General features: G+C 44.6%; 3 protein-coding genes across 6 annotated transcripts; 1 reads left to right on the top strand and 2 right to left on the bottom strand.

The window, feature by feature from the left end:
* Window positions 1-11,259: 11,259 nt before the first annotated feature.
* Window positions 11,260-35,174, bottom strand: Adat1 (adenosine deaminase tRNA specific 1). 3 transcript variants are annotated; one of them, XM_085681704.2, is made up of 11 exons: window positions 33,806-35,174; window positions 33,071-33,147; window positions 31,582-31,782; window positions 31,253-31,321; window positions 29,401-29,455; window positions 28,509-28,639; window positions 23,695-24,298; window positions 21,034-21,179; window positions 19,446-19,545; window positions 15,679-15,765; window positions 11,260-12,126 (listed from the first exon to the last, which is right to left on the bottom strand). In XM_085681704.2, the coding sequence occupies exons 2-11, from the start codon at window positions 33,075-33,077 to the stop codon at window positions 11,991-11,993; spliced, it is 1,536 nt and encodes a 511-aa protein (XP_085537830.1). In that variant the 5' UTR covers window positions 33,078-33,147; window positions 33,806-35,174; the 3' UTR covers window positions 11,260-11,990. The 3 variants fall into 3 exon arrangements, with proteins under 3 accessions (XP_085537830.1, XP_087756436.1, XP_085537831.1); XM_087900310.1 differs by lacking the exon at window positions 33,071-33,147; XM_085681705.2 differs by lacking the exons at window positions 19,446-19,545; window positions 21,034-21,179.
* Window positions 35,175-35,539: 365 nt separating this feature from the next.
* Kars1 (lysyl-tRNA synthetase 1) lies at window positions 35,540-54,895 on the bottom strand. 2 transcript variants are annotated; one of them, XM_048437201.2, is made up of 15 exons: window positions 54,737-54,885; window positions 51,487-51,666; window positions 49,202-49,358; window positions 47,388-47,553; window positions 44,114-44,207; window positions 43,579-43,765; window positions 43,371-43,496; window positions 42,633-42,752; window positions 40,602-40,764; window positions 40,330-40,503; window positions 40,146-40,231; window positions 39,645-39,730; window positions 38,630-38,756; window positions 36,927-37,070; window positions 35,540-35,804 (listed from the first exon to the last, which is right to left on the bottom strand). In XM_048437201.2, exons 2-15 carry the CDS (start codon window positions 51,630-51,632, stop codon window positions 35,709-35,711), a joined length of 1,872 nt encoding a protein of 623 aa, XP_048293158.1. In that variant the 5' UTR covers window positions 51,633-51,666; window positions 54,737-54,885; the 3' UTR covers window positions 35,540-35,708. The 2 variants fall into 2 exon arrangements, with proteins under 2 accessions (XP_048293158.1, XP_048293159.1); XM_048437202.2 differs by lacking the exon at window positions 51,487-51,666 and having other exon boundaries at window positions 54,737-54,895.
* A 15-nt stretch (window positions 54,896-54,910) lies between these two features.
* On the top strand, window positions 54,911-62,229 carry Terf2ip (TERF2 interacting protein). Its single transcript, XM_087900311.1, has 3 exons — window positions 54,911-55,655; window positions 58,616-58,740; window positions 60,945-62,229. The coding sequence occupies exons 1-3, from the start codon at window positions 54,995-54,997 to the stop codon at window positions 61,338-61,340; spliced, it is 1,182 nt and encodes a 393-aa protein (XP_087756437.1). The 5' UTR covers window positions 54,911-54,994; the 3' UTR covers window positions 61,341-62,229.
* The last annotated feature ends 8,172 nt before the right edge of the window (window positions 62,230-70,401 follow it).

The following is a 70,401-nucleotide window of genomic DNA, read 5'->3' as shown; positions in this document are numbered from 1 at the left end:
TTTTTCTTAACTCTGAATGAATCCACAACCTCTCATTTTCTGTGGAAACAAAAGCACAATCTCTTCTCCAAAGTAACATACCTTTTGACTTCAGTTTTGAAGCCAAGGTATTTTCAAAATACCTATCTTGGGTTAGTTCAGCAGCATTTATAAACAAAAGTCTTTTAGCAACTGTTGCTCCTTCCTCAGCATTGAAACAATTCAAAGAGAGCATAATAGCATACAGTATCAAGATTCTCTGTGTATTTTCCATCTTTATGCAGCTTTATTTCAACCTCTATTTCTTTTAATTTTACTTTTAACTTTTGGCTTTTTGAGACAGGTTCTCTGTATATCTTTATCCTGGAATAACTCTGTAGACCAGGCTGTCCTTGAACTCACAGAGATCCTCCTGTCTCTGCCTCCCAGTGCTGGGCTCAAAGGTGTATGCTACCACACCTTGAGGTCACAGAGGTCAATATGCCTCTGCCTCCCAGGCATTGGGATTAAAGGTGTATACCACCACACCCAACTACTCTCTTTCTTTTTTTACTTTAAGAACTTTAACTTTTATCCTGCATATATTTTTAACACACTGTAAACCATTTAGAGGTTTTCTTCCTCTTTGAATCTCTTTTTACTGTATATCTCTCTTTTTCTGACCACACAAGTCTTTAATTTATTTACAAAGCAATACGGAAAGCCGTGGCTTTGACGGCTAGATCCAGCCCATTCCTTAGCTTTCCAGCCTCATGGCTGAGATACTGCTGGAGCCATTTTTATTGTCACAACTCTGAGGCATTTCAAGGTCCCTGCCAGCAAGCAAGCTGCAGCATTCTGCTCACAGATCACACTCAGTCAGACTGCCTGCCTCAAAGAGTCAGAGATTTGCCGTGGCAGGACAGCCCAGAAAGCTGGCATTTTAAAACAGCGCAGCTTTTTTCCTGCTATGGCTAAAAACCGAAAAGCATGCATCCAGCTTTTCATCAACACCATTTAAGTGTTTCGTGGCAGGACCTCTTAATGAGCTGCAGGGTTTTGCAGCTAAAGCTGAGTCAGGAAGCCTCTCTTAGATGAGAGTGCTTGCTTGCCTCTAGCAAGCAGAGCAGACCTGAGAAATTGCTGCTACCAAGAAAACATGCTTTACTCTATTCTTTTCCAAGCTTTCTCAGGCTTTCTGTGGATTCATTTATCCACGTGGGCACCATATGTAGCATGAGGCCCGGCTGGCTTGTTGGGGTTTCTGTCCCACCCAGTACCCCACAGCTGGAACTCCCAAGGAAAATCACACACAGGACTTCATAAGGTTATAAACTGATTGGCCCATTAGGTCAGGCTACTTATTAGCTCTTATAACTTATGTTACCCCATTATCCTTATCTACGTTAGCACATGGCTCAGTACCTTTTCCAGCGGGGCAGCTTACATCTTTCCTCTCCGGTGGTCTGGGCAGAACTGCGGAGGGAGCTTCCTGCTTGCCAGAATATTCCCAGTCTCTTTGCTCCACCTCTACTTCCTGTCTGGCTTTCCCACCTATACTGCCTGCCTGGCCAACCAGCGTTTTATTAAAATATGATTGACAGAATACAGACAGTTCTCCCGCACCACAGGGGTAACAAAAAAAAAATCTGCACGGTTTCAAAACAGAGGCTTCCTGGGCCATGCTGCCAGCAAGAACTCTGGCTCTTTTGGGAGACTGAGCATTTAAATGGGGTTTGTGAGCAACGTGTTACAAACTACTTAATGGCGTGATATAGACCCACTGCATACTTGGAACTGGAGCAGTGTGCGCAGCTTGCAGAGGCAATGAACATGCCTCCGACATATTGGACTGGCAGAGCCAAAAGGCAAGGCAGCGTTGGCCCTAGTCACTCCTTGGCATAGTGTTTTAAGAAGTGTTCCTGGGCAGAAAATGATTTCAGATACACAATAGGAGATTCAGACATAAGAGAACTCTAAACGAGTCACAGTGTGTTTAAAAAATGTACACAGGCTTGGGAGAGAGAAGAAAAAGAGTAAAGAGTAAATGTAATATAAAAGAGTACAGACAGTCATAAATTAAGGAAGTAAAGATAATAAAATAAATATTAAACGTGTAGAAAAAGTGATAGAGTAAAAACAAGCCATGTAAAGATGGAATATACAGAGAGTCTGGATTATGTATATTATTGTGTTTTCTTTAAATTTTTTGACTTTGAAGGAGCTAAGTACAGAGAACATATTATTGTATGGGCTGCTAAGCTAAACCAGTATTTATAAAGGTATCTTGATTTCAGAATTTGGGTCTAAGAATATGTTACTTTGGAAAAGAGGTTCTTCTATTGTTTCCACAGAAGATGAGAACCTATGGATTTCTTCCAGATTAATATGGTTTGATGGACCAAGATTTCCCCCCTAAAGTTTACCATGAACAACCCCAAAATTTACTTCACCCAACAAAAAGCAGGAAGTAGTCTGGAGAGAACTTGCCCAAATTCACTAAATGACTGTTTACAAATGTTTATTTATATTTAGGGGGATATGCTATAGAGATGAATACTTTGCATTGATATGGATCTTGGTTTATTGATACCAATTTAAGGTAAATTTTGTTATATGTGTATTTCTGCTCTTGATTAAGGTATTGTGTTTATGCATCTCATTTAAAAATGTAAAAAAATGTATAATTAAGAAATATAGGTTAATAGATAGTCATCTATAATAAGTCAAGCTTGTAGTCATGTTAGGTTTTCTAGATATACAGAGATACATTTCAGATGGATAGTTAGTCTTCAAACTTCAAAGACTAACAGAGTATGGCATTTAAAATGTTTAAGAACCCTCATTTGCTCCTGGTAGTACCAATTACTTCAAGAGGAAGATGGGCATTGAAGAGGCTACTCATGGAGTTTGTTAGCTATTTGAGCAAGAAACTGCTCTTGCCTGGACTGCTTGATGTTATGCTGTATGAACTGGACATGCAGGACCCACAGGGAAGTGACTGCTGAACTTGCCTAAAGGTGAGACCATCCTTCGGGTTCCTGTTTCATGAAAGAGTCTGCCAGACATTCTGCAGGGCACAGAAGAAAGCAACTGATGGACTTTGCCAGTACAAGGCAGAGCAGATCTTCAGATTTCCTGCTTCGTGGAAAAGTCTGCTAGATACTATGGGCCAGAATCTGAAGATGGGTGCCCACAACATTACAGAAGATCCTTGGGTTAACTGTCCAGTAGTGAGATGTCTCTGTCAATTTCAGAGTTCTATACGTTGTTTACAATGCATTTTATATTTACTTAGGTAATATATCCTTCTGGAGACTTTGATGGAGTTGAAGAATAGATAGTTATAGTTTTCCTTAGTTATGATAAAAGATAAAGTAGATATAAATGTTATAACTATAATTTTTGCTTGATAACTGTTTTGTCATATGTAATTTTACTATGTTGAAGTTAAAACCTTCCTTTTATTTAAACAGAAAAGGAAAAATGATGATGGAAATCCTTCTGTATATGTGTTTCTTTTATTGGTTAATGAATAAATAATCTGCCTTGGTCTGTGATAGGGTAGAGTAGACTAAATGGGGAAAACTAAACTGAATGCTGGAAGAAGGCGTAGTTGGGGAGACGCCATGTAGCTGCCAGAGGGGACAGATGTGAGCTGCTAGCTGGAACCTTACTGGTAGGCCATGAGGTACAATATAAAATAATGGAAAAGGTTAATTCTACATGTAAGAGCTAGCCTTCAATACGCTTATGTGATTGGCCAAGCAGTGATTTAAATAATATAGTTTCTGTGCGATTATTTCGGGAGCCTGGGTGGCAGGGAAATGAACAAGCGCCCTCCTACAACAATTATGATTATTTCCAGTTGTACCTATCATCTTGCAAATGTCACACTGTTTTTTTTTTACGGCTGAAAAAAATGGACACAGGTTGCTTTCATAACTCCGCTACTGTGAGTACTACTGTAATTAATACTTACATGCAAGCACCTCTGCTATGTTTACCTGGAGTCTTTCTCAGTGAACTTGTCCTTTCCCTCGAGACATCACTGTCTGTGCCTCACTAGCTGTCTTCAAACTACTGCTGTACCCCACCCCCCAAAGAAATCATGGCCCCCTGGCTATCATCCCTGTTCTGTAGTTCATATCTTTATTACAGAGGACAGTGAGCTCTCTAGATGTAATTTCTACCCTGTGACCTTTTCCCAAGTCTACAAAGCGCTGAGTTGTCAGGATAAAACCATTCTCCCTGTAGGACATCCTCCTCACTGTGCCCCAACCAAATGCATGGTCAGCGTCCTCCCAAACTCTCCTAGCTCTGCCAGTCTGGCCATGCTCTGTCCTCATCTCTACCCTTACATATGGTGTCCTCTACCTCAAATGCCTCCCCTCAAAAATGCTCCTTCCTGTATGTGCCGCTTGCTAACCCCAGTCCTTCGCTGAGCTCCAAGGTTCCTGTGTCCTTTCCTCAGGCTGGGTACTGGCTTCTCTCACAGTCACCTCCCACCGTGCTGTTCTGTGGAATCCCTTCCCTCTTCCCTAGAGTTAAGGAGCATCATGAGGAGACTCTTGTACCTCAGATGCAGAGCTCTCCTCACACGCCTTTCTCTCTCTCTCCCCAACTTCCTTCTGAGGATTTCTTCCCTGCAGCATTTGGGAAAAGTCAATGGGAATGCTCTCATCTCAAAGGACTACATAGGACTGCACTGTAGAAAGATTTTAAAAAGTGCAGCGACCTCCCCTTCGCATCTTTATTTCTCAGGGAGTAAGAAACCAGCTGACAAGACAAAACAACACAAAAATCCCTGTGGGTGGCATGGAGGCAGAGCCACTGAGTCAAGTTCCTCTGTCATCAGCAGCTTCGCTCCTCTCCCAGGTCCTGGAGGGAAGCAGCCGTGGGCCAAGCAGTCTAACAGCACGTGTGTACCTGTCTCCGCAACCAGATTTATCCAGTAGGCTTCCTGGATAAGCATTTAGGTTTGTTGGTGAATGCTGGGCGAGTCTAGACAGCAGATTGGATACAGCTGCTTCTGAGCTGGAGGGCAGACCCAGACTGGAAGCTCCCAGGCACAAGCCAGGGTCAATGCAGTGAACTGCTCTCCCCTCAAACCTGTGCTGTGCATGACCCCATTTCACCCCGTGCCAGTGGGTGAGGACACTGCTGCTACTCTGTGGATGATTATTAACCTTCCCAGGATCTCAAGTCACATTCTACTCTAACCCAGCCTCAAGCTCCCCTTGTGCTGCAGGTCAGATGGTAAGGAGGCCTCTGTGCTTGTATGCATGCCACAGAAATGCACATGTGTCTTAGGATTCAGCATATAGTTAGCTGGGACAAAATGGCTCTGCTTTGGACATGAGTACATTCCAGTTTCTTTAATATGAGTTTTGATTTCTTTCTTCTTCTCCCCCCACTCCCCAGACAGGGTTTCTTTGTATTAGCTTTGGAGCCTGTCCTGCTGTCCTGGAACTCGCTCTTGTAGACCAGGCTGGCCTTGAACTCACAGAGACGTGTCTGCCTCTACCTTCCGAGTGCTGGGATTAAAGGCGTGCACCACTGCCACCCGGTTTGGGAATCAGGATTTCAACATAAGAACCAGGGAGGAGACAGACACACAGAGCAAAGCAGAGCTGGACTTTCAAGTAGATTTGAAGGTAATATAAATGTTCCTCGCAGAGCTCTTTTGGAGCTGGTCCAGTCTGTCCTGTCACTCCCTCACACTCCCTTTGCCCTCGGCTGCCAGTCTCTCAGTGCGGCAGTTACTATTCTATATGCTAATACAGAGGAACATTCCTGGTAGAACTGGGTTAGTTGAACAACATTATTACTGCAGGAAAAAAAACACTGGGAAAATCATTCCCCAGAGGCCAAAATAGCCCACAAGAGGCAAAACCAAAATCAGAAAGTTGTTGAAACGTTGTATAGGAGGAAGGGTGTGTGTAAATATTGGAAGGAGCAGTGTCCTAAGGTATCACCAACACATTTTCTTTCTTAACAGAATCTAACCAGCACAAACGGCTATCAGACCCAGCATGCATCTACTGTTAGTGAAGTGGACTTGCTCAGTGTCCCCGGAGGGCTCCCCAGAAGCCTGTTGTTGAACTGAAGACTGCTGGGAAAGGGCTCTATGGTCCTGCCCCATTGTCAGGTTGGTGTTGCTGCTGAGGGGCCCATCGCCTCTCCCTTGGAGACGCTGGGTTTCAATATGCTTTTTATTCTCTTGGCCTCCTGAGCAAATGGCTGTCACTGTTTCCATTGTGTGCTCTTCCCTTTGGAATGGGGCCAATGAGACCAATGTTTGGCAATTTGGGTTCCTGCTTGGAGTGATTTTCTGCCTTTTCTCCCACAGAGACTCTCCCACACTCAGTCACCTAAAAGCAGTGCCAAACAGATTTCATTTGAAATGTTGATTTTTAACCCTTGTTAGTTCATCTGGATAGGGGCAAAATACCAAATCCAAACCCTGAGCCCCACAGTTGCTAGATTAATGCAAAAGTTCCTCCCCACCCCTCAAGTACCCGTCCCCTGTCACTAATATAACTGAGGCCATATGCATGTCACAGCATCAATAGACTGAAAAAAATGTCCCATGCTTTATGAAATGGATTAAATAAAAAAATGCTGCAGGACCTGCAGAAACACTGCAGGTTCCTGAGTGGCGGCAGGCAGCAGGTCCTGAGAGCAGCCAGTCCCAGCAGGGATGGCACAGTTTCCTGAGTGGCTGCAGCAGGCCACAAGGAGAGACAGACAGATGGGCATGAGACCACACCGCTGGTCCTGGGCAGGGAGACACAAGGCGGGCGAGAGACAGAGACATGGATAGGCAAGCCATTCAGAGTGAGGTTGGGTATTTATTTAGTGGGTTATGGAATGTAAGGAGGAGAAAGAGAAGAGAGAGAGAGGAGAGAGAGAAGAGAGAGACAGAAGCTGCCTCTTTAAGAGGGAGAAGATAAAGGAAGGGACTCAGGCTGAAAGCAGGAAGGAAGATCTCCCTGCCTCAGCGATGGGGGAGGGAGTGGGCAGGGCTTGTCTCTTAAAGGGACAGGACAGATTATTACATTTTACATATCCAATTAAGAGGTCTAATTTACTTTTTGTTTGTTTTTGAGACTGGGTCTCACTATGTAGACCAGGCTGGCCTCGAGCTCACAGATGCCTGCCTACCTCTGCTTCTCATGCCTGGATCAAAGGTACATGCTACCATACTCCACCCAATTAAGAAATGCTTTTGGTTTTATGGGACTGGGGGAATAGCTCAGAGTAGAGAGAATACTTACTTAGCCATGTGCAAGATGCTGAGTCTGACTCCTAGCACCACATATATACTCACACATTTTTTAAAAATGAGAAATCCTACCTTACACTTGAAAAGGCCTGAACATCCTAATTGTTGGGATTTTGTAGAGCAGAATGGCAGTTAGAAGTCAAAGGTTAAGTACCTTTCCTATATACAATTGGAAGTTAGTGGCAGAAGTGGTACTACTACAATGTAATTGCTTCAATGGCCATACTCAATTTTATTCTGCTATCTCAAGTAATTAGTTAGGACTTGTTTCTTTCACATTCTAATCAAGGTATATTTACATTTTATAAAGCACACAGACCTCAGTAAGCTTCCACAAGACCTGCATTCCTGTATTTAACACCTCAGTTAAAACCCAGACTATTAGCCAGGCATGGTAACACATATGTGTAAGAACATTTGAAAACTGGGCTGGGAACATCAGGAGTTCAAGGCAAGCCTGAACCCCACTCACTCAGAAAGCTACCAACCAAATGGACAACACAGACGACTTCTGTCCTCTAGAGGTCTGCTGAGCTCTTTCCTTCAGGCCCCACACTGGGCACGGCCACTCTGATTTATATTCCTTTCCATTTCTTTTTTTTTTAAAAAATATTTATTTATTTGTTATGTATACAATATTCTGTCTGTGTGTATGTCTGCAGGCCAGAAGAGGGCACCAGACCCCATTACGGATGGTTGTGAGCCACCATGTGGTTGCTGGGAATTGAACTCAGGATCTCTGGAAGAGCAGTCAGTGCTCTTAACCTCTGAGCCATCTCTCCAGCCCCCTCCTTTCCATTTCTTTTGAGGCTATAGTTTTTTTCCAGTGCTAGTGACTGAAACCAGTCACTTGCACATGTTAACAGTGTCCCCTACCCTCTGACACTGAATTCAAAGGTTTACTTACAGCTGAAATACCTCTGACTAACACCCTCTCCTCTTGGCTACAGAACCACTGAAAAAAATGGTAAAAGATCTACTTGGACAGCGTCACAGGGAAACAGCTTGGTCCTATTATGATTACAGACACAATTAGTTTTAGTTTCAGTTTTTTGATTTTGTTTATTGAGACAGGGTTTCTCTGTGTAGTTTTCAATGTTCTGGAACTAGCTTGGTAGACCAGGCTGGCCTTCAGTTCAGAGCTCTGACCTCCAATTTTAATCTGCTGGGATAAAAGCCATCCACTGCCTAGTTTTTTGTTTTACAATTAGTTTTAAAGAGATTCACGGGTACAGGAAGTCAAGGCCAATTATGAAAAAAAATGAGGAATACAATAAACTCTTCATTAAGAAAATAAGGGTACTTTCTCCAAGGTAACTGCCTCCCTGGCTCTGAGATCAGGGACATTCAGGGTGGTGTGGCCAAGATGAGGTTTCCCAGGTTCTTTCTAATCTAGCTACTCCTGGCTAATTGGCTTAGGCCCTAGGGGAAATTTTACTTGAGCCCATAAAGGGGAACACATGCACACACACACAAGCACGCACAAATGCACACATGCCTCTTTTGTTTCTATTTGGAGCCACTTCCTACTTCACTGACCTTTGGGCTCCTGTGAGGCTCCCAGCAGCTCTGGATTTCTCACTAATACGTGAGGCAAGTGGTAATTGAAAACTAGCCAGAAGAGAGCTGCTGTTTAGAAACTGGGAACTCTGGCTTTGGAACTTTGCCTTAAGACCAAAAATGTCAAGGTCTGGGAGGGGACAACTTTCCAGTGGCCACAGACACAAGCAAATCAAACAGGGCCTGCACTTCTCCAGCCAGGCACTGGCGGCCAGACCAGGTCGTTTTCTCCACAGCAGCTTCATTTCCTCAGACAGTGAGCTCATACTTGGCGATGGTGCACTCAACAAACAGGGCGTTTAACCCTACCCTCGCCATGGTCCACTCAATCAACAGGGCATTTAACCCTGTCCTGGCCATGATCCACTCAGTAAAACAGGGCATTTAACCCCGTCCTGGCCATGGTCCACTCAATAAAAGACAGCATTTAACCCCATCCTAGAGCAGAACTATGTAATGGATTAATAAAAATGCTGCAGGATCCCCAGTGGTGGCAGGCAGTGGGCCATGTGGCGGCAGGCAGTGGGCAGGAGGTCCTGAGAGCAGCCAGTCCAGGGCAGGGAGACACACAGCGGCAGGCAAGAGACATGGATAGGCATGCCATGCAGAGTGTGGGAGGTTATTTATTAAGTGGGTTATGGAAGGGAGAAGGGGAGAAGAACAGAGAGAAAGGTGGAGAGAGAGAAAGAGGGAGGGAGGGAGGGAGGGGAAAGACAGAAGGGGGAAGGGGGAGAAGTGGGGAGAGGCAGAAAAAGAAGGGACTCAGGCTGGAAGTTGAAGATCAGCCTGCCTCAGCAGACAGGGGAAGGAGTGGGCGTGGCCAGAACAGATCATTATAAACTATGTGAACATGTATACTGTGTGTCTGAGTCATAATAAGTTCTAACAATTCTGAAGAAAGGAGCACTTACACACACAGTTATAACACTAGGTAACTTAGGAAAGCTGGAGAAAAAGCATCAACAGTGAGAGTGAAATCTTCCCTCCTGGCAGAGCCTAATGTGGGTGTGTGGGGTGGAGGGGGAGGGACACGCTGGTGACAGGACCAGAAGGCAAATCAGGACGGCTGCCAGCAGCATTTAGTTGGAAAAAAAAAAGTACACCTTTTATACCTTACAGTTGCAGAGAATCAAGGGAGGTGAGGAATGCGTGAGATGGGGTGTGGCTGGAGGAATCTAGCATTGACCTCGACAGTAGGCACTGTTGTGTCCTAAGGAAGGGCCCACAAGTTCCTCTTGTTAGAGATAAGAATGACCACTTTATCAAGCAGGAACTTTCCACAAGCCACCAGGGAATGGAGACCCTTGTCCAAAAGCCTGACCTTGGGAAAAAGACTTGGGAGCACCCTGTACTACAGTTTCTTAGCCTTACTATGTGGGCCGGTTTCCCTCAGAAGGCTCCTAAAAGGGAAGGTTCTGATGTCTTACTCTGTCCAATTCTGATTTCTCTGTATTTAACTGAACTCTTGCCCTTAATGACTCCAAGCTCTGAATTGTCTAACTTTGTTGTACTTGATGTAATCAGGAGAGTACAATGGAATTCTTGGTTCCACTGTGGTGGGGATTTTTTCCAAAGGATTATTTTGTTTAGAGAGGTCACCATTGTACTCATTTTATCCTTTACCAAAGCCCGTGCAAAATTCCCCAAAGGGAAAGGCATTAAGAGTGAGAATCATTGAAAATGAAAGTAAAAAGGTGCTGGAGACGTGTGGTCTGCAATGTCGAAAAGCTGGGACTTCGCCAAACAGCAATGTCCTTCATTCTCAGCTGGCTGTCTCCCTGCGGTAGGAAACGACGGCGACTGCTGCAGTTATGGATTCTAGGGACCCTCACAACACGGAGCAGAGGAGAATCCTGGAAGCAAAGTTGCTGTTACAGTTGGAGGCAGAGGCAGGAAGATCATAGTTAAGGTCATCCTTGGCTGCGGTAGTGAGTTTAAGGTCAGCCTGGGCTATGGAGGGGATCCTGTCTCAAGAAGAAAAGGCAGGAGAGGGAGAGAGGAAGGGAAGGAGAGAATGAGAATACTTTGGACTAGTCACGATAGTGGCTTCTGCGTATCATCTTGGCATTCGAAGGCTGGTGCAGGACTGAAAGTCAAGGATAGTGTAGGCTACAGAGAGACTCTGTCTCAAAAACAACAAACACTGAAACAAACAAAAAACCTTTTCGACAGGTCTGAGAACAGACCTTTCCAAAGCTACTCCCGTGTTAAGCCTGATAGAAGAATTAACTTCAACCACGTCTGATTGCTGAGGAAGCTGGAAATATGAACTACATGGTCCCTACTCCAGAAGCTGCAAAGTTCCTGGACTCTAATACAGTTTCAGCCTAGTGTCCAGTTGCTGCGTCAGTGTAAGATGGTGTAAAACAGAGCCGCTGCAGGTCACCGTAGAAAGCGCCATGTCCCAAACTGATGCTGTGTTTTAGAGAACCAGTTAAATGCAATCAAGGTCATTACCGAGAGGTTTGCTTATTTATTTATTGATTGACTGGTTTTTTTGAGACAGGGTTTTTCTGTAGCTTTGGAGCCAGTCCTGGAACTCGCTCTGTAGACCAGAATGGCCTCAAACTCACTGGGATCTGCTTCCCCTGCCTCTGCCTCCCACATGCTGGGATTAAAGGTTGAACCATCACTGTCAGGTTGGGAGTGTAGGCCCCAGCCCTCGCATCTATCCCAGCCCCCAGGCCTGGTCTGGACTCCAAATCCCAGCAGGCCAGGTTCTGACCCCTCCCTGGGGTGGGGTCAGGACCACTTCCCAGGGTATTTAAATGAGTTCCCAAAAGAGATACACGTGGTCTCCCTTTTTTTCCTTCCCAGGACTCATTCCCTGGCTTCCCGGTTCCCCGAAGGGCCACCCAAGAGCGCAGAACTTCCATTAAACCTGGATATTTCTTAATTTGGCTTGTTTTGATTTGGCTTGATTGGGAATTTTGCCGGCAGGGAGCTCACGTTAGGAAATATTCCTAATAATCACCACCCGGCGAGAGGCCATTTTAGCAAGGAGCTACTCCAAGCAAGTACAGATTGATGAGGTTCCAGGTTCCAGCTGTACTGACACCAAAGAGGTGCAGCACTCTGGGAGAAGGCGTTTCTTTCTTCTCTGACTTAACCACCGGAAAAGCAGAGGTTTGCGCAGCATGAAGAGGGGCAGGTCAGTAGGAAGGGTCCTGAGGGCAGCACGAGCTCATTTAAACTGGTGGTATTCAGGTGGGTTTCTGATCCAGGATGCAAAGGGCTGTTTCCTCCGGAGCGCACTCCAGGCTTCCTGGTAGGCAGCTGCAGCCTCCTTGTACTCCTGATAGCTGTCCAGCTTCTGCACCCTAATGCACACATGTCATCAAGCAGGGTTCTCACTAGAGCACGGGGAACTCTGTTCCCTCGGTAGGGAATTCATGGTGAGGCAATGCATGCTTAAGCAGGTCAGAATTACAGAACACTAGCATTGTGTGGCTCTTGTACAATCAGATAAAAGTTTTCTTTGTGATGTTGAGGATCATACAAGCTTTCATATATGCTAGACAGTCTCCTATCAGTGAACTGTCTACTCCCGCCGCGTAAGAACCTTCTTGACTGTTTCTCTTAAAAAGCATCATGCAAACATCCACACTTTCCTACTGCATGCTGCCACCCTTTAGCCTCTCTGCCTGCTGAAAACTGGCCAGCACTCTCACAGCTGCAATGTGCTGTGGAATATTATTTTAAGATGTGCTACATTTGTTTATGCTGTGGAACATTTGTTTAACAATGCAAAGGTGTGTTGCATTCTTTTATGTTGTATTTGTTTAACTCAGTAAAGTTTGCCTGTCTAAAACACCTGATTGGTCTAATAAGGAGCTTAATGGCCAATAGCTAGGCGGAAGAAGGATAGGCGGGGCTGCTGGGCAGAGAGAATACATAGGAGGAGAAAAATAGAAAAGAAGGAGGGAAGAAATCAGGGGCCAGCCACCCAGCCATACAGCCAGCCACAGAATAAGTAGTAAGGAAAGGTATAGAGAATAGGTACAGAGAAAAAGCCCAGAAGTAAAAGGGAGACAAGACAAGTTAGGAAAAGCTGACTAGAAATAAACCAAGCTAAGGCCAGGCATTCGTGCATTCATAAGAAAGAATAAGCCTGTCTGTATTTTTTTGGGAGCTGGGTGGTGGGCCCCCAAAGAGCCAACAGAGGAAAAAAAACTACAGCAATTCTTAGGAGAGATTCTTTGGATAAAGACTAGGACCAAAATGTCAGCCAGAGACCTGAGTCCTCCTCTTGACGAGGCCTTGATTTCTGCCCTGGCTCTCTAAGTTCAGTGCCAACCAGAGTTCTCCTGAGCCAGTTACAGCAGCCCCTGCCCTTGCCTTCGATCACCTTCAGTACTGAATCCAGCTCTTCACCGTGGGCTTGGGAGGTAGTTTAGTATACAGGAACCCCTGGTTTGGTCCTCAGAACTGAGCCAACCAGGCGTGGTGGCATACTTGTGATCCCAGCACTTGGGAGGCATCAGAAAGTTTAAGGTCATTTTTGGCTATATAGCAAGGTTGAGGCGAGTCTGGGTTATATGAGACCCTACCTTCCATCTCACCACCCTGCCTGCCTTCAGCAGGAAGCCTGTGAAGTAGGGCCACTAAGACTTCCTCTAGCCTAGCTCCTAGCTCCAAAATCAAGTTAGACATTTCCTGTCCACAGACCTCCGGGGCCGACTCTGCTCCTGGCTTTAAGTCTCTAGTTGTGCTTGCACTTGGGAGTTGAGTCCAGTTTTCTTCCCTACAACATCTGAAGAGAGTTTTTTGTTTGTTTGTTTGTTTGTTTAAACAATCTTTGGCAAATGTCTAAATGAGGTTTTCCTTAGCTGGGCAGTGATGGGCACACCTTCCCAGCACATAGGAAGCAGAGGCAGGTGAATCTCTGAGTTCGAGGCCAGCCTGGTGTACAGAGTGAGTTCCAGGACAGCCAGGGCTACACAGAGAAACCCTGTCTCAAAAAAAAAAAGAAAGAAAAAAAAAGTTTTTCCTTAATACTTCTGCTGCATACATATCATTCAGAGTAAAAAATTTTAAATTAAAAACTTTTATTTTATGCACACGAGTGTTTGCCTAAAAGTATGTCTGTGCAGCATGTGTGTGCCCCTTGCTCATGGTGTCCAGAGAGGGCATTATATCCCCTAGAACTGGAGTGAGCCACCTGACATGGGTGTTAGGACCTGAACTGTTGACCTCTAGAGGAGGAACACATGCTCTTAACCACTGAGTCCTCTCTTTAGTCCCCACCCCATAGATTTTTAGCAAATAAAATTGGTTACTTGTTAACAAAACCAAGTATAAACCATGCCTGGGCCAAGCACTCTTACATGGAGCACTTTACTTACATTCTTCTCAGAGATCCTGTGACAAGGCTAATGTTGCTATGCTTACCATTGGATAAATCAAGACTGTGATGATTAATCTTCATTGACAACTAGACTGGAGTTATATTTAGAAACACCGGGGAAACCAGCTTCTGGGCATATCCATGAGGTGTTTTCCAGGCAGGTTTGACTGCATAGGAAGACCCACCTTGGATGTGGGCAGGGGCATACGTGGGCTAGGATCCCAGATTGAACTAAAAGGAAAAACTGCGCTGATCACCACTGTTCTGCAGTGTAAGCAGCCACTTCGTCTCCTGCCATTATGGACTGAACCCTCCAGCTATGAACCAAAACACAGTCTTCTTTTGGTTGTGTTTCACGAGATTTTTTACAGAGACTTGTCTTATTAATTCAATTTTATCCTGTTTTTACTCCTGTTCTTTATTATTATACTATTATTCTAACTGTTTTATGTGTAAGGTTATTTATTTTGCCTGTGTACCATGTGTAGGCAGTGCCTGTGGAGACCTAAAGAGGGTGTCAGACTCCCTGGGATGGAGTAACAGATGGTTATGAGCCCATGTGGGTGCTAGGAGTGGAACCTGGGTCCTCAGTAAGAGTAGCCAGTGTTCTTAGCCTCTGAACCATCTCTCCAGACCCTATTTTTATTATTTTTAATTGTGTGTGTACATTCACATAAGTTCATAAGAGTGCAGGGTTATGGAGTCCAGAGGCATCTGGGGAGGAGACCCCAGCTGTATAGAGACAGTGTTTCTTACAATAAATACTGATTTAAGTTTTATTTTGATCAGGTTTTTTGATAGTAAAGAGGCGGGATCCATGAACTTGATAATTTCAAGCTGTATTTGAATCCCGTTTGTGCCCCTAGAAAACAGGTGTAGGGCTGGAGAGATGGCTCAGAGGTTAAGAGCACTGGCTGTTCTTTCAGAGGTCCTGAGTTCAATTCCCAGCAACCATATGGTGGCTCACAACCGTCTATATAAGAGCTGATGCCAACACTGTATACACAATAAATAATTAATGAATTTTATAAAAAAAAAAAAAGGAAAAGAAAACAGGTGTAGCTTCTAACAGGCCCTGGGTCTTATTTCCAGCATCATAAAGTCAGCCAATCAGTGAAATGATTAACATGGAAAAGACAACAAGGCACCAGGCCTGTAAGCCTAGCATTTGGAGGCTGAGGCAGGAGAGCTGCTGGGAGCGTGAGCTTCAGCTGCCCTGCATAGTGAGTTTCAGTTTCAGGCCAACCTGGGCAGTGAGAACCCATCTCAAAATAAGTAAATAAATGTGTAAAGAAGTAGAACTGAAACGAAACCTTCCTCCTACCCTGCCGTGTTTCCTCCAGAACATGCTCTCCTCTGTACCTAGGCAGGACGCTGACACAAAGCTACAAGCTCCCGTTCTCTCTGGTAAACAGTAACACCCACTGGCTTGCTGAGTGGAGGTCACCTCCACACAACTCACCATGCACAAGCAGAACCAGAGCAGAAGGCTTTACAGACAGGACAGAGGGGTAGACAGTGTCACCTGACAGAGTCTGGCCGCTTGTCTTCTGCAATGCTGCTCAGCAGCTTCTGGAATGATCTAAAGAGTTCCACCTTGCTGATTCGGGATCTGTTCAGAAAAAGAAAATAAACATCACTAACTAATAACTAGGTGACAGACACTAGGCTTCATCACAGGGCTCAGGTGTGAAGATTCCAGATTCCACCCCTCTGTAGCCACCAAGGAGAAATGTAGACAGACCTGACGGGTCCCCTCAGTCGTCCCTCTGTCTTCCTCTCCCCAACAGAACATCTTGCTATATTTCCCAGGGTGGTCTTGAATCATGAGCCTCCTGCCTCAATTTCCCAAGTGTTAAGATTCTAGGCATGGCTCACCACACCCTGCCTCTCTAGAGAGCTGTGATGTGACACTGGCAAGCATCACTGACCTGTTAGCCACACGACCGAGCATGTTTATAATTAAATCCTCTCACCCCAATCAAGTTTTCAGGGGACTGCAACCCCAGATGACATAAAAATTATTGACCTCTCAAATCCCAAGGCACAATTAAATTCATTTTTTTATTCCAAATCAGCAGAAACTCTGAAGTATAAGGTTTATAGTTATTTAAAGCTGCAGATGATTTATTTGTTAAACATCAATAGATAACTAACGTACTTTTTTTTAATTTGTTTTGGTTTTTCGAGACAGGGTTTCTCTGTAGCTTTGGAGCCTGTCCTAGAACTAGCTCTTGTAGACCAGGCTGGCCTCGAACTCAGAGTCCGCCTGCCTTTGCCTCCTGAGTGCTGGAATTAAAGGTGTATGCCAACACCGCCCGGCCTAATGTACTTTCATAGAATAAACCTAACAGGGATGTAAAAGATATATATAAGCAAATTGCAAAAACTAAAAATAATAAAATGAAATGATAAAACTTTATTGAGGACTGGGGCTATTGCTCAGGGATAGAGCATTTACATTGTTTCTGTATGAGGTTCGAGGTTCAATTTTCAGTACTGTTAGGGAAAAAAAAGGAAAACAGAAAAAATTGTGGCTAGGCAGATGGCTCAGTGGTTAGGAGCACTTGTTACTCTTGCAGAGGACCTGAGGTTGGTTCTCAGCAACCACGTTAGGTGCCTCACAACTGCCTCCTTACTCCAGCTCCAGGGGACCTGCCATTCTCTTCTGGCCTCTGCAGGCACCTGCACTCATGTGTACATGCTCACAAACAGAAACACACACATATATAAATAATTAAAAATAAAAAATAAACCTTAGACTGGAAAGATGGCTCAGCGGTATGTGCTACTCTTCCTGAGGACATGGGTTCAGTTCCCAGCACCCACAGAATGGCTCCCAGCTGACTGTAACTCCAGTTTCAGGGGCATCTGTGGGCACTGTACTTATGTGGTACACATACATTCAGGCAAAACACTCAAAAAACACACATAAAATAAAAGAGAACTAAGTTTTGGATTGGTGTGATGGCTCAGCAGATGAAGTCACAACAACCTGAGTTTGCTCCACGTAGGAGAGAACCAGCTTTAAAAGCTGACCTGTGACCTTAACACATGCTATGGCATGAGTGTGTAATCAGCATACACGTGCACAGACATAAAAATAAACAAATGTAATAAAAAACTTTAAGAAGTCCTAAATAGCCAGGTGATGGGAGTATGTGCCTTGAATCCTAGCACTTAGGATGCAGAGGCAGGGGGATCTCTGAGTTTGAGCCCAACGTGGTCTACAGAGCAAGTTCCAGGACAGCTAGGGCTACACAGAGAAACCCTGTCTTCAAAAACAAAAAAACAAAAACCAAAACCAAAAACGAAACAAAAAACAAAAAAGGCCTAAATAACTGGGTACTCAAAACTGTGTCAAATCTGGGGAAGAAACTGCTGAGCTGGCGGAGTGCTATACCCAGTCCGTATTCCTATGCACTGCACCGTTAGCGGTAGTGTCAGCAGCTGCCGCCTTCCATGTTTCTGGTCTGAAGGACAATGCTGAAAGATATCTATTTGAGAAAAATTGGTCGTTAGATTTAAAATCCAAGAATGGCCAACACAAGACACTCTTGAGCAACAGAAGAGAATAGAATAGGGGAGTGTGTGTGTGTGTGTGTGTGTGTGTGTGTGTGTGTGTGTACGTACGTAACTGTATACATGGTTCCTGGATTTGACACACACATCTCACTTGACTGGGCAGTGGTGGCCCACACCTTTACTTCCAGCACTTGGGAAGCAGAGGTCAGCCTGGTCTATAGAGTGAGTTCTAGGACAGCCAGAACTACACAGAGAAAACCTATTTGACCCCCACTCCAAACAATCCCACTTGAAGCATGTGGCTTTCTATAAATCTGTAACACTGCCACAAAGAATATAAAGTGAGTTTGTCTAGCAGGAAGTTGGCACTGGAAACAGGAGGCTTTTATACATAGCTAAGTGCTGGGCAACTGCAGATGTACCAGAAAGATGTATCCCGAACCTCCTGGAGCTCAAAACGTTTATTTCTCCCACCTGAATAAAGCGGCTTGGCAGAATCTACACCAACAGCTAAAACTTCCACTGAGACCTTGAGCTGAGACACAGTCTCCTGGGACGGAAACAAGTTATATAACTAAATAGTGGTACATGTTCATGTAACGGTGTTAGTCAAGTCCACATTAATTCATCACCACGCAGAAAATTAATAGTCAAAAAGAAAGTCATCTGTTAGACATTAGAAAGAACAAACCCAAAGGTTGGCACCAAAAATGTTAAGTTTTCATGTACCTAGTAATTATATTGTAAATACGACTTTATTATTTGGCTCTATGCATTTACTAATAAAATAATTAGTCAAGACTTTAGTCTGAAAAATATTTGTCTATTTCTGCCTCCTGAGTGTTGGGACTAAAAGCATGCACTACTAAGCTTGGTTATTACTGAGTATTAATGAAGTATATTGGAACACTTCCTTCACAAGAATAAGAAACCTCTACCATGCCATACTCTACTGCCTGCAGAACAGATCCACATCAAGGCTCACCAGGTCACCCCATTCACTGGAAGGAGGCCTCCCGGGACCTATTGACACAGGGTGAAACAAGGAGAGTGCACTTCACACCGAACAGTTACTACAGTGTCACAGAGGGTGCAAGGCAACTATTGCTCTTGGGACCCGTTCATGGTAGAGCTGCTAACAAAGTAGTTCACGTGGCAGGGTGGTGGCAGCGCACGCCTTTAATTCCATCACTCAGGAGGCAGAGGCAGGCAGATCTCTGAGTTCGAGCCTGGTCTACAGAGTGAGTTCCAGGACAGGGACAGGCTACAAAGTCACACACAGAAACCCTGTCTTGAAAGAAAGAAAAGAAAGGAAGAAAATAGTTTACTCGTTCCATTTTCCATAAAAAGCTATCCTTGTGGTTCCTCATACCCAGAAATTCCATTCCTATGAAGATTCCTAAGAAAAATTACACAAAAATAGGCACCCAGTTGTTCACACCAGCACTGGTCGTAGTAGCCCAGAGTAAAACATCCCCAAAGGCCATCACTGCTGAGGATAAGCAAATAAGGCACAGCTATACAGCAGACACTACTTAGCCATCCACGAGGGAAAGAGCAATCCCCACTGCACGAGCGAACTGTGGAGCCTGCTGTGTGCATGGAGCACACACAAAGGACCACACAGTAAATGATTTCATTACACCAAGTATCCAGAAGAGGAAGAAAATGAAGCAAATGAGGAGTTTCCAAGGGCTAGGGAAAAAGAGCTGGATAAGGAGGGAAGGAGTTTATAGATACCCTCTCCCTAGCCCCAGTAAGCTGTACCTGGCCCGAGGGCTTCCAATTTCTTTCTTGGTTGTTCCCTGTGGAAAACCGTTGGCAGTCACATCTAAAGGATGCTCAGGAACAGCACTCCAGCTGATAGCTGTGAGGGAAGAATCCTGGGATTAAATCAGTTTCTACTCATAGCTCAGTGCTGCCCTCAATCTTAGCCAAAGAATTTCCTCTCTGCAGTGGGCAGCATTTAATGCAGACTCATAAGTGGCCACAGTGTTGAGAGTAAGTATCTACTGAGTGCTCATTCCTCAATGGGACAGCTGTATCAATCTCCACCCCAAGGCTCAGGGAACATCACAGAAGAGGGGGGACGAATGGGAGAGCTGGAGGACGGGGAGGAGCGCTGTGAAATGTTCTGGACATCTGATGGCTGCTGCACTCAGGAGCATACCGTAGCTATGGTTACCCACAAAGGATCCATTAAGATGAGTCAACGTTTCAACAGACGGCACTGATTAGACTCAGTAGGCTACAAAAGGCTGCCACCACCACCACCACCACCACCACCAAAACAAACCCCAAACCAGAGAAAGAGAGAGAGAGAGAGAGAGAGAGAGGGAGAGAGAGAGGGAGAGAACAAACACATAAATATACATGAAAGAGGGAGGGTGACATGTTGGGAGTATCTGGGGAGAGCTGGAGTCAAAACATAAAAACCTGTTTCTTTTCCCATGAATGTTACAATATTCACAAAAATATTTCTGACTCTACAGCACCATGAAAGCTGGATATGACATCAAAAACAAGTTAGGTCCGATGCTTGGTACCTTAGGGCTCAATGACATCAAATGGTTTGTGATTTTTTTTTCCCTGAGACAGCATTTCTCTATGTAGCCCTGACTATCCTGGAATTGACTCTGTAGACCAGGCTGGCCTCGAACTCAGAGATTCACCTGCTTCTGCCTCCTGAGTGTTGGAGCTAAAGACATGAACCACCAATGCCCAGTGGTTCATGATCATTATTATAGCTTACAATCTAATGCTTTATTACACTTACTGATTGGGAGAGGCCTATGCATGTCCCGGTGCACATGTGGAAGTCAGAGGACAACAGAAGGGGAGCTGGGTTCTTTGTCTTCCACTATGTGGGTTCCAGGAATCAAACTCGAGTCACCAGGTTTGTTGGCAAGTTTGCCTTTACCTGCTAAGCCATCTCACTAGCTCCTAGCTTACAATTTCATTGAAAATTTATTATATGCTAGACACAAAATAAGTGTATAAATATAATTTTTTTTTGACTTTGACTTTTTTTTCTCTTTAACTTTGAAGCCTGTCCTGGAACTCTCTCTGTAGACCAGGCTGGCCTCGAATTTAGAGAGATCCACCTGTCTCTGCTTCCTGAGTGCTAAGATTAAAGGCGTGCGCCACTGCCGCACAGCTTAGATATAATTTCTTAATTCTCATAATAGCCATGACAAGCAATTCTTCTAATCTGAAAATAAAGAAGGCCAAGACAGGGTAACTAAGCCTGGCCAGGCTCTCACAGGGTGTACACCTAACTGTGGAGTTACCACTGTCTTCCTAGGACAGTCTGTCTGAGAACTTACTCCAGGGTCAGCCAACCTGGACCCCTCACCTGCCCCACAAGGAACGAGCCGGCCTGGTCCGTCAGCTCTCTGCGCTTGCACTGCACAGCGGCTCTGTTCAAACAGTAAACTTGACTGCTCTATTCTCAGTTCAGGAACTCCAAAGCCTCTGGGTAAAGCCACGATGTCCTGACACCTAAAAATGAGGGAAACGCATTCAGCTCAGATGTACCAGGAGAAGACTCAAATTTGCTCATCACCCCAAGCTGTAGGAGAGGCAGAGGCCCTTGGAGCTGAGTGAATCTACATGCTTACTTCCTGAAGTGGGAGTGAAAAATACCAGGACACCACACAGGAGGAACCTTCTAATTCTATTCCCTATAACCCACCCTGCTTTGTGGGGTGCTGGGAATCAAACAGACAGCCTTATGCCTGCAAGCAAACAATTTACCAACTGAGCTATATCCCCAACCCCAGCAGGAATTCTGCGGCTTAGAAAAGATCTGAAGGCATAACTAAAATCTGAGTCAATCCTGGTCTGCGGTGTCAGAGATCTCAACCTTCATTGAGAACCTTAGGCTCTGCCTTGTTTACACAGACTTCCTAAGAAATCCTTCAAGCATACCCCAAACTAAAATCATCCAAGACTAGAAGAAGTTGGTTTCCCCTCCTCTTCTGAACAAGCTAGGTGCTCATATGATGCAAATCCAATGCACAAGTAGGAATTTCAAATCTCAGAAACCTTATAAACATTAGCAGCCTTCACGACTCTCCACGCCCTTCTCCAGCCCTTGGTAACCACCAACCTACCACGGATCTCCACCAGCCTACCACGCATCCCCACCAACCTACCACAAATCTCCATCAACTTACTACAGATCTCTAAGCACTTGCCTTTTGTGGCTATTTCAGACCAACAGAATCAAACATGCATGGCTTATTTCACTTAGTGTGGTATTTTAATGGTTCACTTATGCTGTAGCATATATTAGCATATTAGTCTTTTTTTTTTTTTTTTTGAGACTGGATCTCATGTAGCCCATGCTAGCCTTGACCTTAATGTAACTTCTGATCCTCCCAGTCAATTGATGGGATTACTGGCTCAGTGCCACCAAGTTTGATACTCCAAACTTTCTAACCGTGAACAGTATTTGCTTGTTTGTTTGAATACACTACTTTTGTTTACTTTTTTCTCTTATTTTTTTTGTTTTTGTTTTTCAATACAAGGTTTCTCTGTGTAACAGTCCTGGCTGTCTTGGAACTCACTTTGTAAACCAGGCTGGCCTCAAAGCCCTGAGTCTGGAGTGCCGAGGATAACGACCTGTGCCGCCATGCCCAGAGACACACTCTTTCTTACTCATGTACCTACTGATAAAGCATTTGGGCTGCTTCTTTTGGGAACTATTCCTAGCATGCTGCCATGAACATCTGTGTGGATGTTTTGTGGGAATGTGCATTTTCACTTCTCTTGGGTGCATGCCGAGGAGTGCCAACACGAGGTTCTGTCTGGTTGCTACTTTTGGAATCTGCTTCCCAGGCCTATGTTCCAGTGATGCCTCTCTGACCCTCACTCACTAGTGCACACACCAGAGTGGTCATGTGTACAGCCATCCTTGTTTATCTTTTCTTGGATCAGGGCCTTTGTTTATTTTGCCAAGATTTAGAATCTTGCTATGAAGCCTAGACTGGCCTTGAAATCAGATTCCCCTTTTTAGCTTTCTGAGTACTGGGATTAAAACTATTATTTTTGTTTGTTTTGTTTTTTGTTTTTTTTCAGACAGGGTTTCTCTGTGTAGCTTTGGAGCCTGTCTTGACTTGCTCTGTAGACCAGGCTGGCCTCGAACTCACAGAGATCTGCCCGCCTCTGTCTCTCAAGTACTGGGCTTAAAGGTGTGTGCCACCACTGCCAGGCTGAAACTAATTTTTTTTGTTTGTTTGTTTCGTTTTGCTTTTTAGAGACAGGGTTTCTTCATGTAACCCTGGCTGTCCTGGAACTCATTATTCAGACCGGGTTGGTCTCGAATTCACATGGATTATTTAGTTTTTTTTTTCCTTTGTTTTTTGAGACTGGATTCATGCAGCCAAAGCTGGCCTCAAACTCCCTAAGTAGCTAAGGGTAACCCTGAACTTCTGATCTTCCTGCTTCCTCCTCCCAAATGCTAAGATTAGAAGTCTAAGCCTTCATGGCCAGTCTTATGCGGTGCTGAGATTAAACCTAGGGTTTCATTCAAATTAGGCAAGCACTCTTCCAACTGAGATACATTCCCCAGCCCTGACAATTATTCTGCTTACTGTAGAAGACACAGTAGAAAAATGATAATGTACAGCATTATCAAAGAGGAAAAACAGCCCACAACACCATGACTCAGAGATAATTATCGATATAAAGCCTCCTACAGCTTTCTGTACACATACATATTTTAAGACCAAGATGGAGCTCACTTCATCTTCTAAATTGCTTTTTAAACATCATAAACATCTTTCTACATTAAATATTCATGAATACTATTTTTAACAAAAGAAATCACTTAATTTTCAACTGCAGAGCATTTCTGGTTTCCTTTTCAAGTTACTGTATATACAAACCTAAGACTTATACTTTCTTAATTATTTCTTAAGAAAAAAACCGCCAAAATGTGCACCGGCTGAGTCCGCAGGGGGAGACTCTCCTGGTTCTCTGCACTCCTTCTACCGCCTTCCCACAGCCTCACCTGCCAGTCAAGGCTCTCCTCATGGCCTCCTGGCTGTATGGGCACTTCCCAATGACCACGGCGGACAAGTAGATGGGCTTTTCCAGGAAGAGCATCAGCAGTGCGCCTTGGCATCCGAGGACGTTCCACCTTGCCATCTTGTCACTGCAGGACATGGAGCACGTCCTGTCTCCCCTGCCTGGCTTTACTCGAAGCAGCCCCACCTGGTGGTAGGCAGCACCTGGCTCTCTCAAGTCTCCAGTTTCTCCGGGAACACACTTGGCTCCTGTTCTATACACATCCACCACTCTGAAACTACCTGGAGCTATTCCATCGGCAGTGTCGAGTTCCTCCTTGGTGAGATTAGAGCTGCCGACATCTGGTTTGATTTTACCACTTTCCTGCATCCCATGGTGAGCCATGCAGCTGGAGAGCACCCTTACTGGAGTTCCAAGCTTCATCTTCTTGGCTACAGGATTGTCAGGGTCTTCACAATTCCTTTTATTTTTGGAATCCTCTAGATTCTCACTCCTCTCTACAGATGAGTCATTGGACCAATTTCTGACGACAGGACAGCAAGGTTGTTCTTCAGACTCAAGCATTGGAATGATGGAGGCATCCCCACCTGCATGAGAGGAAACCTTTTAACCAGTAATTCTCAGAATGAGCCTCCCCACCAGTGACATTAATGTACCTTAGGAATTAGATGTGCAAATTGTAAGGCTGGAGAGATAACTCAATGGTAGTGATTGCCTGGCGATTGTAGGAGATCCTGAGTTCAATCCTCAACACTCTGTGTGTGTGTGTGTGTGTGTGTGTGTGTGAGTGTGTGTGTGTGTGTGTGTGTGCGCGCGTGCGCGTGCAACAAATTATTGGAATCTAATGGACATGCTGAATCAGACACTCTGAAGGTGGGGCCCAGAAGCCTGTTTTAATAAGCTGAGTAGGTCATTCTGATGCAAGCTCAAGTTAGAGATTTAGGACCTCAAACCGAGGTGAATTTGTTTTCCCTGCTGACTGAGATGAATAAAGAGGCAGACGGGTGATGAGCTCAGTGGCAAAGCATAGGTCTGATGAGCGTAAAGCCCAGGCTTGACTGCGACCAGCACTAAAAAAGAAACAAATAAATACAAACCAAAACCCGCATACCACACGCAGGTACGCACGTGCTGTGGCACATGTGAGGGGAACAAAGGGCAGCCGCAGGTGTTGGTACTTACCTTCCTCTTTGTGTGACACGGGATCTTGTTCCCTGTTGCATAAGCCAGCAATCCATTTTGTCATAAGAGTGCTAAGATTACAGATATGTGCTAGTGTGTCTGGCTTTACGTGGGTTCTAGGAATTCAAACTCAGGCCGAATGTTTCTATGGTAAGCTACCACAAAAAGTTTTAGGAGCACCAGTTTAGAGCAGGGTTTCTCAGTCTTCATATTTGAGAAATTTTTGTTTTCTCTTTTGAGACGAGACCACCTGTAACTCAGACCGGCTTCAAACTCCCTACTTGCTGAGGATGGCCTCAAATTCCTGAACCTCCTGTTTTTGCCTTCTGAGTTCTGGGATCACAAGCGTGTCACCATACCTGGGTCTAATGAAATTCTGAGGCAGGTAATTATTTGCCATGGAGGTGATCCTGTATGACAGCCTCTATACATTAGATGTGTCCTGTATGACAGCCTCTATACATTAGATGTGTCCTGTATGACAGCCATTATGAAGCCTCTATACATTAGATGCTAACAGTCCCCCAGTCTGACGATCAAAGGTGTTTCCAGACCCAGTTTAGTTGCCCATACATGTAACCCAAAGCATGGGAGCTGGAGAGAAAGTGTTCTCAGCTAAGAACTACAATTTTTTTTTAAATTTATTTATTACATATACAATATTCTGTCTGTGTGTATGTCTGCAGGCCAGAAGAGGGCACCAGACCTCATTAGAGATGGTTGTGAGCCACCATGTGGTTGCCGGGAATTGAACTCAGGACCTTTGGAAGAGCAGGCAATGCTCTTAACCACTGAGCCATCTCTCCAGCCCCCTAAGAACTACAATTTTAAGGGAAGTCTTACACAAAAAGACATTTTTAAAAAGTATGTGTGTTTGTCTCAGAGTCACATGCATGCAGGTGCCTACAAGGGCCAGAAGAGGGTCTTGGATCCCATGAAATGGGACTTACAGGCTGTTTTGAGTTGCCCAGCATGGGTGCTGGGAATTGAACTCATGTTCTCTAGAAGAGCAGTAAGTGTCCTTAACCATTGAGTCACCTCTTCTACCTTAGGCAAAGTCTTGTTTTGTGATGCTGGAGGTCAGAACCAAGTCTTATGCACTCAGGGCAAGGCAGGCACTCTACCACTGAGCTACACCCACCAACCTGATAACTACAGATCTGCGATGAGAAAAGTTTCCTGAGGGCATTTTGTGGACTGGTGCCCTGTAAGATGCCTAAGAAAACAATAGCGGCTTATTTCATGGCTGAGTAAATTTGACAAACATTTATTCAAAATATCCTCATCTTAGGGATTTTTATGATGTATATCCCACAGTAGAAACCTACAATAAACTGCAAAGGTCAGTAAATACCAGTGTTTCCAAAACCTCTAATGTTTTCTCTTTGCTGGTTTACAGATGTCTAATCTATTCTGCGTCCCTGGGAACCAAAGAAAACCTGAGGTCAGGGGAAAGCACAGCGCTCCCTTGAGAAGGGAGCCATTTCTTCAAACACCAACCCAATGTGTATTGCTTTTTCAGTGTGGGAAGAATATCCTTGTAGTCTTTATAACCAGCAAGTGGGAAAGGCAAGAGAGATACAGAAGGAGAAATGTCACAGGAGAGGCTGCCTGGCTGACTTCCAGAGACCTTACAAGGTGACAGCAATGCTGAAGAATTCACTGGGCCCACCTCCTACTCTGTAAGCTCAGAGATGTGATTGCGACAGAACGCCTGGATACAGAGGCTGACTCACTCTAACAACACACAAAAGTGAGAGTCTAAAGTAGCGAACCGAGACACCAGATTCCTAATTAGTAATGAGAAGTAAATGTCAAGGGAGCGAGAGTCACATTTGCTAGGCAGTGTGCGTCCTTCCTACAGATAAACCATGGGTGGGGTGGAGGGCACCACATGGTAAGAGATTACTCACGAGCGAAGGGACTGAAGATTTCTTTTCCCAGAAAAACAATTTCCAGAGTTTTTAAGATTAACAGAGGCTGCCACTTATTTAAGATCTTTAAAACCAAAAAGCCAATTACTACGAGTCACAGAGCCCCCACCCACTCCACAGCTATTCTTTCTCCCACCTCTCCTCACACAGTTGTCATCCTTCCTCCAGGGCCCCCCAGGAGAAACCCGGAAGCCATCTTTGCTTCCTCCTCCTTCACAATCATGGCGTCTAAGCAACTGTCCTCCTAACTCTCTCTTACATCTACTCAGTTGTCTGCCTCTCATTCATGAGTGTGACCCTCCCTCAGACCATCACACCCTCACTTAAAGACACAAAACAAAAACCTCTCGAGACTTTTCCTTTTAAATCATCTACCACACAGTCCTGATTCTTCTTGCTCTGTAGATGCTCACAGGTCAGCACTCCCCAGCCTGCTGGTGTGTGTAGTGTTAGCAGGCGACACCCTGGATACACTCCGGGTCTTTACTCACACTAAGCAGACACAGAACCACTGAGTTCTCTCCCCAGCCCCTAATCCCTACTCACTGCTGCAGACTTGCTATGCCCTACAGCGTGAGGAATAGAGAATACCTGCTCACGACAGCCATGGTGACACACTCCTGTAACCTTGGGAGTTCAAGGCAAGATGGACTAACAGCAATACTATCTTAAAAATACAAGAAACCCTGTGTGTAGGGCATGCCTGCACTGCCAGCACTTGGGAGATGAGGCAAGAAGTTTGCTAAAGCTCAAGGCCAACAGGGGCCAACTTATTTTTTTTAAGTATTTATTCATTTATTATGCATACAATATCTGCCTACATGTGTGCCTGTAGGCCAGAGAGGGCACCAGATCTCATTACAGATGGTTGTAAGCCACCATATGGTTGCTGGGAATTGAACTCAGGACCTTTGGAAGAGCAGGCAATGCTCTTAACCACTGAGCCATCTTTCCAGCCCCCGGGGCCAACTTATTAAGTTCAAGGCCAGCCAGGAGAATTTAGCAAACACCTGTCTCAGTCTCACAGGCCAGTAAGCTGGCTATGCAAAGGTGCTGCCGCCAAGGCTGATGAGTTCTACCTTTGGACCCCACCTAGTGAAAGCTGAGACTAACTACGAGTTGTCCTCTGACGGCGATGGATCTACAGTGGCATGTGCACACACACAGTCCCTCCCTAAATACAAAAATTAAAAATCTGTCTCCACTGAATAGGTGAATGAATGAAGTGGGCTTTAGGATGAGTTACTGTCGTACAGCTCGGGGCTCTTGAGTCCCAGTAGTTATGTTGTACTCTGTAGGGGTTAAGCTGACGCTGCCCAACCTTAACTCTGAGAATTAAAAGAGATGCCACACCTCCCTGTATCTCCCTTCCGCTTCCCCCAGTAGAAATGTGATTATGTATATAAATAATCACTACCATTAGTTGCAGCTATATTCAGCCAGAAGGTTTTTTTGTGTTTTGTTTTATCAAGACAGGGTTTCTCTGTGTTCTGGAACTCACTCTGTAGACCAGGCTGGCCTCAAACTCACAGAGTTCTGCCTCTGCCTCCCGAGTGCTGGGATTAAAGGCGTGTGCCATAACCTCCTGGCCAGCCATAAGTATTTTGGAGAACTATCTCTACGAATGAGATAAGCATAAGCAGTCAATGTAACATTACTCTTAAAGCTTGACCATACTTACAGGGTGTGTGGCTAGAGAAAAACACAAAAGACAGGTCAGGTCTGAGCTTCCACAGTCCTCTTTGAGTTCCTGGTACAAAGATACTATCCTCTTTCAGGACGGCTGCCAAATGGAGCTGATGGAGAAGGTACCTGAGGGTTGCAAGATGTCAGAATGAACAATTAGGCTGGTGATGTAGCTCAGGGTACTTTACATCCACACTGAGCGCCTAGCATATGCAATGCCCTTGGCTTGACTCCCAGCACTATAAAATTAGTTAAATGGAGGAAAAGGAATAAACAAATGTCTGTAGTAAAGAGAGCTCTCTGGCTGGGTGATCACAGGAAGGGTTACAGCTGAACAATGAGACTGTTAGAGATCTGGCATTAGGAGAATGATAAAAATGAGTCCGTTGTAAAGGTCAGGAAGACCTCAGGCTTCGCCCCGGATCCACTGAAATCAGATCTCAGGAGGTAGGTCCAGCCATCTTGTCCACTCCATCCCTGTGCTGGGGTTTGAACTCAAAGGCCTGATGTACTAGAAGAGCTTCATTACTAAGCTTATACCGTGGCCCCAGAAACCTGGGGGTTTTGTTTATTTGTTTTGTTTTCAAGACAGGGTAAAAACCCTGGTTGTTCTGGGACTAGCTTTGTAGACCAGGTTGGCCTTGAACTCACAGAGATCCTCTTGCATCTACCTCCCTAGTGCTGAGATTAAAGGCATGCACCACCATGCCTGGCAAGAAACTTGGGTTTTACCAGGTGATACTGAGGTACACTCAAGTCTGAGAAGCACTAATCTGAACTCTGGCAGTTCAGAGCGACACAATCTACATAAGCTTCAAGCTTATTAGACATGCAAACCCCACCCCCAGACATGTTCAACCAAGACTTTCTGGGGAATATGGCTTTACCTCTGGAAACTCCTTCTGGCTATGATCTCAGCATGGCTGTCATTGAGGATGTCTCCTGTGTGGCAAAGACGGGAGATATGGAGGAAATGAAGACTGGGATCTAGAGAGCCTGGCAGAATACAGCAGTACCCTTCCAGCACTTTAATCTCAGCACTCAGGAGGCATAGGTTGGTGGATCTCTGTGAATTCAAAGCCAACATGGTCTACAGAGTGAGTTCTAGGTCAGCCAGAGCTACATAGACAGACCCTGTCTCAAACAAACAAAAATGTATAGGATGTACAGGATCCTTTACCTACAGGATGCCAAGAATACCTCACCTTATGTGGTGATGACCAAAAATACTTCTAGACAATGCCAAGGGAGCATTGGGTACAAACTTGCCATTGGTTGCTAGGTCCATGGTGGTGCGTGTAATCCCTGGTTTGGGCAGGATAACCATGAATTTGAGGCCAGTCTAAACAACATAGCCAAGTTCTGGATAAGCCAGGGCTACATATTGAGATCCTATCTCAAAATACTAGACAAATAAAACAAACAAATAAATCAAGCAAAACAAAGAAACACCACTGGTAGTTGTTGCTTTTTACTCTTTTGACTCTTTGGGGAGGCCTGTCACCCAGCTCCCAAATAATGACACATGGAGATGTATTCTCACTTATGACTGCCCGGCCTTAGTTTGGTTTGTTTCTAGTCAGCTTTTCTTTTCTTTTTTTTTTTTTTTTAATATTTCTTATGGTTTATTTAACTTTATTTTATGTGCATTGGTTTGAAGGTGTCAGATCCCCTGAAACTGGATCTTCAGACAGTTGTGAGCTGCCATGTGGGTACTGGGAATTGAACCTGGGTCCTCTGGAAGAGCAGTCAGTGCTCTTAATCGCTGAGCCATCTCTCCAGCTCCTCTAGTCAGCTTTTCTTAACTAAAATGATCCCATCTACTTTTCGCCTCTAGGCTTTTATCTTTCTCTATTCTATGTACCTTTCTTTACTTCTTACTCCTTGGCTAGTTGTGTAGCTGAGTGGCTCGCCCCTGGTGTCCTTTTCCTTCTTTTCTTGCTCCTCAATCTTCTCTTTTTTTCCTCCTATTTATTTTCTCTGCCTGATAGCCCCATCTATTCTTTCTTCTGCCTAGCTATTGGCTGTTCAGTTCTTTTTAAGATCAATCAGATGTTTTAAACAGGCAAAATAACATAGCTTCACAGAGTTAAACAAATGCAACATAAAAGAATGCAACACGTCTTTGCATCATTAAACAAATATCCCATAGCACAATTATGCAACATATCTTTAACTAATATTCCATTATCAACCTCTAGTTGAGATTTATAGAAACAATTTTTAAGTGCTTGGGGATCGAATCTAGTGCTTATGCAGCTAGGCAAGTGCACTCCTGAGCCATACCCCAGAGTCCTTCAATTCTTTTTAAAGATAACGTAATACATTTTCATTTATTCATTTTGTATATATGTACCATGATGTGCGTACATGAGACACAATATGCACGTAGACAGAGGTCAGAGGACAATTCAAAGCAGTCAGTTTTCTCCTTCTCCCACGTGGGTCCTGAGACTCAAACTTAGTTTGTGCATTGGTAACACACAGGGTCTCACCGTGTAGCTCTGGCTGGCCTGGGGCTCACTAGAACTCCAGAGAAATCCATTAGTCCCTGTCTCCCAAATGCTGGGCTTAAAGACATGGACCACCAACTTTGACACTTTATATTGAGACACGGTTTCTTTTGGTAGCCTTGGCTGTCCTGGAACCAGTGTGTCCCCGTGTCCTTGACAAGGGGACTAAAGGTCAGCATGGACACCTGTAGCACAGCATCACTGTTTAGAGCTCCTCGTTGCTTACCGCTCTTCCTCATTTTGGACCGGCCTATACATTTCGTCCCTGTTCCCATTGAGACAACTTCCTTTGTCACTGAAAGGAAAAAAAACAAATCGTTAAGTGAACTCTCGGAGGCTGAATGCTTCCTAGTGTTCGGATTAGTAAGTCCCCATTTCTCCTTTCTACAGAGGATTCCCAGCGGACTCCATCAGGACTGCAGTTTCCCCGCCACCACCAGAAGTACTGCGCCACCTGGTGGAAGCCATGAGGAAACACCTAACGCTATATAGTTCACACCCAGCCCGGCGCTGTCGGAACTGTCTATGGTGGCTGACAGAGAGAAAAGGTCTCACCTTGCACCTCCTTATCAGTGGTGCCACAAGCTTGGCCAGCTGGAGACTGTATCTTCACGACGGCTGCCAACAAAGTCCATTCACGGTTTGGCTCAGGTTTCCCCTGCTTGGGCAGTTTGACACTGTAGTGTGCGTAGCACAGCTGAGCAATCTCATCTGCCGTCCACATAGCTGGAGCTGAGGCCCTGATAGAAGTCCAGACTATCAGAATAGAAAGGAAAACCAGTGTAAGCCAGAGCGCCTCACTCCGGTGCTTCAGCAGTCAGTCTCTAATGGAGCCCAAGAGAGCTCAGACTAAGGCTCGCTTTTTCCTACTCATCTTCCTTCCCTCCCATCTTTAATACACAAGAGAGAGCTACAACTCCCACAGGACATGCTACTGCTTCAAGATTAAAACAAGTTATGTAATAACAGTTAATGAATCTGGATTTGTTATGTTTGACACTGTCCTTTCAAATTTCGGCTTGCTTTGGGCAGATCATCACCCTACAAACTTACTTTCTGGACCGGGCAGTGGTGTGCACGTCTTTAATCCCAGCACTTGGGAAGCAGAGGCAGGTGGATCCCTGTGAGTTCAAGGCCATCCTGGTCTAGAGTGAGTTCTAGGACAGGTTCCAAAGCTACAGAGAAACCTTGCCTTGAAAAAAAACCAAACAACAACAACAAAACCAAAGCAAAGTTTTTTTTGTTTGTTTGTTTGTTTGCTTTTGTTTTTTTCTGGATAGATATTCTTTTCCCAATCTACCTCACTCTAGCAAATTTTCAGAGTCTCTCGCTGGATGTTTTCACCACAGCTGTATTTAAGGGTATGGGGCATGGAGTTGTACTTTCCAGGTTTCAATTCCAGCTGTACCACAGAGCAACTGTGTGATTACTGGGTAGATTATTTTAGTTTTCACATCTGGTAAAACATGGGTAATATTTGGCCAGTGGTGGTGCATGCCTTTAAGCCACTCAGGAGGCAGAAGCAGGAGGATGTCTCTAGGCTAGCCTGGTCTTCCAGGGCAACTAATGCTACAAAGAGAAGCCCGTCTTGAAAAACAAAAACAAAAGCCTGAAAAAAGCATGGATAGTAGTACTGAACATTTTTTTCTTTTCGGTTTTTCAAGATAGGGTTTCTCTGTGTAAGAGCCCTAGCTGTCCTGGAACTAGCTCTGTAGACCAGGGTGATCTCAAACTCACAGAGATCCGCCTGCCTCTGCCCCTGGAGTGATGGGATTAAAGGTGTGTGCCACCACTACCTGGCTAGTATCTAACATATTTTATAAATACTTATAAAAGCAAATGTCTTTAACAATGCTGACTGTAATTAACACTACAAAATACAACATTTGGTGATCTGGAACATTTGAGTTGGTTGGGGGAGAGGAGGATTCTAACGGGCACATAAAGCCATTTATACACAAACTAACAAATATTAGCAGATCAGATCTGAAAGAGCCCTGAGACAGTATGCAGAAAGCCCCCAGTCTTGGCTGTTAGTGCTCACTGGTCATATCTTGACTTCATCTGATCATATGAAAAGCTTCTTAGATGAGCTCATACGATGGCTAGACCGCAGAGCATCTGCATCATAAACAACAGAATAGTTTTTTCTGAGCTCAGATATAATGTTTCTGCAAAGTATTTCCACAACTTCTGCAAGTTGTTTGCCCATTTTTGCAGTGAACGGTAATGATTATTCTGGCAGAGATTGACAGAGATAGTTAAAGTCTAACGCAGAGAAGTCCTGCTTTTTTTCGGGGGGGGTGGGAGGTTCGAGACAGAATTTCTCTGTGTAACCTTTGCTGTCCTGAAACTTTTTCTGTAGACCAGGCTGGCCTCGAACTCACAGAAATCCACCCGCTTCTGTGAAATTCTTCTATTTCTAGGAACATAAGCATGAAAGATTCTAGAATCCTGTTCGTTCCAAGAGGGCAGTTTATTTTATGAAGGTTAGACACCTGCCATCAACCTGCAATTAAACTAGAGATACATATTACAAACTATCAAAGCCAAGCAAAGCAGCGCAAACTACATCACATCAATTCAGGCAGCCGACTGAAGGACCACGCGGTTGTGGAATGTTTCGATATTTTGGGTCCGCTGTAATTCTTGTCTGCAACCCCTATTCAAAGACTTCGAAGAACTCCTTCGTACGAAGGAACTCAAACAGGCATTTCTTTGACCACAAGTAACAGTCGCAAAGTTGAAAAACCCACTTTTTCCCCCCAACCCTTCCTACCCCGGAGGTGGGACTCCGCGGGGCGGGAGGTCCTAGTAGGACCGTGGGAGCAGAGGACACGTGTCCTCCCACACAAAGCCGGCTGTGTAGACCCGGCCCCAAGATCTGGACGCCAATCTGGAGATCCTAAGACAATGTTATCCACACTCCACGCCCTCCACACGAACCGGTTTACCGCCTCAGAACCCGGTTGCGCAGCGGAAGTGACGCACTAAAGGCTGCTTCGCGCAACTCCGCTCGCGAAGCATGATGGTCTTTGTAGTCCTTGAGTGGGATAGACGCCAAGTAAGTTCAGTTCTATAGCCAAGTCCTGCCTGTGCAGGGTTTTTTTTTTGTTTGTTTGTTGCTTTTTTGGTTTCTCTATAGCTTTGGATTCAGGCCTGGAACTAGCTCTTATAGACCAGGCTGCCCTGGAACTCATAGAGATCCGTCCGCCTCTGCCTTCCAAGTCTTCCAAGTGCTGAGATTAAAGGCGTGCGCCACCACCATCTGGCTAGAGGTAAGGTTTCAAAACCGACTTACCTCTCTGAATTTTGAACAGGACTATGATCAGACCCTCTGGCAGTTTCCTACGTCACTCATAACAAATCCTGCACGACTATTATGGACTTGGATGACACGGTTCTTCATGCATTTCTCTGCAGGGTAACAGATCCCTTGTACATACACGCATGTATTTTAAAAGATTTATTATGTGAACGTGTCTGTCACTTTAGGCCCACGTGGGCATGCAAATGCCCAAATTGGCTAGAAAAGGACATAGGGAACTGGATTACAGATTGAAAGCTGACATCGGTCCAGGGAACTGAACCCAGGTCTCTTCAAGAACAGAAGTCACTGGCAACCACCGGGCCATGTCTCCTACTCCTTGTCTACACTATGTAAGATAGCCCCGCTGTCCTCTTCCCCTGCTTGGTGGTTTTCTTAGTGTGTGCCTCCACCAAATAAAGGACATGGACTTTATCTTGTCTGATTCTCTCTCAATTTTCCACTTAAGCCCTAAAAAGTAATTTCTGGGGCTGGAGAGATGGCTCAGCGGCTAAGAGCACTGACTGCTCTGCTCTTCTAGAGGTCCTGAGTTCAATTCCCAGGAACCACATGGTGGCTCATAAGCACCCTTAATAAAATCTGGTGCTCTCTTCTGGTCTGCATATAGGTAGAACATTGTATACATAAGTAAGCATTGAAAAAAAAGTAATTTCCATGGAAGTAATGATTGAGTTTTGTTCACTGCTGTGTTTCCAATAGTTCAGAACACTGCCTAGTATTGAACTGACATTAATATAAATTGGAAAGTTGACTCAGGAGTAAAGAGCACATTTTGCTCTTGCAGAACTGGACTCGCAGTCCAACTGATTCTTGCATTCTTGCAGAATCAATGTTGGACAGCTCACAACTGACTGAACTTGAGCTCCATCACCTGGCCTCAGAGGGCACCTGTCCTACGGTACACACACACACAATTAAAAATAAAAATAAGTCTTAAAAAAAATTACAAGCCAGGCGGTGGTAGTGAATGCTTTAATCCCATCACTCGGGAGGCAGAGGCAGGTGGATCTTTATGAGTTTGTAGTCAACCTGGTCTACAAAGTGAGTTCCACAACAGCCAGAGTTCTCATACAGAGAAATGCTGTCCCGAAAAACTAAAACCAAACAAACAAAACAAATTTACAATGACAGAATTCTAAACATTCATTAGACCAGCAGTCTGGGGGGGAAAAATGTAACATTACATAGGTAAAGAGAGAAATGTTTTATTTGGTAACAAGCAATAAAAAGAAATTCTTTAATTCTTCTCTCTTCTGGTGGTTGGACTTCGGTGGCCAGATGGATGGCAACACACATGAACCCTGAGAGCAGACCTTCTGCTAAAGTGCAGAGAAGCCAGAGTCACATTTATCTTCTAGACAGAGGGCCCAGCTGTGCTTTCTAGGGTCTCAGTGGCTGCTGCCGTCTCCTTCTTGTCTTCAGGCTTCATGGCGGGAAACAGAAGTACTTCCTACAGAAGAGGAAAACATACTTTGGAATTAAGAAGCACTCTGAACTTGGTTTAGTGGCACAAGTCTTTAACCACAGTACAGGCAGAGGCAGGCAGATGTCTGTGAATTTGAGGACAGCCTGGTCTACAGACTGAGTTCCAGAACGCTGTCTCAAAAAGACAAAGGAAAAAGCCCCATGAATATGTTTTTACAGTTATCCTATCATTGCTTTTGTCTCCGCTGTCAATAACCAAACCAGCCATATCTATAGATCTGCACACCTTAGCCAAAACACCTGCACAAAACCTCCATGTCAAAAGAATTAATCAACACAGGTTCTAGTAAAATTGAGTTTCAGCTAGAGAGATGGCCCAGCAGTTAAGAGCACTTGCTGCTCTTGCAGAGAACCCAGATTAGGTTCTGAGCAGCTACAGGTAGCTCACAGTCATGTATATCTTGTTTTAGGGGATTTGACAGTTGGCCTCTGAAGGCACAAGATATGTTTGTGGTGCAAAACAGTCATATGTATAAATTTTTAAAGTCAACTTTCTTCTAGGCACACATCAATATAATCAATCCTGGTGGTAGAGGCGGGCATATCAGGAGTTCAAGGACACTGCAAACTACAAAGAGTATTGCTGTGATTGGTGTAATAAAAAGCTAATAGCAAGGCAGGAGGTATAGGCAGGACTTCCAGGCAGAGAGAGGAATCTAGGAGTGTGAGAGAGTTGCCAGTCAGCACGGAGGAAGCAGGATGGGCAGTATTGAGATATCGAGCCATGTGACTGAACGTAGATGAGCCTAGCTACCCGAGACCCTGTCTCAAAAACAGGAACAATAAATGAGTAACAAATGGATTTCCTTCTCTATAAAATACAATAAAAAAATAAAAAGTTTGCACACCTTACAGAATTGACCGACAAGAGGAGGACTTAGCATTTCCCTGGCTATTGAAGAAGAAGCAAACTTAGTAGGCCTCCTGTCTCAAGCAGGAAAAACCACAATCCTGGAAGGTCAGGTGCCCTGTAGTCTTCCACTGTGCAGGGGCATGAACTTCTTCAGCAGCCCTTCATTTTCAGACCCTCCCTGCCATCTCAAGTGCAGTGGCGTTGGGGAAGCGTTACTGAGAAGTTTGTGCATACCTTGATATTGTTGGAATCCGTGAGAAACATGGTGACTCGATCGATGCCCATGCCCCAGCCAGCTGTTGGGGGCAGCCCGTATTCCAGGGCAGTACAGAAGTTCTCATCTATGAACATGGCTTCATCATCACCAGCAGCCTTAGCCTAGAATAAATGGAATCAGATGAAATAATCTTCTAGTTAAGTGGTTCTCAACCTTCCTGATGCTGTGACCCTTTAATACTTCATGTTCTTCATGTTGTGGTGACCCCCAACAATAAGATTATTTTCATTGCTACTTCATAACTGTAATTTTGCTGCTGTTATGAATTACAGTGTAAATATCTGATATGTGACCCCCAAAGAGGTTGCAATCCACAGGTCGAGAGCTGTCATTGTAGGTCATCTCAGCACCCAACCATACACTAGAACTTTCAAAAGTACCAAAGATGTTCCTGGCATTCAAGACTTGCTAGGAAATGGCTTCTCGGTAACTCTAGGATTTAGCTATTTCTCTCAGAGACCTGGAGGTTAAGACTGACGAGACCTACCTCCTCAACCCATATTTTAAGTTGAATGTGATTGTACATAGCTGTAGTTCCAGCACTTGGAAGGCTGAGGCAGGAGGACTGACAAGAGCTGGAGGCTGGTCTGGTTTGCAAAACTAATTCCAGGCCAGTCAGGGCTAAACACTGAGATTGTGTCTCAAAAACCCAATGGGGACAGAGCAGGTATCCCTCATTATTTTATCAAATAGACTACAACAATTAAATTTTCTTTTTTTGGTCTCAGAATGTCGGCAAATTTCTCTGAACAAAAATGTTCTTCTGCTTGGGGATTTGGGACTCCAAACACATGAGTTCTCAGCTACTATGATGATGCTTTAGATGATACTAAAGAACCAGAGAGAGGCAGTAAAGGCAGCTTTGGCACTGCCTTCCTTAGATCTTTATGTGTTGCTCATCCTCAAACCACCTCAATAAAGGTGCAATTTATGTCAGATGTGGTGGCACACACCTTTAGTCCCAGCACTTGGGAGGCTCAGGGGATTGCTCTGAGTTTCAAAACCAGCTTGGTCTACAGAGTTCCAGGATAGCCAGGACTTCATAGAGAAACTGTTTCAAAAAAACAAATCACCACACCATTGCAAAAAAGAGGTATAGTTGAAGAAAAAGTATGTTCTTGCTAAATAAATAGAGGTGATCTTAAATTCATTTTATGCATTGTAAGATCAAAGCCCTGAGTCTCAGCTGGGTGTGGTAGTGTCGCCCTAAACCCAGCCCTTAGAGGTAGAGACTAGAGGATCAAGGAATTCAAGGGTGGCCTTGGCGACCCGATAGTGTCTCAAAACCGAAAAGCTCTACTTTAAATGTGACTTCCTCCTACAAAAGCCTCTTTATGGGCTGGAGAAATAGCTCAGTGGATAAGAGATGCTCTTCCAGAGGACCCAGGTTCAATTCCCAGCACCCACACGGTGGCTCACAACCAAGTTCCAGAGGATCCAATTCCCTTTTCTGCCCTCCTTGATCTCTGTAAGCACGTGGTAGACTGATACACATGCTGGGAAAACACCCATATACATAAAACAAAATAAAAAAAATTAAAAAGCCTTTTAGCTTTGGTTAAAATACCAAGAAAGTGTCCATAAACAGGATTAAGGCTAGTTCTTCCTGGTGAGTGAACTTAGTGGTGAATTAATGTCATTGCTCACTCTCCTTCCTTACCTTGGCCTGTTCCTCAAACAGTTGCCGTTGCCGTATGGGATCATTCAGCTCAGTGTAGGCATTGCAGATTTCCTTCTTCATGACAAATAGCTCAAAACGCTCAGTTAGACCCTCTTTGGAGCGGTGCCTGGGAACACAAGACCACAGAGGATGACTATTCAGGATTCTCAGAATGTACCTGGCTCAAAAATTGAGACCTGAAGTCTCACTGATGCTCCCTCAGCACCAGTCACTGGAATCAGAGCAGTGAGAGACCAGAAGATTCAATTATATTCACAAGCACGGAGCTGACTGACTTCATGCCCTTCTTTGTTCTCATACTCTAGGCTGTCCACCTGCTTTGGTCAAGGAGGTAAATCAGCAAAAGTCTAGCATGTTTGCTTGTTGAGGCTTGTTCTTTTGAAATGCCTGCCTTGGGAACCTGTTGGGAGCTATCGATCCCTTGGCCTCTTGACTTTCTGGAGTGAACTGAGTCTGAGACTTCGCCTGCAGCTGCAAGAGCCCGAGAGCTGGGTGTGGCTAAGGATCCCTATATAAGCTGCCCCTGAGCACAATAAAAGGGACATTGGTATTCTTGTATCAAGAATGACCCATGTCCGCGTCTCTCTCTGTCTATATGTTAAGTCTCCAGCTTAGTTCCCAGCTCGCATACCGGTCCTGTAGTGGCATGGGAGCTACAGGACCATCGGGAATTTTATAGGACAATTTAGGGTTTTTATAGGAACCCTACCACCATGCAGACAAAAGCAGGACTATTGACAGAGAAATCACACGAAGAGGCCCTGGCAGAATTCCCACCCAAGTTACTGCATCAATACATGGCACAGAAAGACCACTAAGTCAATGCAGAACATCAAAACTTCACACCATTAACCTGCTTTTGTGAAAAGCAGTATTGGAGACTGAACTTAAGAGTCCTGATGTGTGCTAACTAAATGCTCCTCTGAATAGGTACAGTCCCAGCAGCCCCAGTCTTACTTGAGGGTTTTTAATGTAGCAACAAACTACATCTTACCATTTGGCCAAAGGGCTCATAATCTGTGGGTGATCGCAGATGAATGTTGGATTGATGCATGTCACTTCAAGGAACTCTCCAACAAGCTTAGTGAGAAAACAAAGCAGAACTAGATATGGCTTCTGAATATCACTGACGGTCCCACCCCAAGAGGAGGCCTTAGCTCTTATGCACAGGGGCTCATCTTGTAGCCTTTTCAGAGGACACAGTATTAACTAAGAAAATATACATGAACTATTTGGCACAGAGCATATTATAGTTCAAAGTTTCTTTCTGCTTATATTTTATGGGGCTTGCGATTGAACCACCCCTTCCCAGGCCTTGACTTGTTAGGTGAGTCCTTCACCACTGAGGTCCATTTCGGAACCCCAGTTCAAAGTTTGTTAATAATCTGCCTGTTCCCCTGTAAGGCTTTCCTGTGAAGCTGAAGGAAAGCTTCTCCTCAGTGGGACCCACACCCTAGGGCTCAGGATGCTGGTCAGCACAAGTGTGGTGTCTCACCTTATCCAGGAGCCTGGCTGTGGTCCGAGGTGGGGGGCATTCAACAGCTTTTGCAACACAAATATCATCAAGTATTTTTCGAGTTTCTGTGACAGAAATGTACAAGTTAGGACACTGTGGAAAAGTTTCTCTAAATACAAAATGAGACATTTTAGCTCTGACAGGAAGGAGTGCAGTAGTTTACCTTCAGTTTCAAAGAGGCTGGTTTCTGGCAGCTTTACACCCAAGGCTTTTTCAAGCTCTTCTACCATGCTGATTCTTCGAAAGGGTGGGGTGAAGTCAATCTCATAGGCTTGGCCTTCTGGCCCGTCTGGATGGTAGGTGATCTTGTAACTGCCTGTAATGCTTTTCACCATCCCTGGGAGAAAAAGCCAGCATCTCAGGAATGAGAACGGGACACTCTCTTCTGAAAGCAGCATGTCAATCTCTCAGACCCGAGCTCACAGTAGGACTCACCTGACAGCATCTTCTCTGTGATCTCCATGAGGTCGTGATAGTCTGCATAGGCCATGTAGAACTCACAGGTGGTGAACTCAGGATTGTGAGTCAAATCGATCCCTTCATTCCGGAATTGGCGCCCAATTTCATAAACCCGGTCAATGCCACCAACCACCAGCATCTACCAAAAGCACAGGGCCACAATCATGTGCTAACAGTCCTGTAAGCTCCTGTGCCCTAACTGGTTTTCACATTGTAGGCATGTTCTCACTCCAAACAGCACCCTGCTGTCTTTAGACTCCTGTAGCAGACATCATTTTGGTTTTACTTGGTGGTGCAGGACTCCTGAGTCTCTTCCTATGTCTTTGTTATTTCCAATTTGATGATCTGAGTTGCTCCAAAGCCTCTTCTGGGTTGGGTTACAGGCAAGTGACCCTGCTCCACCTACCAGACACACTAGTGACATGTGATAGAAGCTTCTAAAGGAAGGTGTAGGGATTACACAGAATTCACTCTGGTGAAGGGGACCACAGGCGGCCATCTTTCAAAGAGGCCACAGAGATTCTAGTTCAGTCACTTGTGCCCAGTAGGAGGCGGTGTTCCCTGTGACAACAGCCCAGTGGTGTGAGCTGGCATCATTCATGGCCACAGTAACTGTGGCTTCCTAACAGGTAAGTTTGGTCTTGCTTTAAATGCCTAAAATCGAGAATCTTGGATCTTGGATGACAATGTTTGGTATTTATACTGTATTTATTTAGTCTTTTTTTTTTCCCTTTGAGGCAGGGTTTCTCTATATATTCTGGCTGTCTTGGAACTACTCACTCTGTAGACCAAGCTGGTCTCAAACTCACAGAAATCCACTTGCCTCTGCCTCCCTGAGTGCTGGGATTAAAGGTGTGTGCCACTATTGCCCAGCTATTTATTTATGGTTTAAAGATGTATTTATTTATTATCTATACAGTGTTCTGCCTGCATGTATGCCTGTGGGCCAGAAGAGGGCACCAGATCTCATTACAGATGGTTGTGAGGCACCATGAGGTTGTTGGGAATTGAATTCAGGACTTCTGGAAGAGCAGCTAGTGCTCCAAACTGCTGAGTTCTCTCTCCAGTCCCAAATTATTTTTAATTTTTAGAAAGAAGTTAAAATAAACGAAGTCCTTTTATGAAAGACTAAGCTTAGAAGGATTGGTGTTGTGGGATAGCCCATCTCTGTGCTGTATGTTTTACTGCCATGGGTTAATAAACAAGTTGATTTGGCCTATGGCAGGGCAGAATAGAGCTAGGTTGTAAACCCAAGCACAGATACAGGGAGAAAAAGGTGGAGTCAGGGGGTATACCAGCAGTTTCCAGAAGAGTAAGATGCCAGAGCATCACCAGTATGACATGGGGCACGAAGCAATATACAGGTTATTAGAAATGGCTTAACTTATATGTAGAGCTAGCCAGTAGAAGCCTGAGTAATCGGTCAATCAATTACAATTAATATTGAACCTCTGAGTGATTATTTATTAGTGACTGCAGGGACCAGTAGGAGGGAGGAGGGAGGAGTTCCAGCAGGGTGTGTGTGTGTGTGTGTGTGTGTGTGTGTGTGTGTGTGTATAGATAAATATTTTTCCTTCTGAGATACGGTCTCACTGTGTAGCCTTGGCTGGCCTAGAATTCACTATGTAGACCAGACTGGCTTCAAACTCACATCTGCCTCCCAAGTGCTGGCATTAAAACTGTTTGCCACCATGCCTCGCCAGTAGCAAAGTTTTTGAAGAAGAAAAACAAAACAAAACAAAACAAAGAAGACTAAAATTAGATCTAATCCAAGGGAGGCTGAAGTTAAAGCTTTTAGAACTGAAGGAGAACACGTGTATACTTGTATAATGTCTTCAATCCTCGGCTGTTTACAAGGAAACTACAAGAACCACAACCAACAAACCTGAAGAACTAGAACTGGCTGTCCTATCTTTGATGTTCCTTATTTCTAATTGTACTAGGCTAGCCAGTGATTCTCCTGGCCTCCTGCAATTTGAAGGAAATGGGTGTGTGATTATTGACTACCTTATGGTAGAGCTCTGGAGCAATTCTCATATACAAGTTCATGTCCAGCTCATTGTGATAGGTGATGAAAGGCTTGGCCACAGCTCCCCCTGGAATGATGTTCATCATGGGAGTTTCAATCTAAAACAGACAGAAAGAAACAGTTCTCAGATGGTGCGGGAGAATTGTCTGTATTCTGTCAATCATGTTTTAAATAAACGCTGATTGGTCAGGCAGGAGGTGTAGGCGGGAAAACCAGACAGGAAGTGGAAATGATGCAAGGAGAGCAGGAGAATTCTGGGGAGGAGGAAGCTGATTCCTCCCACTCCTGCCCAGACCACCGAAGCAGCAGGATGTAAGCTGCCCCACTGAAAAAGGTACTGAGCCACATGGCTAAAATAGATCAGAATAATGGGTTAATCAAGATGTGAGAGTTAGCCAATAAGAAGCCTGACCTAATGGGCCAATCAGCATTATAACTTATAGAGATCTGTGTGGTTGATTTTCTCTGGGGCTTGCCGGCTGTGGGGTACCAGGCGGGGACAGAAAACACAAACAAGCAGGACCCCCTCATGTTACACTCAGATAATTGAAGGCTTTGAGGACAGTTCATTCTTGTAGTTTCAAGATGGAACAAAGGAACTTAACAAGGGCTGTTTCCTTAGGCACAAAGGACAGTGGAGGATATGCTGTGGACAATGAGAGACAAGCATAGCAAGGCAGGCACCATTCCAGGTAAAACCCTCGGCCCTTGGTCACCTCTAGGAATCCCAGCTCATCCAAGAAACTTCTTATATATGTGATGATCTTAGAGCGGACGATAAATTTCTGCCTCACAAAGTCGTTCAGTATCAAGTCCAAGTATCTTTGGCGATACCTTGTTTCCTAGAGCAGAGGCAGCAGTCAGAAATCAGTCTATGTGATGGCGTGCATCCTAGGGACCAGCTCGCACAGCCCCACAACTTACCTTGTCTTTGAGGCCAAAGTGAAGATGAGGCAGCATGTGTAAGCAGGGGGACAAGAGTGTGATTTCAGAGGGGATGATGCTCAGTTCACCCTTCTTGGTTTTCCCAGGATTCCCCTGAACTCCAATTATATCTCCCCGGCGCAGTTTGTTATTGATACGAACAAATTCTTCCTCTGATTTATAATTCCTGAGTGGAAGGAAAAGTGACTGAATGTACAGTTCTTCAAATTAATGCAGACTACTGGCTTACTCAGGAAACCTTCACCAACAGCTTCCATGAGCCCAGGAAGAGTGAGCCCCTGCTTCAGGGACAACTGCTGGATCCCTTTTATGCTTACTGTCCTCTAAGTAAGACCAGTCACTCATCTCTAGGTCTTTCTACTGTCAACCTAACTGTACCCAACCATGTTCCACTCAGTGCTACCCTAACTCTAAACAGCAATGGGAAAGGAGGACCACACTAGCTGTGTCTTCCACCGGCCCTCTGTTACTCTGGGGTATGACCCTGGATCTTTAACTGGCTACTTCTATGTACCTGGAGTTGGCCATGACTTGTAACTTGACCCCCTCTCCTCGAAGGTCATAGAAGATGAGCTTTCCCCCAGAGGCTCTCTTGGCATGGATCCGACCTAGAAAAAGAATAGCAAAGACACTGACAGAATGAGAAACGCTTTAAGCTCTCTGAGCAACACAAACCACAACAATCTGAGCGTGGCCCGAGGTCCATGGCCTCTCTTCGTCAAGTCAGTGATTTTCACTGAACAGTCAAGGCTGCACAGGAGAACTCACTTTAACAAGAGGTCAGTGATTTTCACTGAACAGTCAAGGCTGCACAGGAAGAACTCACTTTAACAAGAGGTCATGGATTCCTGGACGATGGCAGCGGAGGTGACAACACAGGGTTGGGGTTTTTCTCAATCTTTACATAAAAATAAAAACCGGGCAGTGATGGCACACACCTTTAATTCCAGCACTCATGAGGCAGAGGCAGGTGGATCTCTGTGAGTTCATGGTCAGTCTGGGCTACAGAGTGAGTTCTAGGACAGTTAGAGCTGTTACACAGAGAAATTCTGCCTTGGTGAACCATAAACAACAAACAAATAAATGTATGATTAGATAGGCTAAGTCAAACGTACTAATAAAAGTTTATGTGGGGAAAGGCCAGGCACAGCAGCACACTCCTTTAGTCCTAGCGCTTGAGAGGTAGAGGCAGGACTGAGTAGTGAGACCTTGTCCCACCCCAAACAAAACAAAACAAAAACAAAATCCCAAGTTATATAAAGTTATAGAAGATATTCCTAAGAACCTTATAAGCAATGGTAAGACCTCCATATAGGGGAAAAAAAATCAGTGGGCAAAGAATGGGCACCTGATGATCTGAGAGCTGAAGAACGACCAAAAGGCCAGTGTCCACTGAAGAATGGGAGCACTTTGGATTAGGTGGAGGACGGCAGCAGAGACTGGGAGAGGATGCACCTGTTCCTGTACAAGTGAGGGCTGCATTAAAAAGACCCAGACGGGATGAAACAATAAGCCCATGAATCTCTCTAAGCTCAACACGCAGGTTCCTTTGCAGGACGAGACCAGACAGGGCACTATAAAGCAAGGAAGAGGAAAAAACCTAGGAAATCCCAGAACTGTAACCAGCTACTATGTTTACGAACACTTCACAGAAACCAGAGAGTACAGTGAAGTTGGGAATGAAACCAATCTTCCTTTAAATATACCAGGAAATGAGGACTGGGTATGTAGCTCTGAGGGTAGAGTGCTTGCCCTGCAACCACAAAGCTTAATTAGGCCCCCAGCACCATATAAACCAGGTGTGGTGGCCCTTGCCTGTAACCACAGGCAGGGGCAACAGGGTCAGGAGTTCAAGGTCATCTCAGACTCCATAGTAAGTTCAACACCAATCTGAGCTACAGGAGACCTTGTCTCAAAAAGAAACAAATCTAGGATGAATTTCACATAAAAATTAAGTAACAAAGAAACATTAGGTGGGCTGGGGAGATACCTCAGCATGCTAAGGCAGTGATATGAATTTTATTAGACAAAGACGGTGATATGATCCCAGGATCTCACATAAAAAAAGCAGGATCTGGTGGCCCAATGGGAGGCAGCAGAGGTAGAAAGAAGGAGGAGGAGGAGGTAGGAGGAGGAAGAAGGAGCAGCAGCAGCCGCTGCAGCCACCTGACAGAAGCCTGTGGGCCAGTCAGCTTGGAGAACACAGAGCAGTGAAAGAAACGAGAGGCCCTGTCTAAGAACAGGGAAGGAGAAGAGACTCCAGAAAGGTATTCTCTAACTCCATGAGCACTGCTGCACTCTCACACACATGAAATGAAAGAAATATGTTTAAAAAAAGATAAAAAGGATCTAATAATCACAATTATTTTAAAGAACTGACAATCCACCATCTTCAAATAAGAGTCTTAAAAATACGTGAACTAAAAAGGGGGTGAATACAGGGAGAATGCTAGAGAGATGTATCAGCATTCAGAACACCTGTGCTCTTCCAGCGGTAATTCCCACACTTGGCAGGAGTTCAAAACTAGCCTGGAGCTACACATGAGATCCCACTTCAAAAACGAAAATTTAATATCAGAAGCTAAAGAGACAGAAAGCTTAGATGGCAAGCATGAGGACCTGAATTCAATGCTTAGAGATCACAGTAGAGGAAGGAAGGCGCGCCAGAGAGAAGGCTCAGCAGTTAACAAGACTCATGCTCTTTCAGAGGACCCATATTGTTGGCTCACAACTGCCTGTATCCTAGCTGCAGGGGATCTGACACCTTCTGGGCACTCGCACACTTATTTTAAGATAACTCTTAAAAACTAATTTAAAAAATACTAGGTGTGGCACTGACTTGTAATCCCAGTGCTGAGGAGGCAGATTCAGGAGTATCCCTGGAGCTTGCTGGATAGCCAGCCAGTCAGCTTACTCCACTCAAGCTTTAAGCCCATGCGAGGCCTCATCTCAATAAAAATGTGGATGGCACCTGAGCCTAAGGAATGACACTGAAAACTGTCCTCTGACCTCTACATATGTGGACATACACACACATGGAAAATTAATAGGCTTCTGATATTTAGGTATTGCAAACGTTCTTACACAATAAGATTATGGGTAACTTTTTTCCTCTTTATCTTCTGTGAATGTCGCACATTTTCTCCAATTAGTAGTTTTACTATTTTGGGGGGGAAGGCAAGAAAAAGACATTTAAAAGCCTCACAAATCCATTAATAATGTTCTAGAAATAAATGTCTGAGAGTAGAGACAAAAAAAAAAATGAAATTAAATGACTGGGTCCCTGGTTTGGGGGAGGATTCCACCAGAGAACACCTCTTTCACAGGAGTACTGCCTAAGCTAGACGGTGACCCCATGGCTCAGGGCCGCTCTACTTTCTGTGAGTAGATAATAAAGGGACTGTCTCTAGAAAAGCAGCTTCAACACCAACTGGGTATAGGGCAGCAGGGGATCTCAAGTTTGAGGACAGTCTAAGGCACACAGCAAGATCCTGAATGAAAAACAAAAGGAGGGGGCTGGAGAGATGGCTCAGAGGTTTAAGAGCACTACCTGCTCTTCCAGAGGTCCTGAGTTCAAGTCCCCACAACTACATGTACCCTCTTCTGGTCTGCAGGCATACATGCAGACAGAATACTGCATACATAATAAAACAATAAGAAAAAAACAACAACAACAAACCCAAAAAAATCAAACCAAACCAAGACCAACACAGGCCCTCTTTTGTGCTGGCAAAGTCTGCCTGCCATGAGATGAGAACAGCAAGCGAACTGTCGGGGGATTTTCCTACCTGCCACTTTTAAGGTGGTATCAGTCAGGTGGTCCCCGGGCTGCAGGTGACTGTATTCTTGGATGAACTGAGTCAGTGAGATGTCCACATGGAACTTGTGTGGGTACGGGTCCTCCCCACTGACCTTCAGCTGCTGGACTGCTTGACTACGGATCTTGTAGTATTGCTGTTAAAAAAAAAATAGAAGCGGAACGTGTCAGGTTGTGGTGTCTCTTGCAGAGCGCTGTACTCGTGACTTTCCTTGTCCCTGTGCAGAATACCTTACAGAACAACTTGTAGGAGGAAGGAAGAGCTATTCTAGTTTAAGAGGATACTGTTAGGCAGAGACGGCATGGCAGCTGGAGAAGCTTGTTCAGACCATCAAAGACTTATGGACAATTTCATCTCGATAGATCAGGCAAGACAGACAAGCAGGCCAGGATGAATGGGGCTGAGCCATAACCCACTAAGTCCCACCACCAACGACCACCTCTTCCAGCAGGCTCTGTCTCCTAAATCAGCAGCACCATCTGGGGACTAGGAGGGCACAGGAACCTGCACGGGGTACAGTCATAACACAAACAAAGTCCTTTGCATACCTGAAACAGGGCTGCCTATAGAACGATATTTGTAAGAAAAATATGTAGAGCCACACAAAGAATTCAAAATCCAAGATTCAACAGAGTGAAAAAAGTGGAGTTCATCTAAACTAACCAATAAAAGTTAATCATTACAGGTGGTCTCCTTTAGGGACTGCATTTGCATGGTGGAGTCGCCTCTGAACCAACTCTTCTGGCCACATGGTAGACTCTTCCCTCAGGCAGGCTCAGGGAACTCTATGGTACAGATACGAAGCATTCTACCACAGGGGTTGGCAATCTTTTAATCTTTTTCTTCTAGAAGTTTTTTTTTTTTTAATGAATGAGTGCTTTACCTGCACGTACAACTTATGCTAGAAGAGAGGGCACCAGATCCCACTAGAGGTGGCTGTGAGCCACCATGTGGGTGCTGGGAATTGAACTCAGGGCCGCTGAAAGAACAGCCTGTGGTCTTAACAGTTGAGCCATCTCTCCAGCCTCCTACAAGATTTATTTTTAATCATGTGTATGTATGTGTGTCTGCGTGGGGGTAGTGCATATGCATGCAGGCGCCCATAGAGGCCAGGGAGGAAGTGGATGGAGCAATAGATGGTGGTGAGCATCCCGACATGTGTCCTCTGGGACAGCATTGTACACTCTGAACCACGGGGCCATCTCTCCAGCTGCTCATGAAACTCTCCAAATCGACAGGAGTTACAGACAGTTGTGAATTGCATGTGAATGCTGGGAATTGAACTCAGGTTCTCTGGAAGAGTAGCCAGAGCTCTTAACCACTGAGCCACCCCTCCAGTCCCCCAACTCTACTGTTAATAGTGGGAAATTAGCCTTACAGTGCTACAAATGGGCATGGCTGTGGTTATGTACAAAACCAGGAGGGCGCATGAAGTGGGAGAGCGGAGAGGTAGATGTGGCAGGTGGAATGCAAATATAAACTCTAGTCTATCCTGAGGGAAGATACCTCCTCTGATGTTGCTTCAGGCTCAGCTACTTCCAAGGAAGATTAAGTAGTTACTAAGGAATATTGGTCTCTCCAAATTATTTATTTGGAATTAATTTGAAAAATTCAGGGCCCATGTCTTTAACGAAATAAAAAAGTGGACACTGCCTTCCCCAATCAATTGGCAGTGGTTCTAGTTCTTATTTGTCTTGTTAGTCATGTGGCCTCTCATACTGTCTGTCATAGCCTCCCAGAAGCTTTCCTGTGTCCATTCATAGCAGAGGCCCAGGGGAACTCACGTTTGGATCCAGAGTCTCCTCCTCAGCACCCACGCCATTGTCAGCAGTGTGGTTGGTGGCGGCGGCAGCCTGGCTCAGCTGCTTCTCACTGAGCTCTTTCTGCTTGGCCTCTTTCTCTGCCACTTTCTTCTCAGCTTTCAGGCGTCTCTTTAGTTCACTGTTGGGAAGATGACGGCACCCAGTGTGAAAGCTGCCTGCCTCGAGGACCCTCCCCCAGAAGAAGCTCCATCGCCACTCTTCGAAAGTATGAACAGCCTGTGGAAAACAGTCCTTCTGGGTCCCACACCCCTAAATAATTCTACTCCCCAACAGTAACCAGTTACTCACTAAACTCAAATGTGAACAAGACAAAAAAAGAAAACTTAAGCTTTGAATAAAGATGCAACAAGTCATTTCTAGCCTCCGCTTGGCATCAGAAACCAACCAGACCCAAGATGCACAAGGGCAAAGAGGACCACATGTACCAGCTTATGTTTAGTACTGGAACAGAGGTTCCCCAGGAAGAAATTGAAGTACCTACAGTAATAGACAAGGCTATGATAAGGCAATACCACCAACCCAGTCAGGCCAGGCTCTCCCAGAGGAGTTAGGCTGTGGAGAGAGCTGGTCCTCAGATGTCTCACTCAGAACAGCTGTCAGACTGGTCTGGGGGCTGGGATGCGGCTCAGTTGGAGAAGTGCTTGCGCAGCATGCACAAAGCCTTGGGTTGATCCCTAGCACAGCAGATGTGATGCCGCACACCTGGAACCCTAGTATTGGGAGGTGGAGGCAGAAGATCACAAGTTTAAGTCATCTGCAGCTACATAGTGAATCTGAGGCCAGCCTGAGACCCAGCTCAAAGCAAAACAATAAAACTGCTCTGACTTTAACATCAGAAAAGAACACCACACAGCATAACACAGTGAATGCTGTACCATGGCTGTAGTCAAACTGCCCCGCGCTAAATTCTAAAACACTAACCACTTGAGTGGCCTTGAGCAAATGACTCATCACATAGAAAAAGGAAATAAGACCATCAGTTGTATGAACTGAGATATTAAAAAGAAACGACTGAATCCCGAAGTTTAGTTAGCACTCAAAAGTGAATTTAGGGTATCTTTCACTACATAACATTCTGCCTCCAGGGCAGAAACTAGACAAATTTGGATGTATTTCTGAGTCTCTCATTATCCAAACTTCATACATGTTATGTGAAACTCAAAGACCAAAACAATGGGGGAAACTTTGTGACCCTTATGATCTGAACTTGCTATCTAAATCTAGGAAAAATAAACTTATTTGGATACTCAAGAATATCTTCATTAGTCAAAGAGAATTCATCGATCATTCTTTCCAACTGATAACTCTTTAATAGTGAATCATGTCAATCATGCTTGCATACTGTCTGGCTTTTTGTTTTTTGAGACACAGTTTCTCTCTTTGTGTATCAGCTTTGGCTGTCCTGGAACTCGCTCTGTAGACCAGCTGGTTTTGAACTCAGAGATCCGTCTGCCTCTGCCTCCCAAGTGCTGGGATTAGATTAAAGGTGTGTACAACACCACCCAGCATCTGGCTTTAAAATATACTCTTCACTTTCTTGTGTTTGTTTTGTAGTACTGGAGGTTTAACCCAGTGCTCCAAGTGTGCTAGGTCAAAGGTCTAACACTGAACATCCCCAAGCTCCTTTTTTATTTTGAAATGGGATTGCTAAATTGTTCAGGCTGGACTTGAACCTGCAACTCTCCTCCCTTGGCCCCCTGAGCTCCGGGATTACATAGATATGCACCATTGTTTTTTTGCTGCTGTATCCTTCTTTTTCAATATGAATTTAGTGAGTTCAAAACAAAACAAAACAAAAAAAATTTGCTGGGTAGTTCTACGTCAGTCCCCAAAGCTACAGAGAAACCCTGTCTTGGGAAAAAAGAAAAACAAAAAACAAACAAACTACCTTGGAGCCAGGTGGTAACGTAGCATATGCCTATAATCCTGTCATGGGAAATGAAAGAAGACCTTTAGTTTAAAGGCCAACCTTCATTACACAGTGAGTTTAAGGACAGCTTGGTCTGTATAATAAAACCCTGGCTCAATAAATAAAAAATAGTCAAAAGTAGTAAAAACGAAAAAGAAAGGAGAAAGGACTGCAAGGAGAGGACTCTGAACTTATAAAGTTAGGAGGTATTCTTGACTTGGGTAAGAGATCTGCTTTCTTAACCTGTCCAAGACTTAGACAGCTGACAGCTAACAGCTAACAGACACTGAAGGAAAGGCTCTGCTCCCAGAGCAATAAAGAAGGTAACAGCACCAACCTTCTTTTATCAGAAAGTGGCTTGTCCTTGTGGAGCGTTGTGAAAGGAGCAAGTTGACCCAGTCGAAGGTCCCTCTGACCCCATTCTGCCCACGAGGTTGGGCGCAGGGACCCCCTAACAAGCCTGACAGCAGCTTGCATCAACATGGTAGAGCACCCTGGAACTAATGATTACCACCACCTAGCAGGAAACAGAGATGTGTAGTCAGAGGGGACAAACAGTACACAGTCACTCGACCCGCACTCCTGAGGAGGGGAGCCATGATTTCTAACATCCAGTGTCTCTCCGAACTTCAGTCCCTCCTGACTAACATCTGCAGTGTTCTCAGACCTGACTATGGGAACCAAAAAGCTTCTATCTTGGATTAAGAACTCAAATGCAAGCAACCAATAGCTTATATGCAAAAATGCTCACAACATCCTAAAGTACAGACAGCAAAGGTGGGGTCTGAAGTGTGGTTTCTCCCCTCAGGGTGGAATACTGGCTACTGGATGATGAAAACATCAAATGCAAATTTTAGACAGCCAGCGGGTTGAGAAGGATCATTGAGCCTAAGGTTGAGAACAGCCTGGCGAATACAATGAAAGCCCATCCCAGAAAATAAAATAACCACAAAAACACCAGTTACACAAAAGCATCTCCAAGTCAAAGAAGAGACCAGTGTAGAGTTTTAGGAACAGAGGAAAGAAAGGCTAGGTCCTCAGACAACACCACGTTTATGTATCATTAATACTAGATGGCATGAGATCTACCAGGACTACACGCTACTATTAAATAATTTGGAGAGAAATATTTCATTTGAGAATGAGTGATTTGAGATAGTCCATTAGTTTTTAACTTTGAGGACACTATCAGGCATAAAATGGTCCTCAGTAAAGATTTCAGACCAAGAACAATTAAGGAAAAAGAAGGGAATGTTAATCACAAAAAAATTATTTTAGCCCATGGTAATTACAGGAACATACATCAAAACTGGTTTATTTTGCCAGGTGGTAGTGTCAGAAGCAGGTGGATCTCTAAGTTCGAGGCCAACCTGTTCTACACAGTGAGTTCCAGGATACTTGGGGCTACACAGAAAAAAAAAACCTGTCTCAAAAACAAAACAGACAATCCCCCTCACCCCCAACAAACAAAAACCACCTGATTTATTCTAGACAATCGAGGATCAGACTTGACATAGGTGTCACTTCAGATCCGTGCTAGAAGGCACACGAGGAACATATACTTTTATTATTAGAGCCCACATGGAAGCCAGCATTTTACCATTAAGCTGCCCTCCCAGCCCCTAGGAGCACACATTTTTACATAAAAATAATTACCCAGAGCCACACTTTGTAAATTTGAAAAATGGACCTTAATATTTCTCTTTCAAGATTACTACTGAGATTAGACAGTTTGTATAGTGCCAGCACAGGTCAATGTGCTCAAAAGAGCGGGGGTGGGGGGGGTAAGGGGAAAAAGTCATTTGAAAGGTGCTGTGAGGCCGGCCAGTGGTGGTGGCACACGCCTTTAATCCCAGCACTGGGGAGGCAGAGGCAGGGGGGGGATCTTTGTGAGTTCAAGGCCAGCCTGGTCTACAAGAACTAGTTCCAGGATAGGCTCCAAAGCTACAGAGAAACCTTGTCTCAGGAGAAAAAAAAATAAAAAAGAGCTGTGAGACTTTCTTAATTTACTCAAAAATTGAGTTACTTTCATTGATTACTCAAAATGTCAACTATGATTTAATAAACTCCACCCAGCTTCCTTTAAGGAATCCATGAACTCACTCTTGACAACCTATTAGGGAGTTAGCAACCCATAAATTTAAACACTACTTTTTTTTTTTTTTTTATTTTCAAGACAGGGTTTCTCTGTAGTTTTTGAAGCCTGTCCTCGAACTAGCTCTTGTAGACCAGGCTGGTCTTGAACTCACAGCCACCTCAGCCACCCGAGTGCTGGGATTAAAGGCATGCACCACCTCTGCCCGGCTAAATATTACTTTTAAAATCCTTCTAATCCTTCTAATGTACACAAAGCAGAAGCCTAGACACAAAAGGAGAAATCAGTTCTTATCTAGAATATCTCTAGTATTTCTCTCAGGGCTCAATAAGAGGATTGACTGCTGGTGCACTAACTAAAGTTAAGGAAACTATTTCCTACATTTCTGGGGGGCACTGTGTAGAGTCAAGTCGTTGCTCACGTTTTGTGGTTCATATGAGGAACCCTGGATTAGAGCAAGTATAGTCTTTAGATCCTATAAACAGCCAGTTAAAGGGAGGTTAATCTAACTGTTCATATCCACCTACACAACTCTCAGATCTGATGTGGTTTACAAAGACACAAACAGTAGCGCCAAGGGGAGCCTGGTGCATCCCGCTGAACAAGACCACTTGCTCACTAGTCTCAGATCTTTTCAGTGACGCACGTGGGTAGGTGCGCAACAGTTTGAGAATGAACCCCCTTTCACATATAAGGTGCAGAAGGATCTTGGATAAGCCAAGAAAAAAGTTTAAGGTTCTTGTTAACAGGAGTTCCCACAGAGCTTTGCTGCTGGCCTGATTTCGGAACGTTAGCTCATCTGAGTTCTTCCTAAAAGGTTCAAATATGCAAATCGTGGTTGTGGGAGGGCACGGAAAACATATGTCCTGGGAATGGGAATTGCTTTGGCACTTGTCTCTCTGGGAAACTTCAGATAAGAGGGTTTGGTATGCGGAAACTGAGTTGCTATCATGTAACTGTATAACAATAAAAAATCCTTTTGGGAAGTTAAGTCAGTCAGTTCACTAGAAGCTGACTTCTCTGCGGCCGCAAAGGCTAAATATAAAAAAATCATCCTAGATTGACCCCGTTTCTTCCACGGACCCGCGTGAACCGAACACCCGACCCAACAGGCTCTTCTCTGAAAAGTTAAGACATTTAGCCATTTTCCAATCTATTCACTGGGGGAGTGGTTCAATTTAAAGAAGCATTTCTTAAAAGACAGAGGAAAGTACGTTTCACTTTTCTTTCTTGTCACCTCCCAGTATCTGTGCTGGCTTCCCCTCCGCACGTTCGACCCCACAGTCAGGACCACGGAACCCACCAGCCAGGACTGCTGACCCCAGGGCGTACGGGGGGCTGTAGTTTCCAGAGCGCCGCACCTCCATCCCAACATGTGCTCACCTACCGGAGAGGGCAGAGAGGCCCCTGGCTCAGTCTCAGTCGCCTTGGGAGGAAGCCTCCAGGTACTTCCACTGCGACAGAGACACTAACGACTGTCAGCGACACTTACTTCTTGCTTAGTTTCGGCTCGCCATCCACTTTTACTTCACTATCCTGCAGCGTGGCCATCTTCCCCACCAGCAAGACATAAAGAAAAAAAAAAAGAAATGACTAGCGTAGAGCTACAACTTCCAGGTCAAGTCCCGAAGCCCCGCCTCTTCCGGGGAAGAGGGCCGGCCTTCGGCTGGGCTGTCGCTGCGCAGGCGCAGTGGTGGACTCCACCGCCGGAGTATCAATCTCCAAGCTCTCTAGTAGCGGAGAGACAGGTATGGCGGAGGCGATGGATCTGGGTAAAGATCCCAATGGGCCCACTCACTCCTCCACTCTGTTCGTGAGGGGAGACGGGAGCGCTATGTCGTTTTACGTGCGGCCCAGCCCGGCCAAGCGCCGGCTGTCGACGCTCATCCTGCACGGTGGCGGCACCGTGTGCCGGGTGCAGGAGCCCGGGGCCGTGCTGCTGGCCCAGCCCGGGGAGGCGCTGGCCGAGGCGTCGGGCGACTTCATCTCCACGCAGTACATCCTAGACTGTGTGGAGCGCAACGAGAGGCTGGAGCTGGAGGCATACCGCCTGGGACTGAGCGAGCAGGCTCCAGACACAAAGTCCGGGGCTTCCACCGAGGGCTCCGCGGAGCTGGAGCCGCAGCCTCTGACTGGGCGCATCGCCTACACGGACGCGGACGACGTGGCCATCCTGACCTACGTGAAAGAAAATGCCCGCTCGCCCAACTCAGTCACCGGCAATGCCTTGTGGAAAGCGATGGAGAAGAGCGCGCTCACACAGCACTCCTGGCAGTCTCTCAAGGACCGCTACCTCAAGCACCTGCGGGGCCAGGAGCACAAGTACCTGCTTGGGGACGCCCCGGTCAGCCCGTCCTCCCAAAAGCTCAAGCGGAAGGCGGAGCAGGATCCCGAGGCCGCTGATAGCGGGGGTGAGGCTTGCACCTCCGGGGACCTGGGGGCTGGGCAGCCTGTCCATCAGTGGCCGTTTTTGGCGCCACTGGCATAGCTCAACCCCTCCTTTGTTGAGGTCCGGGTGAAAGTGGACTATTTTCTCTTATGCCCTGCTCTCTGATTTTAATTTTTCGTCTCACTAACTTTTTCTTTCCATTGACTGGATGTTGTTTGTTGATTGGTTTGGGTTTGGGAGGGCGGGGAACTTGAGGTCTCGCTCTGTTGCTCAAGCTGGCCCCGAACTCTGTGAAATGATTCCGCCTCAGGAGTGGCTATGATTACAGGACAGTAACTAGTTGATAATAACAGTTCTGTGTTCCCACCAGCTTCCCAGCCTTCCTCCAGGGGGTAGTAGGGTAGCCTGTTTCTCTCTTTAAAGATCAAGCTTCCTTCCTCCCTCCCTCCCTTCCTTTCTTCCTCTCTCTCTCCCTCTCCCCCCTCTTCTCCCATTCCCCCCCCACCACCACCAAAGGGTCTTACATCCTGGAACTCACAGAAAGCAGCCTGTCTCTGCCTCCGGAGTGCTGGGATTACAGGCATGCCCTACCATTACCTGCTGGTGAGGTGAAATTCTAAGGCACTTGAGATTGGCATTTGGTTATGGTTAGGCTATAGTGCACAGGTGTTACATTTATTGAAGTTGTATTGTTTGTTTCTGAGACAGAGTCCGGCTGTTGTAGTCGTCCAGGCTGACCTCCCAACACACTCCAGTCTCCTGAGTGCTGGAGTTAACACAGTTGAACCACCTTGTTTGGCTAAAATGTCTTCCTTTGTCTGTAACTGGTATTGACAGGCTCAAATGGCAGGCCCGTTTGTTTTTAAAGGCATTCTTTCTCCCAACCTCTATTTTTCTCTCTGAGGAGGTAAAATCTATTTCTCTATTTCAGTATGCTTACAAAATTTTGATTTTGATAAAAGTGACATTTCGGGTTCATTTAGTGAACAGGTATTTGAGTGCCAGACGCTGTTGTCCAGTTGGAATGTAACAGTAAAGCAAGGCGCCTGTGGTCTTTGAGCTTACCGTCCTAGCTGGGCAGTAGTAAGCGCTCTAGAGAAAAGCAGAGCAGGGTAAGGGCTAGGGAGAGGTCTTTTTGCTAAGAGAAGGTCACTGATAAATCGATGTTTAAGCAGAGACTGAGGAGTGAAAAAGCAACCCAGGAGGACGTATGGGGAAGAGTATTTCAAACGAAAGAAATAGCAAGTGCAGGGACCCTGATGTGGGAGTGGCTGGGTCACAAAGATTCTTAAATAGCTTGACTAGAATGACGTAAGAGAAACTTCTAGTTATGAGGTCAGGGCCGTGTGTATGAATGATCATCATTTAGGGCCCTCGTATTAAAAATTACTTAGCAGGGTGGTAGTGAAATTGTGATGTTTTATCTTTAGAATTATTTTTAAGAAGTCAATATTAGTAATATCCAAAGCTAGTAAGAACTAAGAAAGCAAGTGTATTTCTGCATTGATAATAGAAGGAATTTTATACAGTTTCTTTGCTGGACATTTTCTTGGTATCTGACCTTAAAAAATGCTTGCTTGCTTTCTTTTTTCCTTCCTTCTTTCCTTTCATTTTGTTGTTGCTAATTTTTCAAGACAGATTTTTCTCTTTGTGGCCCTGGCTGTCCTTGAACTTGTTCTATAGACCAAGCTGGCTTTGAACTCCGCCTTCCCCCCAAGTGCTGGGATTAACGGTGTGCGCCACCACAACATAGCTAAAAGAGAAAGTTTCCTTAAATGGCAGTTGTGCTTTGAGGAATTTATTCTAAACTTTGTGCATGGTGAAGTCAGTCTCCTGTTAAATACCCTTCTCCTGGCTTCTATCCTGGGAGCAACAGCTGTTGTCACCTCTTGTCCATTCTTGTCCCCTTTGCTTAGAGTAATGCTAGCTACTAGATAAGTTTGTTTTGCAGCTTGCCTGTCTCTCTCTCTCTCTCTCTCTCTCTCTCTCTCTCTCTCTCTCTCCAGTGTCACTGTGGAGCCCTGGCTGGCCTAGAACTTGAACTTGCTATGTTGACCAGGCTATCCTCAGACTCAGATGTAGATGCCTCCCTTAGTGCTGGAATTAAAGGCATGTGTCACTGCACCAAATTTGTTTTTAATTCATGGAACTCTGTGTGTCTGTATATAGCCTTGCCTTATTTCCCCATCATTTGCCTTTTATTCCGGTATGTCAGTGCAACATACTGGGTTTCCTGTCTTTCTCCTCTTGTCGTCAGTCAGGACCTTGTGCATGTTAAACACATGTGCTGCCAACCCTGTTTGCTATAGAAAAGTGCAAACATTCATACATGTGGAGTAGTCTATGAGCTACACCACCTGTGCTCATCATCCAGTTTCACTGTGTTGTGTGTTTATAGTTCGTGGTCACTGTTGAAACTTATACTCTTCTTCCCAATTTACTGGATTATGAGACAAATGTCAGACAATTTTGAAACTTCCCTACTCCCTGCCTCCTATCCTCAGCCTCTCTAGCCCACTGGGCTACCTTTCCCCCTGCTTCTCTGAGTCCTGTATAACCCAGCCGGTTTAGCTATGCCAGCCTCTTGGCCTCTGGGCTCCTAGGTTCGCTCTTTGCTGGACATGATGACTGCAGGTATGAAAGAGAGGGTTTACGGTAGATATGAGGGAGAGTACGTCCAGAGGGACCAGACTGAACCAGGCCATGAGAGGAGAAGGAGACAGAGCATTCATTATTTTATTTGGCTTAGTACTCACTTTTTATAGTGCAAGGGTAGCCCAAATCTTCCTGCATCAGGCTTCTGAGTGTTGGGATTGTGGGTTTATTTTGGAAATAAGTGTGAGAATTATTGGAAATGTGTATCTTATGCTCTTCATACCAAATAAGAAACAAGTGTTTTCTAAAGGAAAATGCTCTGCATACATAGAACCGGTAGAGGTGGTCTGTGCAGACGAGCCCTGCTGATCTGCTGTTCCTTCCTAGAGCCGCAGAACAAGAGAACGCCAGACTTGCCTGAAGAGGAGTGTGTGAAGGGAGAGACCAAGGAGAATGATGAGTCAGTCAAACAGCTCTTTGAGGACGCCAGTCGGGAGTTTGAAGAAGCTGTGGTATGTCAGCTCAGTTTACTCATTTCTCCCCTTTACCCGAGGCTAAGAGAGAAAGAAGTTCAAGATAGAAGAGGAGAGAAACTAGATGTGATCTGACTTTAGGCTTCACAAAGCTTTTAGTGTTTGGCAGGATAGTGTAAGTGACAGAGGAAAAATTGCACAGAATAGGGATGATTATTTTTTTCTTTTGTTTGGCTTTGAGACAGGGTCTCACTACATAGCTGTGGATGGCTCGGAATTCGGTACATAGACCAGGCTGACCTTGAACTGACAGAGGTCTGCTTGCCTCTTCTGAGATTAAAGATGTCTACCCAGGAATGGTTGTATCTTAGCAGTGTAAACTACCTGCTTTGAACACTTTGATTTCACTGTGTGCTTTTCAAAGTTAACAACAGTTTATTTGGCTGCTTTAGAATGTTCTTATGCTTCTCAGGAGCATAAATCTAACTTTCAAAAAAAACTGGTAATTTTTTTTAAGCATTTAGGTTTCTGTATGGTTTGAAATTTTTTTTTTTTTAAATTTTGTTTTGTTTTTCGAGACAGGGTTTCTCTGTGTAGCCCTGGCTGTCCTGAAATTCACTTTGTGGACCAGGCTGGTCTCAAATTCAGAGATCCACCTACCTCTGTCTCCTGAGTTCTGGGATTAAAGGCGTGCGATAACACTGCCCGACTCTTTGGAGATATTTTTTGTTCTTTTATATGCTCAGTCTGTCTTGGAATACACTATTGGAGCACCACAATAATAGCTTTTGAGAAAGGCCGGTGCTGTAAAATAATTATGGCGACTAATTTTTTTATCCAAATTATATTTGTGTATTTTCTGTAAGACTAAAGATATTGCGAATTAACTTTTTAAAAACATTTAAAAATGTATTAGAATTTTATTTATTTATTTTTGAGACAGGGTTTCTCTGTATAACAGCCCTAGCTGTCTTGGAACTAGCTCTGTATACCAGGCTGGCCTCAAACTCAGAGATCCACCTGCCTCTGCCTCCCGAGTGCTGGGATTAAAGGTGTGTGCCACCACCACCCATCTACAATTTTATTTGTTAGATAAAAAGCCTGCTCTCTTCTCCTACCATTTAGCTTTCAGAGGCAACTCAGGTATCAGGTTTGGTGGCAGGTGCTTTAACCTTTAGCCCAGCATCTTACTGGCCCTGAATTAATCTAGTTTATTAACACAAAAGAAAGTGGTTATGGAACCAGGCATAGTGGCGCATGGATCTCTGAGTTCCAGGCTAGCCTGGTCTATATAGTGAGTGCCAGGACAACCTACATAGTGAGATCCTGTCTTGGAAAAAAGCAAAGCAACCAAGCAAACAAAAAAAGAAAGTCGTTATGATTCACCCTTGGCTATATTATCTCTGAAGCTATCCTGGGCTACCTTGTCTCAAATTGAAAAAAAAAAAAAAAGACACCCTATCTCAGTGAACTTTCTGGGACATGCCTATAATTACAACACTTGGGAGCCAAAGGAGGGAGACAGAAGTTAAAGGTGGAGTGGAGAGTTGGCTGAGAGGTTGAGAGCACTTGTTGCTCATGTAGAGGACCCAGGTTTGGTTCCCAGCACCCATACTGCAGCTTATAACCATCTTAACTCCAATCCCAGGTATCTATTGCCTTTTTCTGACAACTGTGGGCACCAGCATGCACATGGTGCATGTGCATACCTGGAGACAAAATACTCATACACATAAATAACCTAAAAAAATTAATAATTAATTCAAAAAGTAGAGTGGAGAAAAAGCTAAAGGTCATAGTAAATTCAAGGCCCCCTGGACTACATGAAACACTGTCTCATTGTATAGCCAAAGCTGTCCTGAATTTATGGGTTTCTTTTCTGCCAGGAATCCTTATTATAGGGATATATCACCATACCCATCTGGAAGCAAAGTCCAGCATTTAAAAAATGATCTAATGTCATATAGGTTATACATGCCTTCTCACATACATGCATACATTTCATATTTTAATCAGTTAAATATGTATGTATAGTTGTACACAACATACTTCTTCCCATAAATTGTCCTTGTCTATGTATGTATACATGTCAGCATGATTAAAAGTATATGAGAGGAACTGAAGGGAGGGGCTTGTGTGATGTTGTGTGAGGAGCTAGGGAATGGTAGTTGGGAAGATACATATTGCAGGAGTTCAAGGCTAAGTAAATATGATGACCTGGTCTTCTTCCTCATTCTTCATAGGTGGGTGAGAGCCCTGACTTTGAAATACATATAACAATGTGTGATGATGATCCTCCCACACCTGAGGAAGATTCCGAAACACAGCCAGATGAGGAGGAAGAGGAACCAAAAGTTTCTACACAGGAAGTGGGAGCTGCCATCAAAATTATCCGGCAACTAATGGAAAAGTTTAAGTTGGATCTATCAACAGTTACACAGGCCTTCCTGAAAAACAGTGGTGAGCTGGAGGCCACCTCCTCCTTTTTAGAGTCTGGTCAGAGATCTGATGGCTATCCAATCTGGTCCCGACAAGATGACTTAGATTTGCAGAAGGATGATGAGGACACTAGAAATGCACTGATCAAAAAATTTGGAGCTCAGAATGTTGCTCGGAGGATTGAATTCCGAAAGAAATAATGGACAAGATGATGGCAGATGATGATTATCAATATCTTGTGGCCATTGAAACTGACCAGTACTGCTGTTCTGTGAGCCCCAGATTTTGTAGCCACGCAGTGTTATGTAGCAGGATAAAGTAAAAGAAACTGGATCTAGAGTGGTCCATGGCAAGTATCTGTGTTTATGATAGGGGAATCTAAACCAGGAGGTTGGTCTGTATATTAGTATATTAGCCTTTGTTGGAAGGCAGCCCCAGCTGTGTTGGTGACAGGAGCCTAGTGACAGAAATCAAAGTCGGAAACGGAAAGGCAAAGGTCTTTTCAGGCCTGATGAGTAAGTAACCTCATCTTTTGGCAGAAGTTGTTTCAGATGAAGAGTCTAGAAATAAGATTTAATGGCAAAGCTTATAACATGAACTGTTCCAAACCAACCCATCTCCCAGGGAGCTCTGATTTCTACTGTGTTGAAAAATCCCATATTCAGCTTCCTAATGGTGTTTGAAAACTCCACCCCCTCCTGCTGTTGCTTTTGGTTCTCGGTCAAGTCGCTAGTAGTATTTGCTTTCTTCCCACTCAGTTTTGTGTACAATAAATTCTGACTTGTGGGAGTGTCCAGTCTTAACATTTATAACTGGTGTCATATACAAACTTCATAGTCAAGAATCAAGTTACACACACACACACACCCCTCAAAAAACTTGTATGCTCTAAGATTCCGTGTTCTCCTTTTGTAGCTATCCTCAGCTACATGGGGGCTGCAGGTCGCATACTGTTAACTGTGATGTGTTGTTTTTAAATTTTATCAAACATTAGTTTTCCGCTGAAAATTGTGTAGACTTAAAATTTAATGGATTGCTCCGCTTTGTGTTGCTTTTATTATTCAAAATAAATATAATTTTTGTGTTTGAGTTTTGTTTTGTTTTTTTGAGACAGGATTTCTCTGTGTAGCCCTGGCAGTTCTGGAATTCACTTTGTAAACCAGGCTGGCTTCAAACTCACAGAGATCCATCTACCTCCTGAGTGCTGGGATTATTATTAAAGGCATGTGCCACCAATGCCTGGTTTGTATTTCAGTCTTATCAACAAGTCTTTCCTTAGATTTTATACAGGAAATGGTTTAGGTAGGTTTTCATCTTAGATTTAATAAACAGGAAAAGATGGTCCTTCTGGATGGAGCAAAGGGAAGATGTGCGTTAGAACTGTGGAGAGTGGCGGAGTTGGTTGAAATACTGAGAGTCAGGGAGGAGAACCAGATGTGTGTGCAGCAGGTGTTGAGAGCCCTATCTACCGCTCTCTGGACACTCATGCTTCCAGCGCCTTCCCCCAATAGAAGTCCGAATCTGCGTGCCCCTTTCTACTTGAAGTATTGTAGAGCTAATGTTCTTGGGGGCAGTCACATGGTTTGGCGGCTGGCAATCAGAGGATGTAGTAGACTCAGCCTTAACCCCCTGCTGAGGACGGCATGCTTCCGGGAATGTAATTCTCACCACAGTAGTGACTTTTACATGGGAATTGAGAGGGTTATATGATAGCGTTTGTTTTAAATGTGTACTCTCTTGATAGAACTCTGAAGTGGTTAAAAATTGCTGCTTTTGATATGTCATTTAAGATGTCAATCCCTTAGTAAGGTGACCATCTACTGGTTTTACAGAGCCAGAATAACAGTTTCGTCAAATATTATGCAGAGATCTAATTTGTTATACCCCGAGTCTCAAAAGACATTTAAACTAAAACAAAGAAGTTTATAGCTTACTATATATTTTATATTATGACAGTGTCTGGATTATTGACTTAATTGCATCTGGAATCAACTGAGAGGCCTGCCTCTGGTTTGGTTTGTGAGGTCATTTCCAGGAAGGATTGATGGAAGGGAAAAGGCCCTCAGAGTGGATAGCACTGTCTCCTGTAGTGGCCCGGAATAGGAAGAGGTTTGAGGAGACGACAAGAGTGCTGCTTATTTACCTGCCTTGGTTCTTGCTGGTGTGTGCATCTCTGCCATTGTTGCTGCTGCTGCCACCAGAACTAAGCTTCTTTAGCCTTCCGAGGTGGACTGAAGACCATCAGCTCTTCAAGGCTCTTCGGATTGGGGCTGCTGAGACATCCAGGTTTATGGACTGAGCAGCAACAAGGTTCTGAGCATTCGATTATCCAGCCCTTATTGTGTAAGTCAGTCTAAGAAATTGCCTGTGTAGTGCACATTCATCCTCTTGATTCTGTTTTTCTGGAGAACCCTGATTAACACAGGCATAGTTGTCATCTACTGGTTTTACAGAGCTAGAATAACAGTTTTGTCAAATATGCAGAGATCTAATTTGTTATACCCTGAGTCTCAAAAGATTACACCAAGAGACCTTGTACACCGTGGATAGTATTTCTGCTTGTGTCCTTCCTTACGCTAGGAATAAGTTGACTCTCCCATCAGTAATAACGCCCTGCCCCAGTCCTCCTAAACCTGTAGTCTGTCTTTTGGTGCTTTCTACCCCTCCCCCTTGTTTTAGTTTGCTTGTGCTGCCTAAATATACTACAGATTAGATGGATTAAACAGTAAAGCCTGGCGTTGATGGCTCAAGGCCTTTAATTCCAGCACTCGGGAGGCAGAGGCAGGCCTGGTCTACAAGAGCTAGATCCAGGACAGGCTCCAAAGCTACAGAGAAACTTGGCCTCAGAAAAAAAAAAAAAAAAAAAAAGAAAGAAATTTGTTTTCTCAGTTCTGGAGGCTAGAAGTCCAGGATCAAGTTGTGAAAAACTTTGGTTTCTTCTCTGAACTGGCAGATGCCCTCTAGCTTTATCTCCCAGTATGCTCTGATTTCTTCTTTTTTCCCTCTGAGATAAGGCTTCTCTGTGTTAGCCCTAGCTATCCTGGAACTAGCTCTTATAGACCAGGCTGGCCTCTATCTCACAGAGATCCACCTGCCTCTGCCTCCTGAGTGCTGGGATTAAAGGTGTGTGCCACCACTGCTGCCCGGCTGATCTCCTCTATGGACATCTCTTGGATGGGAATAGGGCTAAACTTAATGGCTTCATTTTACATTCACTACTACTTAAAATACAGCACAATGACATTTGGAGGGCCTAAGGATTTTCAGCATATGAATTGGGGGTATTGATATACCTTAGGCTATAACATTTCTTCAAGGGCTCATTTGGGGTTTAATCTAATGTTTAAATCCCCTTGATTGCCATTAGTGCCACCCCACAACCCACATGACTAGGACTGGAACTAGTCTGCCAAATTATGGACCTCATTCTATAATTTTTGTTTGTTTTGGTTTTTCGAGACAGGGTTTCTCTGTAGCTTTGGAGCCTGTCCTGGAACTGGCTCTGTAGACCAGGCTGGCCTCGAACTCACAGAGATCTACCTGCCTCTGCCTCCCAAGTGCTGGGATCAAAGGCGTGCGTCACCACTGCCTGTGGGCCTCATTCTTGACTCTTCAGATCTGTGCTTCCCTTCCGAAGCAGCCAGAAAAGATTTGCTGCGTCTCCTGGTGTGCTGGATGCCTTCTGTCAACTTGACACAAGCCTAGATATATCTGTGAAGGAAATCTTAATTGAGAAAATGCCTCCATCAGATTGGCCTGTAGGACACGCTTTTGATTAATGATTGATGTGGGAGGGCCAGGCCCCTGTGGGTGGCACCACCACTGGGCAGGCCTAGGGTGGTATAAGAAAGCAGGTTGAGCAAGCAAGTAGGCGGCACTCTTTCGTGGTCGCTGCATCAGTGCCTGCTTCCAAGTCCCTGCCCTGACTTCCATGGATGATAGGCTACAAACTGTAAGTTAAAATAAACCCGTTCTCCCCCAAGTTACTTCTGTTTATGATGTTTTCCACAGCAATAGAGGCCTAGGGAACATGGGTCTTGTGATGAGTGGGAATGGTTGTGTAGATGAGGCTGATTAATCTGAATTCCACCGCCACCCCCCCCATTATTTGAATACATAAAACAAGGACTTGATTAGTAAAGGAACTTGCCCGACTGAAATCTATTTAAACCAAAATACTATCCACGGTGTACAGGGTTTTTTGGTGTAACCTTGGCTGTCCCGGAACTCTCTTTGTAGTTCAGGCTGGACTTGAACCCACAGAGATGCACCAGCCTCTGCCTCCTGAGTGCTGGAGTGCTATCACTGTCCAGCTGTGACGTTCCTTTCATTTTACTGTAAAGGAACTGAGCATCCAGTAGCCATAATAATACTGTAGCAGTAACAGAACATAACAGATGAAAGGGCTTTGTGAACTTACCTAACCAATCACTGTGAATGAACAGTATGAGAATACAGGATGTTCTCCTATAGCGACCCCCGTGACAAAGTATCACGTACTGCAGATACATCCAGAAGGGTGGAATAATATACTCTTATCACTGTGCCCTGTCCTGTAACACACTGCACATTTTTGCTCTTCAAAGTTGCACGTATTCTTCCTTACGTGACAATCTTAGCATCAATAATATTTGGGATGCATCCTTATCCACAGCTAGCACAGTAAACAATGTAGGTTCTTGGGCCATATTGCCTGCATTTCTCTCAGACCTTTCCTTCTTGGGCAGAACCCAAAGCCTCAAGTTACTTATGGAGGAAACAAGAATCTCTCTTTCAGAGTCAGAAGCATCCTCGGTAAAGCAGGTGCAACAGGGCCTAGCAAGCTCTCCATGCTTAATGAATGCTAGCTATTTTAATCACTACCCATCTTCTGAAGAATATTAGTATTCTGAAATACGATAGATATTTTGGGTCTAAGAAATAAAACTAAGGTTTAAAGAACATCTCTGGAGGTTTCATCTTAAGTAAATAAATTAGATCCTTTGAGGCAAAGCAACAAAAAAGTAGACTCTCCAGTGAATGTGGCTCTTTTATCCCTTCTCATTCTGGCAAACATACTCTTAACTCCCTGAGTGACTTCTTATGCCTTTTAACTCTTTCATTCAATGACTCTCCATCCAAAGGCATGTAAATAATACAGAGCTTGTAACTGTCCCTCAGAGTTCCTGACTTCACTTTAGTTATTTTGAAAATAAATCATGGCTGGAAAGTAGCTCTGTGTTAAGAGCACTGGCTGCTCTTCCAGAGGACCACGGTTCAATTCCCAGCTACCACACGGCAGTTCACAACTGTCTGTGTCCAGTTCTGGAAGATCTGGTGCCTCTTCTACTCCACAGGAATCTGCATGTATGTTGAGTACATAAGAGCTCTCTCTCTCTCTCTCTCTCTCTCTCTCTCTCACACACACACACACACACACACCACACACACGCTCATATAGAAAGATTTCTCTGTGTAGCCCTGGCTATCCTGAACTCACTCTGTAGGTCAGGCTGATCTCAAACTCAGATCTGCCTGCTTCTGTCTCCTAAGTGCTGAGAGCATTGATTAATGCTCTTGAGACTTGTCATAGTATTTCAATTTCTAAGGAAGATTCTGAACTGACCTCAGCTCTGCTAGGGAACAATATACTCCATCTACTGTGTAACTCTGTAGGATCTTCTCTATTCACTCAATAAAAATGAATTTTTTCTCAGAACGTGTCAAAACTGGTCAGAGCTCAATCTGCTTCCCTATGCACTGGTTGACATGACACAGTAACTTAAACATGGAAACAAAGACAGTATGAGAAAAGTCTGAATGGAGCACAGTAGTAAAGTGTTTTCTTAACATGTATAATTGCCCCAGGTTTATTCCCAACAACACACACCAAAACACAAAATGTAATGCAGCCAACTGTACATGTGGCATGTGCTTGTGACCTCAATATGTGGGAGGCTAAGGAAAGAGGACCTCCAATTCAAGACTGACCTGGGTTACACAGTTAAGACCTTGTCCCTACTACCCAAAACATAACAAAAAACCCAACAATAACAAGACAAACAGAAAGAAAACAACAACAAAACAGGTGAGGTGGCTGAGGAAGTGAAGACCCCACAAAGCCTGGGGACCTAAGTTCAATCCCTAGCACTTATATAGTAGAAGTAGAGAACCAAGTTGCCCTTTGATCTCCATATAGTCATTCATGTACACTCAAATAACAAATGTAATAACAAAAAAGCAAACAAACCCTAATCAAACAAAAGAGACAACTAAGCTAAAAAAAAGTAAAAAAAAACCAGTCACCATGGTTATAATGTGTGTTCAGTGCCAGTCTAAGGTACAGAAGTTCAGTCTCAAAAAATAAAATAAGCAAAAAATGAAGCAGAGCTTTGCATAGGATATATAAAAAGAAGGATTTATGGTATATAATGAATTGCATTTAACAACATGCAAGTTGCATTAAAGCATTTCTAGTAAGTATCCTTAAAAAGTTTAGTTTTGTTTTTCATTTTAGAGAAAGTTATAGTTCAGCTTTTCCTCTTTCAGGTCCATCTCATGTTACCAGGTTTTAACATACTTTATTTGGATCAGTAGGGGCCATACATGTGAAATGTGCTATTTCAGATGCAGGGAAGAGGAAATGGAAAGACTATTATACAAATAAAAGGCTTTGATATCATACTCACCAAACAGGATGCCAGAAGGCACATCCAAGGATCAGAGGACATGACAGGGAAGGAGAAACAATAAAAGAGGAGATCCTTTCCTGTGTTAGAAGGGGCCAGAAGACATAGCTCTCAAATAAGAATTCTCGTAAAATGGCTTCTGGACAGGGTGGAACCGAGGGTGGACTGTGAAGAAAGCACTTGCTATTTCTACCCTTGACCTTTAGGGCAGTCAACTGTGCATGCATAGGAAGACTCTCCTTTTTACTGAAATCGTCCACATTGTATCCCTAGGCAACTTAACATTAAAAGCGTGGGCCAGGCGATAGTGGAACATGCCTTTAATCCCAGCACTTGGGAGGGAGAGGCAGGTGAATCCCTGTGAGTTCTAAGCCAGCCAGGTCTTCAGGAGCTAGTTTTAGGACAACCAGGACGGTTACACGGGGATACCCCGTCTCGCTACAAAACAAAGCAACCAAACAAACAAAAAAAGCTAAAAGCACGGGAGCAAAGCAAGATCTTCAGTATAGAATAAGAAGACCTGGGTAGGCAGTGCTGACACAACAGTACGGAGGCCAGCCTGGGCCACAGCATACATGAGACCCGATTTCGAAATAATAAAAATCCTAAGAAATTGATCTCCTGTGAAAGTCAGAGCAGTCATTACCACCACCGGACAAACAAGCTTCATGTAAATTACACAGAAGATACAAAATGCCAAAATTAATGTGATCATCTGAAGGGTGAGGGAAAACAAGTGCCTGGCCCACAGGGCACTTCACTGAGACGGATTACTAGAGGGCCAATGCTGAAACTCCCATATGTTGGCAGGTCAACTGAAAAATCTTCCTTCATTTAGACTATTCTCAAATATGTTTAAGGTTTCCCCAAACTTAAATCTAAAGAGGCTTATGTAGGCTGATGGCCTTAAGTTGAGACCCTTTGCTTCCACAAAGTGAGATTAATGAATCCTGATGAAGAATTTGTGTCTCTGATTTTAAGCCCATCCTAGACAAGACCTGCGATGCTGCTTTGTAGAGGGGACAGTGGCAAATATGATATTGGAAACTACTTCTCACATGTTTTTCCATTTGATAGGAAGTGAAGTTTCAGCCAGGCGGTGGTGGCACACGCCTTTAATCCCAGCACTTGGGAGGCAGAGACAGGTGGATCTCTGAGAGTTCGAGGCCAGCCTGGTCTACAAGAGTTAGTTCCATTATAGGCTCCAAATAAATAAATAAATATTTTAGTTGTCTAAAATTCTTTTTGTTATCCTAGAGATCAGGGTCAGGTGCTGGAGGTCTGGCAACTAGTCACACCTATTTACAATAGCCTTGAAAGAGCGGAATGCTGATTTACTACTAGGTGGGACCTTCATTTGACTTAGAAGCACAATAAACTCAAACTAAAAACAAGTCCCAAAACTCTCTGTACTTTGGCCTCTTAGTGCCTCCACACAGGTAGGTTGGGAGAGTCTCTTAAAAAGCAAATTAATCTACCAGACCCACACATTCACCTTAAACTGTATAAACGCACAAACACAAACACCCCTATAGTTTGGTAGCTGAATACAGTTAATAAGTTTGTCCCTTTTCCTTTCCTCTGGAGCTGAGGAATAAACCCAGGGAGAATTGTCTGTATTCTGTCAATCATGTTTTAAATAAACGCTGATTGGCCAGGCAGGAGGTGTAGGCGGGAAAACCAGACAGGAAGTGGAAATGATGCAAGGAGAGCAGGAGAATTCTGGGGAGGAGGAAGTTGATTCCTCCTACTCCTGTCCAGGCCACTGAAGCAGAAGGATGTGAGCCGCCCCACTGAAAAAGGTACTGAGCCACATGGCTAAAATAGATCAGATGAATAGGTTAATCAAGATGTAAGAGTTAGCTAATAAGTAGTCTGACCTTATTATTAATGGGCCAATCAGCATTATAACTTACAGAGATCTGTGTGTGATTTTTTTCTCTGGGATTAAACAGCTGGGGGGCCAGGCAGGACAGAAAAACCCCCAACAAACAGGCCCCTTCATGTTACACTATTGCTCCTTCTGGTCGAAGTTTGATCCACAGTCCAGAGCACTGGTGTCTGCTATTGGGACACCTGTCCCCTGTGGTGTCTGTGGTCTAGAAGGGAGCACAAGAGCTCTAAGAGGATGAAAGAAAGGCAGAATTCCTACCTCAGTATTGAGATCTGAGCCTATCCTGTGTTAGCCCCTCCCACTGCCCCCAACACCACCAGGAAGTGGCTGTGAGTGGCAAGTGTGGCTGCTCACCTGGGATTTTAGGAACCTGCTCAGCTCTAGGAGTTTTTACTTTTGTGAACATAAGCAGTGCCCTTACCGCATACAGAAAGTTGGGAAATAACAGGCAGAAGGCCACGGCGCTGGCTGAAAGCTGATGTGTGCACCCCAGCACCCCCAAGCATCCAAAGAACTAGCTTCTGGTTGTTTCATTTTACTCTCTCCCTTGTATTTTGGAACTCTGGTGGATGAGGGACAGCTCAGAGGCTAAGGTTGCTGGCCACAGCCCTGTCAGGCCTCAGATAAATTCTTTGTTGTTGTTGTGTGGTTGTTGTTGTTTGGTTTGTTTGTTTGCTTGAGACAAGGTCTCTCTATGTG

Source organism: Myodes glareolus, chromosome 22, assembly GCF_982192425.1.
Source record: "Myodes glareolus chromosome 22, mMyoGla1.1, whole genome shotgun sequence".
Classification (NCBI taxonomy): Eukaryota; Metazoa; Chordata; class Mammalia; order Rodentia; family Cricetidae; genus Myodes; species Myodes glareolus.
This window is presented reverse-complemented; position numbering and strand designations above follow the sequence as displayed.

What these genes read in the sequence shown, in the direction of transcription:
- Adat1 (XM_085681704.2), bottom strand. An exon ending in GCTCGTTCCTTGTGGGGCAG is followed by an intron (nt 19,546 to 21,033) that starts GTGAGGGGTCCA and finishes CTTCCCTCACAG; the next exon opens with CTATCAGCTGGAGTGCTGTT. An exon ending in AAGCGGCCAGACTCTGTCAG is followed by an intron (nt 12,127 to 15,678) that starts GTGACACTGTCT and finishes TGTGTGCATTAG; the next exon opens with GGTGCAGAAGCTGGACAGCT.
- Kars1 (XM_048437201.2), bottom strand. Translation starts at nt 51,632, where the DNA reads ATGTTGATGCAAGCTGCTGTCAGGCTTGTTAGGGGGTCCCTGCGCCCA. An exon ending in CACAGAGAAGATGCTGTCAG is followed by an intron (nt 40,504 to 40,601) that starts GTGAGTCCTACT and finishes TTTTTCTCCCAG; the next exon opens with GGATGGTGAAAAGCATTACA. An exon ending in CAGCCAGGCTCCTGGATAAG is followed by an intron (nt 39,731 to 40,145) that starts GTGAGACACCAC and finishes TTTCTCACTAAG; the next exon opens with CTTGTTGGAGAGTTCCTTGA.
- Terf2ip (XM_087900311.1), top strand. Translation starts at nt 54,995, where the DNA reads ATGGCGGAGGCGATGGATCTGGGTAAAGATCCCAATGGGCCCACTCAC. An exon ending in CGAGGCCGCTGATAGCGGGG is followed by an intron (nt 55,656 to 58,615) that starts GTGAGGCTTGCA and finishes GTTCCTTCCTAG; the next exon opens with AGCCGCAGAACAAGAGAACG. An exon ending in GGGAGTTTGAAGAAGCTGTG is followed by an intron (nt 58,741 to 60,944) that starts GTATGTCAGCTC and finishes CATTCTTCATAG; the next exon opens with GTGGGTGAGAGCCCTGACTT.